Genomic DNA, 72,089 nt, shown 5'->3' on the forward strand with positions numbered 1-72,089 from the left:
TAGGTTCAAATCACATAGATGAAAATGACGTATTATAATTGTGTTGAGTTCATATAAATGGTGGACCCAGATTCACGCCATATGTGGTGGAAGATGCACAAATCCGTTTACCCATAAAAAAACAACCGTAAGTAATTTAAAGTTGAAAATGCCAGAAAGCCTTTTCTTGTGCAAATCGTTCATGAGTTTAAGGGTATTTTCAGATTGTATTACTTACAAGGACGCTCCAACGACATTGCGTTGTTGTTTCCCAAGTCTCGAGTTGATTCATGTTACAGATCTTGTAGTTGGTGATACCTCATTGAAAAAGCTTTTCTGTAACTGCCCTGTTCTTGAAGATTTGGTTGGATATGCACATCCATTTTTCGGAGGAGATGCAATGAATTTCAAAGCATTTGCTCCTGAGTTAAAGACTTAAAAGAACAACTGTGAAAGATAGAGAGTTGAACTATTTGAGCAGGAGCGCTCAAATTTATTTTTTTTACACTGAAAATCCACACTCAACAAAGCATGCATACGAAAACAGAGTATCATCCTTACATTTCACCAGTGGATGCTAAAACACGACCATGCATTCCTGTCAAGTAGTGACTATATCTTCTTCGGCACCGTAACCAAGTCTAGAGAAGAGCCATAAGCTCTCTGTAGGGCTTCAGCGCACCAGCCGTGACCATCATCAACTGTTGGCATCCTTACCCCCATGACTGGATTTACTGGCTGATGAGACCCCGGCATTAATACCCCGGCCAAAACTCTCAGCACGCTTGATGCATCGATGTCCAGAATTATTCTTATTTCCGGAACTCCTTTCGGGGATGGTGGAATTCCAGTGATCTTGAAATACCCCAGCAAATGGTTCTCTTCCACCTTCTTCCCCTCGCCTTCGTAGACGATTATTAGTGCTTCAGTTTGATTGTCATGGGCAGTTGTGAAGATCAGATCTTTTTGTGCTGGCATTGCTGTATTTCTAGGTACGATAGGCACAAAGTTGTTTCCATCAGCTCGGATCCCAAGGGCGAGAGGAGTGGCTTGAATGGTAAGCAAGTCCAAACTCCCAAAGGGATCGCTAACACCTGATGCCACCGCTCCTTCTAGTGCCGCTCCAATGACAGCAGCTTCCAACGGTTTCATCCCCTTGTACAGCTCCTCCTTTTTACAAATGCTCATGACAAGACTTTTTATCTTTGGAATATATGAGCATCCGCCAACAACTATTACATCGCTCACATCCTCGGTATCAACCTTTGCATCATGCAAGCACTTGCTTATGAGGCTCGCACACTTATCAAACACTGCTCGGTTAACTTCCTCAAATTCCTCCCGATCCACAACCTTACATATTTTTGTCCCATTTCCCAAGTCAACATCAATCTGCACACTAGTTTGGGAGGAGAGATTGTGGATTGCCTCCTGTGTTGCAACTCGAAGTATGCCAACTGACTTAATGTCATCAAGTCCGTGGCTAGTTAAAAGAGTCTCGGAATCTGGCAACAGATGGCGCATCATACTCTGAAGCAAGTCTTCCCCTCCAATGGCAGATCCTGCTAAGGCTTTTATTTGGGAAACTCCTCCAGCTGTAGCAGTAATAGCTACATCACAGTATCCAGCACCCATGTTAAAGATTAGAGCAATCTTCTCAGATCCGGTGTTTACGTTCTGATTTGAAATCTGTTGCGCGTATAACAGTGCGACAGCAGTTGGTTCAGGCATCAGTCTGAGTACATGAAGGCTAGCCATGGCACAAGCTCTTTCAATACGAGTCAGCTGGAATCGGCTGAATGAAGCTGGAATGGTGAGAACAACATTCTTTATGGGCCGCTTTAGCTGGATTTCTGCCATTGCCTTGAGTTCCACAAAAAATATTGCCAGAACTTCTTCAGGAGTGGTGGATCTCCATACATTGTTCACCAAGGCTGCGATCAGTGGACGCACCCCAATGCCCAATGTTTGAACCAAAAAGGGGAGGCTTTTGCTTGACTGAACAACTGGATCGGTGTCAACCCTGCCAATTAATCGTTTCATGTTGAAGATTGAAGCTCCAGATAACATGTCGTGCTCACTGGAGAGTTGATCGCTTACTCCCGCTGAAGGGTTTTCATCCTTGAATGTGACATACGACCGCATCATTTTCTGGTTTCTAATGTTCCTCAGGAGCTCAACCTGGGAGCCATTCCAGACAGCAACACTGCAATGTGAAGTGCCGATGTCAATCCCAATAGCGGTTTCAGGAAAAGGAGACGACGATTTTTCCTCTCCAGCGGTTTCACTATCAGATGCGACTGTGTATGCTGGCTCAGCCATTCCTGCATTTCAAAAATTGCAAATGGATGAAGAGCAGGTAGTTTACCCCAAGCAACACCTAGGAATCTCGTGGTCTCATGCACAATTGCGATATCTAGTATCTACCAAACTCTATCTTCCAATATCAGCATTCTCGATACTCTTTTATTACGATTTAATACAGCGAAAGAAATGATTCTGGTTTTCAATTTGAGGATGCGTTGAGATAATTCCTGGTTTAGGGACTGAAAAAGTTAAAAACTAAATAATAACAGAAGGAGCAACAAATCAAGGCTAGGAGCATCAAATCCTTAAAAACCTGCTGATACCCTTCCCTTGGGCTTTCGTAGCACAAACACCTCTCACAAACACCTCACAAACACCTTCATGCACGCCTTCTCACAAACACCTTCATGCAGACAGAATAGGCAAAAATATACTTCATGCACGCCTTCTCACAAACACCTCTTAGGCAACTTAGCCATCTCACATTTGTTGGTAGAAACATCCAAGGGAAATAAACCCACAACCCCACATATTTTGCTTGAATATTACATAATATGAAGACAGAAAATTTCAGGTGATCCTTACCAAACCCAGTAGCAACAATTATGTCACAAACTTAATGAAAATTTGATAGGAAAAAAATAAACCCAACAAAATATGTAAAAAACTTGGCAAGAAAACAAAAATTTCAGAAGAATAAAGATCCAAAACAGAGAGAAGAAGCTCTTCCAATTTCCAGAGAGCAAAAACTAGTTGCTGGCTACTAATAAAGTTGTTTAATTCAATAGAAAACAGCAAAAACAAGTGCATGCATTGGTAATTACAGGTACACAGGGACATAGCTAGGTAGCATGGTTATTAATTAAGGAAAATAAAAAGAAGCTAAACTGTGTACAGAGAAGATGAGGGACTTACAGTAGAGAGAGATAGAAGAGCACCAACGATCGGTGAGAGAGAGATAGCGAGAGAGCGTCTTAATACAACGGTGCTGGTGCTGCCCAACTTCTAGAGCTTCCTAGAGTGCGAAGGTGGTCACCTTTCTTTTGTACTGGAAAGGTATAGGATATGACAACGGTTTGCGAGAAGGGTCCAGAACTTCTGCCAATTTACATGGGTTGGATCATCTACCAATTCTTGGATCGGGTTTTGAGCCCAAGCCCAACCCGAGAGAAACCGTTTCAAAAAACGAAATGCGGGCGAGATGTCGAGGGAACTCTATAATAATGGTTGAAGTGTTAAGCGGTTAACAAGTTTTACAACTACCAAGCTACTATGCACACTCCACAATCTATCATTTGATGGTCATCTCCTCCACTCTAATTGAAATCATTTTGTATATGATCAAATAAATAGATTAACACAACGTCTTGATAAACAACTAAATATAAATACACACGATGCCTCGATAACTAAAGTGATTGAATTTTTGCAAGGACATTATTATTCAACGAGAATTTAAGAAATGAATGGTTCATGTAGTTTAGTTAGATTGTTTTGTTAGTCAAAACAAATAATCAACACCGTATAAGCTTACTAACTGGATAGTGCCAAAGCTCAATATAGAATTCCAACATTGATAAAATAGATAATACTAGACCAGTAACTATTAATTTTGTTGTTAGAAAAAGAATATTTGTTGCTCCTTATATTACTAATTGAATTTTATGGTAAAACGTCGACTTTTTTATTTGTTCCAAATTAGTTTGATACATAATCGAAGACCAAGTATTTGATCGCTAGGCTTCATGATCCCATTGAAAACCATAAACCATTGACGCAATGAAACTCCATACAAAAGCTCAGACAATGTTTTTGGTGTTGGCACGTTAACTGATACTTGAAACTTGTCATGTTTGGCTGCTTGACAACAATAACATCATGCATGCAACATGCTCACGAACATTCCAAAAAAAAAAAAAAATAAATTCAGGATCAGTCACCACTTCAGGTCTCAGAATCACAGTCATGGCCTCCCTCAAATTCCTTTTCTTTATTATCCTCCCTATTTCATTCTTCATTCTCTCTGCACCCACTAGACCCTCTAACCCCTTCAGAGCTACAGCTAGTCCAAACCCTAATCACAGCCCAGTACATCTCCAATTCCTTTAACTTCAACATCACGTTTCACTACATAGGCCTTGAAGACCCCCACAAGCCAACCCTCCTCACATTCCTCTCAACCCAAAACTCCAGAACCCTAACCCCACCCCGTCGCCGAGCCCTTGTCATTGCTCGAATCAACCAAACCACCCACGAAATCACTGTCGATTTGTCAACCGACTCCGTCATCTCCGACCGCATTCACACCGGCCACGGCTACCCCATTATCATGGCCGAAGAGCAAGAGGCCGCTCAAGCATTGGCACTCCAATACGCACCCTTTTTGGCTGCGGTGAGGAAGCGGGGATTGAAGGTCGAGGAGGCTCTGTGTGACGTTTTTCCTGTGGGATGGTACGGTGAGGACAGGGTTAAGAACAAGAGGATAGTCAATCTCCTTTGTTTTTATTTGGATGGGACTGTTACTTTTGAGACGAGGCCTGTAGAGGGAGCGACGATGACCGTTGATCTTGACGAGATGAAGATCGTGGAGTTTAGGGATAGATTATGGTTCCGATGCCAAAGGCTACCGGGACGGACTATAGAGCGTCGGTTCGAAAGCCTCCATTTGGGGCAAGGTTGAGTGCGGTCACGGTGGAGCAACCTGACGGCCCAAGTTTTGAAATTCATGGACACTCCGTTAGGTAATTGAAATGCATCACATTTATTCATTTTTAGCTATGGCCTACGTGTTAGTGTTTAAAGTAATTTGCAGGTGATTTTGATGTGGTTTTTGTATGACTTTCAACAAGAAATTGTTGCCTTTTGTGTATATTCCTGTAATTTTGAGATTCTTAACATAGTATGATTTCATGTAATTATTTTTTTCCTTAGTCATATGACTGTAACATCCTATAAATTCTTCGTTGAGAGATGAATAAACACAATATACTATTTCAAAAGCATTCTCTTCTTTATCACAGCCTAGGTTAATAAAAAAAAATTATATAGAAATCGTACTGTGCGCAGAACCGATACCCACCAGTTGCGCAGCCAATTGTGCAGCACACTGTCAGATCAGCAAGCGGCGCCGTCGTTGGTGACCCGAGTTCATTCCCGCATCCACCCAGACCAGCGAGCGATGCCGTCGTTGCTGATCCGAGTTCACCGAGCCGGTCGTTGCAGCCACCCACCACTACCCGCTGTTGCATCACGTGGCCACAAACCGAGGTCAAAAACCCAGAAATTACCGCTGCAAATCCCGATTGAGAACCACCACCTGTGTAACCGCTGCGATTAGGAACCCAGGACCTGACCCATTGATCTGTATTCATACCATCACCCAGATCCGACTGACCCAGGATTGCATGCCCGCTGCTCATCACATCCTTGTTGCACTGCTGCACAGACGACCACCGCATAGCCGCTGTACCACAGACGATACTGTACGCACGGTCGTCGCCTGATCAGAACCTCTTCCGCACCCGACCCGCTTGTCGCCTGCATCCACTGCACCACACCACCGTTGCTGCTCGACCCGAGAACACCAAAGTCGGATCGCGTTCGTCCTCGCCTTGTACTCTGCCGCAGACTGTCATCGCCAGAAGGAACAAAATTAGAAAATTGAAAGGATCTTGCTGCTGTGTTTGTTCGCACCGAAGAGAAAATAAGAACACAAAAAAAAAAAAAAAAAAAAAAAAAAGGGAAAAAGGAAGGAAAAAAAAAAAGAAAGAAAAAAGAAAAAAGAAAAAAAGGAAAAAAAAAAAAGAAAAGAGAAAAAAAATTAGTTTGTTTTTTATTTATTTATTTGGGGTTATTGTTTGTTTTTCCCAAGTCTGTTTGACCTAGTTGGTTCAAAATCTTGGCTCTATCAATCACCTTATACGTTGCACTTAACTCACACGGAGCAATAACATGCCGAACTCATCATCCCTGCTGTAATAAGTAGTGTGCATTGGTTGCCGAAGTTAAGGTAGATTTTGATCATATAAGTAATGATGCGTAAGGCTTTAAAGGTTTTTGCATCTGTTCCGAAAATATATAGATAATTGATTCTGGTGCTACTGAACATATGACTTGTGATTCTAAAGAGGTACAAACACTAAACTCATCCACCAAAACTAACGTGAGTGTTGCTAATGGTAATGTTGCCCCCATTATTGGGGAAGGTGCTATCTCTCTTTCTGATACCCTCAATCTTGATTCTGTACTTGTTGTTCCTTTTCTTGACTATAATTTATTATATGTTGCTCAAATAACTATCACCCTACATTATCTTGTGATTTTTTGGCCTTCCTTTTGTGTTTTTAAGGACATTCGGACTTGTAAGACGATTGATTATGGTATTAGGAAGGTGAAGCTCTACTACTTAGAACTAACATCGAATAGTACCCGAATGTTGACTCAAGCTCTTGCTGTGGAAGGATCTCAGGGGGAGAAGAATAAAGCTTCGTATGTTTGGTTATGGCATCGTCGACTTGGACATGCTTACGAAGGTTGTTTCCTAGCTTATTTGTTCATAACGATGTTTCTAGCTTTAAATGTTGTGTTTGTGAATTGGCTAAAAGTCACCATACTTCGTTTCCATCTAGTTTGAGTAAAACTTCAGTTCCATTTATGATAATTCATTATGATGTGTTGAGGCCCTCTAAAACTGCTACATTTGGTGGTGCTTATTGGTTCATTACTTTTATTGATGATTGCACACGTATGACTTGAGTTTGTTTAATGAAGGCCAAAAGTGAAGTTCTTTTTTTGTTTCAACGATTTCACAAAATGGTGCAAGTACAGTATAAGTCACAAATACAGGTTCTCAGGAGTGATAATGGTGGTGAGTATGTGAACTCTGAACTTCGTGCTTTTCTTGATCATCAAACTACATGCCCATATACTCCACAACAAAATGGAGTTGCAGAACGCAAGAACCGTCAACTTCTGGAGGTTGTTCGTGCTTCCTTGCTTCAGGCGCGTCTCCATTATCCTATTAGGGAGAAGCTCTCACTTCAGCTGCGTATCTTATTAATTGTGTTCCATCTCGATCAGTTGATTTTCAGACACCATTTCAAGCTTTCTCTTCACATATTGATGCTCCTGCAATCCCAATCTTCACCTCACGTGTTTGGCTGTGTGGCCTTTGTTCATCTCCACCAACAGCAGAGAAGTAAGCTTGAACCTGGGGCCTTACGGTGTGTGTTTGTTGGACATGCCTCCAGTAAAAAAGGATATCGATGTTATCACTCTCCAACAAAAAGCTGTTTATTACTATATATGTTGCATTTCATGAGCATGAGATGTTCTTTGCCAATCCTGAGTCTTCACTTCAGGGGGAGAATCAGATAGAAGTTCAAACTCTTGAATATACAATTCTGGATACAGATATTTTGAATGATGTGGAATTAAGTGGTAATGTTTTGGAGACAAGTGGTGATCATTCACATGGAAATAATGATGTGAATGATGTGGAATTAAGTGGTAATGTCTTGGAGACAAGTGGTGACCATTCAGATGAAAATGATGCTAAAAGCCTTGTAAGGGGTGAGCTGACGCCACCAAAAAACTCATTGCCTTCCTCACTACCAGACAATCCAGTGTTGCATGATATCTCATAGTCAGTCTCGCCACTCTTGAGCCCTAATGACTATAACCAATCATCTTCGATTTCGGATATGCACCATCACCACGTCGTCTCCCTAACCGTGTCACCCGAGGTATTCCTAAACTTACTTATGAAGCTGACCCTAAATGCAACACTACATATTCGGTGAATAAATCCAACCCTGAACCTAATATGTTATACCCATTAAGTAATTATGTGTCAACCAGTTACTTATCAAAATCAAACAAGTCATTTGTGCATCAATTATCTACTACATCTATTCCTAACAGTGTGTAGAAGGCTTTAGCTGATCCACGTTGGCAAGCAGCAATGAATGAAGAATTGAAGTCTTTGAAGAAGAATACTACCTGGGAGATCACAAACTTGCCAGTTGGCAAGAAACCTATATGATGTAAATGCATTTATACTGTGAAGTATAAGGCCAATGGGACAGTGGATCGCTTCAAAGCAAGACTGGTAGCAAAAGGGTACACTTAAAAGTATGGAATCAATTATAAGGATACTTTTGCTCCTGTGGTCAAAATCAACACGGTTCGTGTTTTGTTGTCTTTGGCTGCAATCTTAATTGGCCTTTACATCAGTTTGATGTGAAGAATGCCTTTTTGCATGGAGATTTGACAGAAGAGATTTATATGGATTTTCCACCAGGATGTAATGCTTCGGATAAATACAAAAGAAAGGTTTGTAGGTTGAAGAAATCCTTATATGGTTTGAAGCAGTCTCCTCGAGCATGGTTTAGAAGATTCACAAGATCTATGAGCGCGTTTGGTTACAAGCAAAGTAACTCTGATCATACTCTGTTCCTGAAAAGAAGAAATGGAAAGTTGACTGCACTTATTGTGCATGTAGATGATATGGTGGTAATAGGGAATGATTCGGAAGAATGTGTGGCCTTGCAAAGATACTTGTCTACAGAATTTAAGATGAAAGATCTTGGATCCCTAAAATATTTTTTAGGGATTGAGGTATCGAAAAGTAGTTCTAGAATTTTCTTGTCACAGAGGAAGTATATTATTGATCTGTTGCACGAAACTGACATGTTAGTTTGTCAGCCAGTAGCTACACCATTAGAGGAATGATTGAAGCTTTCTATTGAGCCTAATCAAGTACCAGTTGACAAAAGGAGATACCAAAGGTTAGTAGGCCGTTTAATGTACTTGGCACACACAAGACTAGACCTTGCTTATACCTTGAGTATAGTAAGTCAATATATACATGACCCTGGAGAACAACATATGAATGCAATCATGTGGATTTTGCGATATTTAAAGAGAAGTCTGGACAAAGGAATCCTGTTTAAAAGGAATAACCATTTTAGAGTTGAAGGTTATACTGATGCGGATTGGGCAGGTTCAGTTGACGATAGACGCTCAACATTAGGTTACTTTACATTTGTTGGAGGTAACTTGGTTACATGGAGAAGTAAGAAACAGAATGTGGTTGCTCGTTCCAGTGCAGAAGCTAAATACAGAGGTATGACCTTGGGGATTTGTGAAATTTTGTGGCTTAAGCTTCTGTTAAGTGATTTGGGTATAAAGTATGATCAACCCATGAATTTATTTTGTGATAATAAAGTTGCTCGGGACATTGTACATAATCCAGTACAACATGACTAAACAAAGCATGTTGAAGTTGATCAATTCTTTATTAAAGAAAAATTGGAGGAGAAAATAATTGAGGTACTGGCAATAAGAACAGAAGATCAATTGGCAGATATCCTCACAAAGGCTGTTTCAAGTTTCTTACACAAGTTGGGCATGTGCGACATATATGCACCAACTTGAGGGGGAGTGTTGACTCTTGTGTATATTCCTGTAATCTTGGGATTCTTAGTATACTATGATTTCATGTAATTATTTATTTCCTTATTGATATGATTGTAACATCCTATAAACTCCTCCTTGAGAGATGAATAGACACAATATACTATTCCAAAAGCATTCTATTCTGAAATTGAAGAGCTCTATGAGTTGGTGGGCAGAGAACACGAAGAAGCAAATATGGAGTTCATTGCCCTGAATTCACGTTGGATTCGATTACATCACATACAAGGTGTGCATACTGTGATATAGCTGTTGCTCACACAAGCAACATGAATGTGATCACTTGCAAAGCACACAGGCAACTTAAAACCATAACAAAATAATACGTGGCAAGATATACACCTAGATGTTATAATCTTGACCGTTAATTTCAAACTTAAACAACTCAAACACTTAGACAAAATCCTGCAATCCAAGCTTCATCTTCATGCATTCTAGGACATTTGATCCTGTAACAATGATTATTCATCAGCACTATGCTCTACACTAAATTTCACTTTACTTGACCTCTATACTATGTTCTATCTCACCTTTAACTCCTGCTTTTAACTCACCAACATGGCTGAAAAAGACTAGGGTACCATTATCACATCAAAGAAACTTAACACCTCTCAATCCAATTGATGGAATTGGCTAACGTTAGATACGGAGAAAGAGTGGATAGGGTCAAAGTGAGACAGAGAGCAATGTAAAGGTAATGTGGAACAGTAAGACTGAGTGCATATGGTAAAGTGAGACAAAATAAAGTGAGAAACTAAAACAGAAATTGGTGTAGAGTGCAACGAGCATAACAGAAAAAACCTTTCAAATAAAATGTCTTATATCAAACAATAAATAAAATGCCCTTAGAGCAGTTCCACCGAAGCTGATAGCCCGATGGACTGCCTATCAAACTGTCCCAAACCACCCGAGCAAGAAGGTCCAGCCCAAGTTGGTGATTGAGTTCGAGGGGGCCCGAGGGAGAGGGCCGTGGGGAGTTATTGGCATGAGAGCCCGAAGTGGATATGATGCAAGGTTAACGTCACCCTAACGTCAACCACATTCAACTTCTATTTTGTGTCAATTGCTGGGGCCCGTGTACGCAGGTTTTTGTCAGTGACCGTTGGAGGCCACGTGGCGCCTCCTAGCCCGTTGGATCACAACGGTAATTTTTCTATACCATTGGATTTCCAACGGTAATAAAATTTTTAAAACCTTATTTAATTTTAGCCGTTGGATTTGAGATCAACAGTCCACATTATTCACCTTTATAAATTAAAAAAAGAAAAAAGAAAAAACAATTTAAAATTCTGAAATCTTACCGTTGTGCCACGTGACACAATCTGGAGTGTTGGAATTCAAATTTTTTTTAATCCAACGGTAGAAATCTTATCAGAAATTTATCCTTAACGATTCTGAAAAGGTAATGACACGTGGCACGACGGCATTATAAAAATCTTATCGCAATCCATCACCAATAATTGTCTTTTTGGATAATGACACGTGATGCAACAAAAACGATTAAAAATCTTATCCAAAATTACAAATAAAATTATTTTGTATTATTTAATAAATAAAAAAATACTAATATTTTATTGCCTATTGCCAAGGCTATGCAATTTAGAGGTGGAGATGCAAAAGGCAGTGACTGTTCACTGGGTGGATTAAATAGTGAATAGCCATAGGGGGCCTTAACAACAGTGGAACTGCTCTTATAACATGTTAAATTTGTTATCGTTATTTTGCATTTTTGTAATCATAGAAATATATGTGGATTAAAGGAAAGATCATTACTTACTGTTGGAGCAATTTCAGAAAATATGAAAATAATGTTAGAGAAATTTTATAATAACTATTATATGGGTACAACGTAATATGAAAGTAGAAAGATGAAAGAAATACTGACAAACTTGGAGATTGAGGTTTGCATAAATAAAATGTTCTAAAAATAGAATTGCGCTTATGTTCTTATGCTTGCAGTTTGGTAGGCGTCAGTCTTCTAGGATTTAACAATATATAATATAAAGTCGAAGCACTATGTACAATCTTCGGACTCTGGCGAACCTAATATATTCCGAACTCTCAAGATACGACTCGGAATTGAACAATATCAAAAAAATTAGATTGGAATTATAACTCTCCATTTTCTCCCTTTTACATAGCTGTCATTAGGGGTTATAAAGAACTCTGACTTCTAGGAATCGTTGTAGTGGTTGTTCGCTAATTGATGCCACCTTTCTCATCTAATTCATAAACCATTTCAAAAGACATGTCTTTTACATAATGGTACTGCTGCACTATTTGGTTTTGTTAAGAAACCTAATAATATGCACTTGGCGTCTCTACTGACATATATTTTCCATTCAACCTTTTAAATTAAATATTATAATATAAATTTCAACACTTACAATAAATGATATATCTCTTTGCGTCTATTTTCAGTCACGTGACGATGGTTTTAGACTTATAGGTGTACAATTAGTCATAAACTCATTGACTAACATGGAACAATCTCTTGCTTCTACTCTTTCTCATTTCACGTTCCAATATCAACTAAACTGATTTTATTTTTAATTTCACACAAAAGCAGGTGGGCAAACTGGGATTTTCATCTGGGTTTCGATATGAGAGCTGGTCCAATCATATCCTTAGCATCCATTTACGACATAGAGCAGCAGAAATTTCGTCGCGTGCTATACAGAGCCTTGATCTCAGAGCTGTTTGTGCCGTACATGGACCTAACCGAAGAATGGTACTCCAGGACATTTCTTGATGCAGGTGAATTTGGTTTTGGCCAATCTGCAGTGTCACTGGAGCCACTTAGGGACTGCCCAGCAAATGCAAAATTCATGGACGCTTATGTTGCTGGACTAGATGGAAAACCAAATAAAAAGTCCAAGGTTATTTGCCTTTTTGAACAACATGATGGAGACATAATGTGGCGCCACACCGAGACTACCATATCAAAGAAAGGGGTAAGTGTTATTCCCTAGCTCAAATTTTGAACTCAAGTGTGAGAGGGATATGGCTTGGTTGTTATTTAAGTGCAAGATAGGGATGTGAATTGCCCTAGTAAATAGCTTAACCCACGGTTGCAATAGTGGTACGTGTTTGATTTATTATGTTGAAGAGGTTTGCTTGATTTAGTTGACATTGATAGTGGTGTTGCAGATAAGCGAGGTTAGGCCAGAATTGAGCTTAGTGCTAAGGATGGTGTCAACAGTGAGCAATTACGACTATAATACTAAAATAAGATATATCATTTTTTTTTTCCATATAACGTGACATTTATGATGTGTTTCTAACAAGAAGCATAATATTTCTTGTCTAGCTATATTAAAAGTGTACTTCTGCTGTTAATGTGATCACTAATATGTTGGATATGCTAGCATTATTCTTTGCGAAACCTTATTTATTTTTCAAAGTAGCCCTCACTTGGAAATTTTTTTGGCTCCGTTCCATGTCTCATCCTATGACTAGATATAAAACAAATAGTTACAATCTGTAAAACAACTGGTTACACCTAAAATTTCATCCTTGTTGCAGGTGGGGCTAACTGGTTGTTTGGAAGTGAAGGGAACCGAGTACACTAACACACAACAAATAGAGGAGGAAGTGTACGGTACTCCTAATAGAAAATAGAGTGGCTGTCAACCATGATCACTTTCTTACCTGTCACCTTGATCTTGATGGTGAAGCCAACTCCTTTGTCAAGTTGCAAACAACCAGAGCGGGTGACCCAAAGTCACCCAGGAAGGGTTACTGGAAGGTAGTCAGCGAGACAGCTAAAACGGAGTCTGATGCAAAGATCAAGCTCGGCTCCATTGCTGCTGATCTGGTGGTTGTGAACCCCAACAAGAATTATACACAAATCCGAGGAGGCTTCACTAAGTACAATGTGTGGGTTACACCATATAACAAATCTGAAAAATGGGCAGGGGGACTATATGCTGATCAAAGCAGGGGGGATGATACCTTGGCTACATGGAGCAGTAGGTAGCTACTAATTAGTCGTTTACCCTAATTTTTTTTTTATTATAGGTTAAGTAGTGAAATTTACCATGATGTTTAGATTAATTTCATTGTTTCAGGGATAGGGACATTGAAAATAAAGACATTGTGTTATGGTACACCTGGGTTTTCATCATGTGCCATACCAAGAAGATTTTCCCATAATGCTAACGATCAGCGGCCAGTTTGAGCTCCGGCCGAGCAATTTCTTCGAAAGCAATCCAATATGTGAGGGGTTCAAATTGCTCATCCAGCTTCAGCATTGTCACAGGAAGAAACTCTGCTTGAAGGAAGATGAACATCCAAGTGTCTGTTTATACTCCTTGTACATTTCCTAGTATAGGAGGAGGTACCACTTTGAACAAAATTCCATTAATTTTTAACAATGACTGCATGTCATGCTGTACTGATAATCATACAATTTCTTAATTATTGAGTAAACTCAATTAATTTTCCTTGCTCTTAATGCAAGAAAAATACCCCAAAAAAAGAAAAAAAAAATGGGAGAGGCTGAGAATGGAAGGCTAAGAAATTGTTCATTAAGCCATTGAAGACAGCCCTGTATAGTTCATTTGGTATTCTAGTCTAGAAATTCTATAAGAAATTTCCTTGAAGGGTTTGCCTTGTGAAAGAAATTTCCTAGTACTGAACTAACGTCTTGTAAGAAGCACTTTTGTTCGTAAGTACTTATCCTAATAGCGTTTTTATGAGAAGTACGTTGAAATTTAATTAAGAGAAATGATAATCACACTCTTTTTCTCTTCGTACACACTCCAAGTCAATTGTTGCCATTTGGTTTATTCAATCATATGACTACAAATAAGGAGGGGTGTGTAAGAGGAGAAAAAATGTGTGTGATTCTAGTTACAATACTGAACAAGAGTATGTAAGTGGCTTCTTGTTCAAGTGCTAATTAGGAACATTTATCTCTACATAATTTTTCCTTCTTCATGGTATAAGTAATTTAAATACAATAATCTATTATTGTTAAATCTTTATAGGCATCGACACACTTATTATTAAACTTGTAACATGTGACTTATTTAAGAGAAAACAGTTGCAAAGACAAATGTGTACAATGATGATTCATGGCGCCTCCTCACTTAATAAACAAAGACTCAGAAGCAAAGCAAAGCAGCTGCAATTAAATATGAGTGCAACGCAAAGGACTAGTGAAATGCAAGGACCTGCAAAATTAAAGTCCAGGAAGATTCAGTTGTCCCATTGAAGTCAGAGAAAACGATGAGTTCGTCGTAGATTTGGCCACCGGCTCAATCATATCCGATCACGTCACACAGGTCCAGGACACCCTCCTCTCACCTTTACCGAGCTTTTCCTAACTAGTAAGCTTCCTCTCAGTCACCCCAAATTCATAAACTCAATTTCAGTCAGGGGATTGAATTTATCTGAAGTTTCATACCTACCCTTTTCAATTGGATTGTAGGGAGAAGATATTACCAAGTGAGCTGTAAAATTTCAATGCTTCTATAGAGGAGGATCAGTCACGTGAACACAGACGGTCTTAGTTATTGGAGCGATTCTTTCTACGTTTTTTAACAACCAAGATCTCAGTCTACTAACTAGCCATGTTTGGGAGTATTATAAATTCTCTTAACCATATAGACTACGAACCCCACCAAGATGTTGATTTCCTAAGTAATAACTATTGGAGAACAATTTAGAAACAACAAAATAACAGAAATATAGAACCGAAATACTTATACTTTATTATTCAAAAATACTACAATACAGAATGCAAGTACACAATAATTACAAAAAATTAAAATAATACTAACTTGAATGAATTGAAGGTACAGGCTAGCGCAAAAGTTATGTCCTTCAAATAGTAGTTCCGTCCCACTCTTGTGTTTGTGGTTCTACAATGTCTGCTCGACCAAAGAGTTGTGTCTATTAATCAAAACGTTTTTAATTAATTTAATTAAAAACTTAATTCGAAATTAAAACTAATTGATCAGAGTAATTTTAATTCCTTGGCCCCAAGGCTCAAGGCCCTTGTCTTGATTAATTAATATTAATATTATAGTATAATCATCAAGCCTAATCCACACAATTAGTGGCCCAAACCTCAATCCTCATTCCAAATGGTCCAACACCTAATCAAAAATAAAAAGGACTTGACCTATATAAAGGCCTTTGACAAATTGTTGTTTCCCGATGTGGGACAATGGGAGCTCAAAAATCCATCAATACCCCACATTTTGAGCCAACTATTAGGTCCTAGGGTAGGGTGAAAATGAGAGTAAACAATAGATGTGACACATATCAGGAGAGATGTCTTTTGGACTTGAACCTACCTTAGTATATACTTATCGGATTTACTAGATGACGCACTGAATATAAAATCTTGAATTGTTCATCTCCGCAGTAAACCAAGACAATAAGCAAAACATATGTCACACCAACACATTGCAAATTCATACGTTTGTGTTCATTTTGGTCATGGACAAATCTTGGATTCATGAGAGCTTTAGAGAATGTAGCCATGTAATTCTCATAAATGCGACCCCACATTTACTCTCATATAGGTGATATTGATTAAGAATAGGCTTCTACTATTCCACTTGATTTACAAGTATCAATATCATTAAACTAATGTATCCTACACCATCAGCAGTCACCACACTTCTTCCATCACAGCAGTCACCACACTTAGCCAAGAATCAAATTAGCTAACCAAGATCTTTCATATCGAAACTTGATTTCAATATCTTCTTGGTCCAATTTATTATCTCTTTGTTAGTTCCCATTATAAGCATATCATCTACATATAAACACAACATAACGCAAGCATTATTTTGAGTTTTTGTGTAGACACACTTATCACACTCATTTATTTTAAAACCGTGTGTGATCATAATATAGTCAAAATTTTCATGCCATTGCTTTGGAGCTTGTTTAAGCCCATATAGTGATTTCACAAGTTTACAAACTTTGTGTTCTTGACCTTTAACCACAAACCCCTTGGGTTGTTCCATATATATTTCCTCATCTAAGTCTCCATTTAAGAACGCAGTCTTTACATCCATTTGATGTATTTCCATGTTATGGAGTGCAGCTATAGCAATCAATAGTCTTATTGACGTAATTCTCGTTACAGGCGAGTATGTATCTAAGAAATCCAAACCATGTTTTTGACAGTATCCTTTAGCTACCAAATGAGCCTTATATTTGTCAATTGTATCATCAGGTTTTAATTTCTTCTTAAAGATCCATTTGTACCCAATTGGCTTATTGCCAGGGGGCAAATCGACTAATTCCCATGTATGATTTTGCATAATGGAATCTATCTCACTGTTAACTACATCCTTCCAAAAGGGGAGCTTCAGGAGTGGACATGGCCTCCTTGAATGATTGAGGTTCTGTCTCAGTTAATAAGGTCACAAAATCAGGCCCAAAGTCTTTTCGAATTTTTGTCCTTTTACTCCTTCTAGGTTCAAGTTCTTCTTGAACTCTAGACGAGGATGAACCATCATCATGTTCTCTAGGTTCGTCATTAACCTCAGATACATCATCATGTTATCTCTTTTTTAACAAATTAGACTTGCCTATTTTGTATGGAAATATATCCTCAAAAAATATTGTATTTATAGATTCTATAATAGTATTGACATGTATATCACTTACTTTAGAATGAAAAAGTAAGAATCTATAAGTTGAACTATTACATGCAAAACCAATAAAAACACAATCTATAGTTTTAGGCCCTAATTTTGTTCTCTTTGGCAATGAGACTTGTACTTTTGCCAGGCAACCCCACACTTTAAGCAATTTAAACGTTAGGGTTCTTCCTTTCCATAATTCATACGGTGACTCCTTTCTCGTTTTAGATGGAATTCGCTTCAAAATTTTATTTGTAGTAAGTAAAGCTTCACCCCACAAATTGTGTGGAAGCCTAGAGCTATTCAACATAGAATTGATCATGTCTTTAAAAGTCTTATTTTTCCGTTTGGTAACACCGTTTTGTTGCGGTGTATAAGGGGCTGTTGTTTGATGAATTATGCCATGTGTGGCACAAAATTCAGCAAAGGCATGAGACTTATATTATCCTCCCCTATCGGACCTTAAGACTTTAATCTTCTTGTTAAGTTGATTCTCAACGTCTGCCTTATATGTCTTAAACATATCCAAGGTCTCATCTTTACTATGAAGTAAATAAACATAACAATACTTACTAAAATCATCTATAAATGTTACATAATAGTTCTTTCCATCACGAGTTGGATATGATCTAAAATCACACAAGTCACTATGAATTAAATCTAATAGATGCAGGACGTCAAGGAGGGTTAATTCCTTTCCAGAAGTGAATTTCAAAACACATTTTCCTATTCCAGCCACAATAGATGCAGATGCATTTCCCATAAACAGTTGCTCGTTCCCCTTGATTTTCTGGTACGTAGAGAACATATTTCTATCACCACATACATGGCGAGTCGCACCGGTATCTATCCACCAATCAGCATGGTCAGATACAATGTTGACTTTAGAAATCATTGCAGCCAAGGCATCGACATTGTTTTCAATCAGGTTCGCGCAGTTGTTGTTGCCTTGATTTCCAGGACCTTGATCCATTTGATGGCGACATTCTTGAGCCCTATGGCCTTGCTTTCCACAAACCCAGCAACTTCCCTTGATTTTTTTGAAGTCTTTGCTTTTCGCACCAGGGACAAAGTGTTTTTCCTTCTTCTTAGTTTTCTGGAATTTTGGCCTTTGCTTTGATGAACTTCCTTCAACAAGATTAGCCTTGGCTTCCATACTCAAAACCAGACTCTTCTCATTTTTTTTGCTATCTTCCTCAATTCTCAGCCTTACAATGAGATCCTCAAGGGTCATCTCCTTACGTTTGTGCTTGAGATAATTCTTGAACTCTTTCCAAGAAGATGACAGTTTTTCTATAAAGGACGCCACTTGGAAGGACTCATTGATCACCATCCCTTCAACATGAATGTCATGGATGATTTTCTGGAAATCTTCAGTTTGAGAGACAATGGACTTGGAATCCACCATTTTGTAGTCTAAAAATTTGCCTACGACAAATTTCTTTGAACCAACATCCTCAGTTTTATATTTTTTTCTCAAGTGATTCCCAAAGTTCCTTGGCTGTTTTGCATATCACATAGACATCATACAACGAATCATCTAATGCATTGAGAATATAGTTTCGGTAGAGGAAATCATTATGATTCCAGCCATCTATAGTTGTCAAAGTTTCTGCAGAAAAAATATTTTCTCCATCTATAGTAGGCACAGTCTCGTGCAAAACATTAGCCAAATTTAGTGTTGTCAAATAAAACAGCATCTTCTGCTACCATCTTTTGAAGTCTCCCCCCTTAAATTTCTCAGGCTTCTCAGAATGAGGTTTAGTTCCTGATTGTTCCATACTATTCGAAGATTATTGCAAGTATTTTTTAATAATAAAGTATAAGTATTTCGATTATGTATTTCTGTTATTTTGTTGTTTCTAAATTGTTCTCTAACAATAACAATCGTTTGTTCATGGTGACATGGATTGAAATGGGACTAGATATTTAATTTGTAATTAAAACTTGCAATAAATTACAACTGCAATGGGATGAAAACATCACTTATTAAGCTCTTAGAATTATTAATCACTCATGACAAATAAAAAGTCCCCAGCTAGTTTTTGGCGGTGCAATTAGGCGAGTGGTGCTTAGAAGGTATGGTTCTAACTTTAAGAACAGGACTTCTCTCAAAGAAATTGGTTGGCCTGAGCTCAAATCCACCACTCAATGTTGGCATCATTGGAAAATCCTCTTGGCAAGGATTGTGGTGAAACCCAATTGTGTACCACAACACTATATCCTTGTTCTCAATTTTCCTATTCCTGTATACATAAAACACAATTCACACCAGTCAACCAAAATGAATAAGAGAAATCACAAGTGTTTTGTAATCTTTTGCTGCATTAACCAAATTTAATCACAGTTTAATTAATACCTGCTGCTCCACACATCTAATGTGTCCTCTCCTCTACTTTGATCAACATGTCTTCCTCCTGCCCATTTTTCGGACTTGTTGTATGGTGTAACCCACACATTGTACTTAGTGAAAGCGCCGCGGATTTGCGGGTAATCATCCTCTAACAATAGGGGTCCTGCAACTGCCCCCGGGATCAAACGATAGCCAAATGGGTTCCCGGCTTTGGTCTTCTTAATAGGGTTTACCACAACCAGGTCAGCTGGCTTCAAACCAAGGCGAATTCTTGCATCTAACTCAGTTTTAGCCGTCTCGCTTACAATATTCCAATAACTCTTCCTTGGTGTGTTGTGGCCCGTTGCTTGTTTCGTCACAAAATTATTCTTGACAAAGGAGTTGGTTTCACCATCCACATCAAGGTCAAGATGGTATGTCAAGAAATGATCATGGTTCACAGCAATGCTATTATCTGCCACCAATGTGCCAAAAACTTCCTCCTCTATTTGGTCTATCTGGGTGTAATTAACTGCTTCAATTTCTAGCACACCTGTTAGCCCCACCTGTTTAAGAAATTGAAGATCAACAAACCTTAATTGTCAAGTGCAACATTAAGCGTAACATCTGTTGACACATGTTCATGTTGTCAAATTATGAATATAGGTAGAACATTTTGATCTTATAATAAACTAACATGACCAATCATCCAAATTCACGGACAAATATATACAGTTTAGTTGGCAGATAGTTATCCAGATTATCATTCTATAAGTTAACTTAAAATTTAAACAAGTACATTTGTACACTATAAAACCCTAGCTATCATATAATATACCTCCATTTTGATGGAGCCACTTGGCTTGAACTCCCAATCAATTATGTAGTCATAGTTGCCTATAGTTGAAACCGTCCTCACAACCAGAGTGACCTCAGCCCTAACTTCTGTGATCTGCAATTCCGTTAACCCTCGATTACCACCACATTTTCATCAAAAAACTAATCAATCAAACTCATTTGAAAAATAAGAAGAAAACTTTATCATTACCACTATATCTGGGATAGTCAATTCAGTGTGGCGCCACAAGATGTTGCCTGCATGTCTCTCAAAGATGCAATAAGCATTCGATATCTTCACCGGCGTGCCGTCCTGGGCAGCATAGTAGGCGTCCATTAACTGGGCATTGGCTGGGCAGTCGGTCAACGGCTTGAGTGATACTGTGGATAGACCAAACCCAAATTCTCCACAGTCGAAGAAGGTTTTGTAGTACCATTCTTCTGTGGGGTCCATGTACGGGACAAAGAGCTCGGATACAAAGCCTCTGTACAAAACCCTCCTGTACTCGTGCATTTCAAGATCATATATTGATGCTTGAGATATAATCACACCCGTTCGAACATCAAATCCGAGATGGAAGATCCAATTGGCCCACCTGATGATGATTACAAATATGAATATTAGTAAATTGTAAAACGGAATAAATTTCTGGGTATTAAATTGAATAATCAAATGGACGGTTATGATTAAACAAGATGTGTACGAGACTAAAAAAATGTAAGAAAATTACTTCCTATATAAATATTATATTATACAAATTAAAGTGTATAGAAAAGAAAGAAAAAGGACACAATGATCACATTGATTTAGAGTCAATGAAACAATCATAAAACAATATAAAGAATACAAGTAGTGGTTTATGTAACCAAAACACTTCTGTCAAGCGTTCAATATAAAATTAACATTGCCACTCAGTACTACTGTTTGAGGGTATCCCTCTTCACTTATAAGTAAGAGGTTTTAGGTTTGAATTTCGTAGATGACGAATTCGGTACTAAATTAAGTTTTCTATTGTGTGGCTTAGCTGAACTCCTCCTCCTCTTAGAGCAGTTCCACCCTTGCTAAGGGCCCCCCAGGGCTATTCATTATTTAATCCACCCAATGAACAATAACTATCTTTTGCATCTCTACCCCTACATTGAATAGCCCTGACAATAGGTAATAAAATATTAGTATTTTTTTTAAATAATACAAAATAATTTTATTTGTAATTTCGGATAGAATTTTTAATTGGTCTCGTTGTACCATTTTCTATTAAAAATTTTATTTTTATTTTTTTAATTTTTTCTTTTCACATGGTGCAGCACACCATTCCAAAACCTTTGTTTTTTTTCACATGATGCCGATGCACCACTCCAAAACCTTTTTTTTATTATTATTTTTTTCTTCTTTTCACATGGTGCCAACGCACCATTCCAAAAGTTGTGTGTTTTTTTTTCTTTCTTTTTCAAGCTCAGCAGCTCTCTCTCACTTGAGCTCCGAAGGCAGGGCCTCAGACTCTGACAACATCAATAGCCAATCCATGTAAAAATTCACAGTTTTTCCTTAGTTAAGTAGGTAAGGGATCGTCAACTCCTTAGTTAAAATCTCTCTCTCTCCCAAAAATAAATCCCAAAACGTGCGATCTAGGAGCGTGAGTGGAAAGAGGGGGCGTGTGGGCGAAGGCAGTGTGGGGTGCGGCTGAGGAGGGACTGGATCTCTCCCATTTGCCTATGGGTGTATCATCAGCCTCGGTGACGAACTCCGGTGAGAGCCGTTGAGTTCGAAGCATGCTGGGTTTTACATTTTTTAATTTTTATTATTTTTTAATTAATTTTTTACATTTTTATTTAATTTTTTACATTTTTTATTAATATTTTATATTTTTATTAATTTTATATTATGGCTGACGTCGCCCTGATGTTAGTCTTTTGTCACGTTGCCTTTGGGCTGGCAATTCATGCTGGGCCTCTCCCTCGGGCCCGCTCAGGCTCCATCCCTAGCACAAGCTGGACCATCTCCCTCGGGTTATCTGGCCCTATTCCAAAGCCAGTCCACTGAGCAATAGCCTACGGTGGAATTGCTCTTAGTGTAAAATATATCGTTGTATTAAAAAAATATAAAATTAACATTACATTAACTATTATGATTGGATTTATTTAATGATACTTTAACCTACAATACAGTCTATATATATATATATATATATATCACTCAAATTTGCAGACTTAGTCCAATTTAATTCTTTTTTTTTTAATTCAATCTATATTACAATTCTTAATTATAAGCCCTAAATATTAACGTATCCCAACTGACAAGTACTTTGGTAACAAAATCAAAATATGTGCAATAGAAAACAGAATAATCCAACCCAATCAGAATTTCTTCTCAGAAAATTGTTAGGGAAATCACATATTTTGTACCATAATTGTGTATCATCTGATAGTAAGTAATGTGCACATATCACGTTAATTAATGAATTTATCTCATTAAACAATAATTGTATGCATCACTTACTACATAAGAAACTATACCAAATATAATATAAATATGTGATCTCCCTGGTATTATTTATTTTATTTTTTAAAAAATTCACGAACATTAATATGTGACATATGTTTGGGCAGGGGGCCACGCCTGGATTTAAGAAAACCATACTCCAAGTCGTCAGCTGTAGAATTTTGTGAAATTTGTGTGACGATGCCATCAAATGTGGACTCAAAATATGAGTACACTTCTTGGAATTCAATTTTTTTTAGCTAAAATTCATCATTGTAAATTTCTTTAACAAAAATCCAATGACTAGGCTCCAACTAAGTAATATCCATAATTAAGTTTGACTTGGCAAAATTGATATTTTTGGATGTCTAATTTACCCCTAATAATGAGAAATTTTTCCAAATACTTGGAACATGAAGTGACGTGGAGTTCCCAATAAATAGAACCATAACACCTAGCTATTTCAGTTTTAAAGAAAAAAAATTGCCACGTTGTCGTTTAAGTGAAGTTTTGTTAAATAACCAGAATTTTTGGTCAACTAGATTCCAAATTTACACCTATCTAATTCCAAATTTATCCCTTCCACTCCAAACACCCACAACACCAACGACTACCCACCTCTATCACCGCCCTGTGACTCTGCCAACGACGCCCCATCCCTTCTCTTTTCCTCTTTTACTTTCTTCTCTTCCCTCTTTTCTCTTCCATTCTTATGTTGACATGTAACCCGAGAGTACGTAGTCGGCCGCACCCTTAAATCCGCTGTCGCCAACCTCCTATTTAAGGCCCTGTGAGCTGAATCCCGATCAGTTAATCATGTTTAAGGGCTTTAGGGCAATCATTGTTTTTCTTATTTTGAGTTTGATTTCGATTAGTGACTTTTTTATTTATTATTTTTATCAAAACAAGTAATTTTGAAAGAGTTATCTTTGTTTTAATTGTTATTTTATAGGTGTCAGTAATTAATTAGTTGGGAACACCACCTGTTTTGCTTATGTGTGTGTAGCCGGTCCTTCGAAAAATTTCTCTCTAATAACATTGATTTTGGAGAGATTTTTCAGTGTGACCGGAACACGGGATGATACATCACGTGTCACTATGCAAATAGTGGGATATGTGAGATAAAAAGTTAAGAACTTCAAAAGTAAAATTTCCCACTACTTATATAAAAACACGTGGTGTACCATCCGTGTTCCGGTTACAATGAAAAATTTCCTTGACTTTTGGGTCTCTCATTTATTATCTACATTTATTTTACATTATTTCATTCAATTAAATGTCTTTAAATACCTTATGCGCATTTGGAAAGAAATTTAAATGTCATGATTCCTATGCATTAATAACAAAAATTACATGATATCAATGTTTTGTTCCTTATAGAGTTGTTTTTCACATGATGGTAACAGGTAAATTAGTATATCCTACAAATATAAAATAGTTATTTTATTCAAATTATCAATATTTTAAATATAATATAGGTAATTATTTTGCGCAATATATACATATATATATATATAATAACAATATAAGTTCCGCAAGTGACCATTTACCACAATAGTGGAAAGGTGTTGAGCCCTTACATGATGGCGTGGATTCAAACCCTGTCGGTGACTTATCTAACATCTAATCTAACAAAATTTATCGTTTGACCAAAAAAGAAAAAATCCTAGTGTATTATGTAATAATACATGCAAAATAATTTACCTACAACATTATTTAATTAATTTGAATAATAAATACCTATATTTTGCCATAAAAAATATAAAACAAGTTACCTACAAAATAAAAGAATGTTGATTGATTGCACACACCATATAATTAATAATAACAAAATGTGGCTAGTATATATGTAATATCACAAGAAAAATAATTTACCTACAAAATAAATAAATGTTTTAAGCCAATTGATTAAAAAATTCATTAATTACCTATATTTTACATAAAAACATATATAAATTATTTGCATGCATATATATAATTATAACAAAATGTGCCTAATACATACATGCAAAATAATTTACCTACAATGATTGTCAAACAAATAAAAGAAATGGAACATATGATGGTAAGACAAGTATAAAGTAGATACTTCTGTAATAATAAGACACTTATTTTCCATAATTATGATGGATAATTAAATTCATTAACATAGTTAGGGTGTTGTGGCACAATTGTAAATATTTTGAAAATAATAGGTATTTACTTGTTTACATGGCAGTCTATTTCAAATTTGGGTTTTATTTGGATGTTTAAAATGAGATGGGCTTTTGTCAAGGAAATAATTGTTGCATAGGTTTATATCTAAAGAACCTAAAATTAATGGTGTTTATCAATTCATTTGTTGAATAATACTTACTAGTGAGTACTTTATATATTCACTTTTTAGATTTGGCCCAATGATATTTTAATGCGCTTTATCTTAATTTTTTTTTATATGTTATAACGTTTCTTGGACTTCTAAAAACAAGAAACATATGTGATCTTTTGATTGAGTCAAATCACAAAATCAAGTATATATGATACTCACTAGCAAGTATATACATATTATCTTAACATGTGTATTTGTTTATTAATAATATATCTAGATCTATGAACTTCATTTATATAACACCTAAATTAGAAACATAATATGTCAGTATAATCGTCACACCCAAAACCTTCCTACAATTTCCACAAACAACAATGTTGACTACTAAGCATAGGTATTATAACCATATATTAAATACTCAAATCCACCAAGAATTCATTCAAGTACAATACTAATTATAGTTAATTAGTACAATGATTTAGTAGAACATCATTGGATAAAAAATAAATAAAATAAAATAAAAATAAAAATAAAACTAAATACAGCCAAAACTAAGGAATAAGAGTACGTAAGTGAGACACAGTTGTCTTTAAGATATGCTGGAAGTTAATTATAAAATAATTAATTAACTTAAGACTAACCTAACAGTGTTGCCGTCGAGCTTGAACCCTTCGTCCCCCGACGTAACTGGAGCACCATTTAGCCTTGGACCAAATGGAGGCTTCTGATTGGACGCTCGGTACTCAGTCCCCTCAGCTTTTGGCACAGGTGCAACAAACCTATCGATGTATTCAACGATCTTCAGCTCATCCAGATCAACCGCGACTGTTATTCCCTCCACTGGCCTCACGTACAAGTTTACACTATCTTTTTTGTAAAAACAATTAATCTTGATTGTTCTTTTAGTTTTGGCCTCCCCAAACCAACCAACTGAAAAAGTACTACACACAACTTCGGACATGTTAAGCCCTCTCTTTTTAATGGACTGGATAAAGGGTTTATATTTGAACGGGAGTTCAGCCGCAACAGATTGTTCTTCATTGTTAAGCAAAGGGTATCCATGTTTGTTATCAAATTCAGTTTTGGAAACTATGGAACGGGTTGATATGTCGACTATGAGCTCTAGGGTTTTCATTTTGAGTCGTAAAACGACCAAGGCACGGCGAGGAAGAGGAGGCGGGGTTTTGGTGGGTTTTGATTGCCATGAGAGGACGGTGGACTTTTCGGGTTCATCTAGGCCTACGTATTGGAAGCTCAGGTTTTGAGAAGGGTAGGATTTTTGGACTACGGTTTTGACATGGATGAACTCGGATGGTGTTAGAGGGTCTAGAGGATGGCATGAGGTTGGTGATGACAAGGTGATGAAAATGGAGAGGAGTAATAAGAGACTTGGTGCCAATCTTGATGCCATGGCATGCATATTACAATGTAAGTTTTAAGCTTCTTTGGTCCCCTTAAATAAGAATTTGATCAGCAAGCTGGTATAGCACAAGTGCTAGATGGAGAGTTTCGACCACTTTAAGATTTTGGAAACTCAGAAGCATAAACTTTAATCATGATTTAGCCCTAGGGTCAGTTTGGGATTACTGTGTTTTTTTTTTTTTTAACTACTCCTGCTATATCTTAAGAATAACCAGCTGCAAAATAAAGCAGTTGAGCGTTTGATAAATTATGGTAAATTTTAATGCAAAAGTGATATAATTGTATATAATAACAAAAATAGACATAATAGAGTGGGCGATGACGACAATAACAGTAGTAAGGGCAATGGTTGTGATGGTGTTGGTGATTGTGGCGGTGGCGGTGCCAGTAAAGGGGTGTGGTGGCAGTTGTGTTTATAGCGGTGGTGTTGCCCACAGTGACAACGATGGTAGTGGCAGTTGTGGTTATAGTGGTAGTGGTGGCGGATATGGTTATGGCAGTGGTTGGTGGTGGCAGTGTGCAACTGTGGTGTGGTAGTGGTGGCAACAATGATGGTGTAATATTGGTAGGTGGCGGTGGTCACTTTGTTCTCCAAGAATAAAATGTGTCTTAAATGATAAATAATGTTATTTTTTAAAATTTATAATCGTATTACATGAATTAAAAATATTCATTAAATGCTCAACTATGCTTTTGATTAAAGCAACTTTAAAAAACAACCTACAAGCTGCTTTGAAAAGTTGATGTTGAAGCTCATTGCTTTTAAAATAAACAGAATATTTTATTTTTAAATACTTTTTACTGATTAACTTTAAAGTAGTTTAGTTTTTGATAAATAAAATACCAAACTAGGCCTTAATGTAATTAGCACGTAAGCCTTAAGGTGTGACTTGTGAGGCTGCTTGTGGGTTTTGGAAACTTTTTTTTTAGTAGAGTTTTGGAAACTTTTGAGTGTGGTATTATATAGATCATATTGTGAATAAAACTATTTGATAATTATGCTCTATTTTTGTCATGTCTCTCAAAAAAGTATTATGAATATATATGATTTTGTGAAAAATAATTAACTTGGAGTTCACACCTCATCAACCACATCATATGATTTAAAGTATGTTTCAATAAATTTTTAACGTTCCAATTCTAACTTGAGAAAATAAGGTTTTGATCATTTATTTTAGGGTTGTGGCGTTAATTAGGTAGATTTTGTTTTCCTGTAGACACTAATGGACAGTACTAACATGATATATATTGGGGCAATGTAACACCAGATATCGAATAGAGGATATATCTATTTTTAGGATGTTTTTAAAGGAAAGGATCTTTAAAAGGATTCTGGTCCTTTTTTATTTTATTTTTATTTTTATTTTTTATTTTTATAAAAATAGAGATTAGTTCTTGGACTTACACCACATCAAACTTTAACGATCCAAACAATCTATTTTTCAAGTTGCACCTCATATATCATCTTTGCAAAATTGTAGCCAAATCGGGAAATATTTAAAGCATCTAATTGAGTTCAAAGAAATTAACGAACACTTTGTTCTCTAAAAAACAATAAAATTTCAATATGATAATTAAATAGACAAATAGTTTTGGATTAAATGTAATTTTTATAAGGATGACTTATGAATCAAGACTTATAAAATAAACAATTCGAATTGTTAAAATTCAACATGGAGTAAACCTTTCAACTAGTTTCAATTTTTACCCAAAAATACGAAACATAGATCGTAAATATATGGTCATAGTTCACTTCAAATGCATGTGAACATATCCACATACTGCTGGATTCTACTCACAATCTATTTCTTATCCTCTTTCATGATACAATAGGGGCAAGACAATCTTATCCCTCATTAGGTGTGAGTGTGTGATTAACTTCATGAAGTGTTGGCCGGTTTTAGGGAATTTGTCCATATAAGAAAATTTTGCTTTCCGTAATTCCTCCAAAAACACATCTAAGTGGAGACAAATTAACCGAAATGTAAAGCTGCAAGAGGAGTTAAATGCCACAGAATCAAAAGCTCATTGTCCACATTGATTGGGATGGAACCAATCGATATGTCAGTATCGACCTGGTACAGTAGGACCTTGAAGGGATGGAGCCTGTCGATATGTCACAGTATAGGACAAGCCCTACTCAAATCTACTCCCCATGCATAGCTCTTATATTTAACCTTTAGCATATGATCAGCAATAGCAGAATCAGGAATTATTTAATGGATGGATTAAACTAAAATTATTATTAGAAAATTAAATGGTTAAATTTTGTTGTTATTTATATAAAATTAGACAATAACAAACCTAAAAGTAGTAATTTAAAGTAAGAAATGTAAGTATGAATAAAGTAAGTTTCAACTAGATTTAACAAAGAAAACATTTGAAGTTGCAACTTATAGTAGGAAGAAACATACATAATCAATCTTGTCATAACAACTTAACAAATAAACGAAAAAAATACCTATTCAAGTTAATGGAATTGAAATCCTTTTTTATTTCTTCTGAATCAATTTTTTCGGCAGACTCTTTTTCAATGTACACAACAATTGAATCTGTTAGAAATTCATTCTCCATTTTGTTGTGAAGTCTTGTTTTAAAGCACCATTGTACGAACTTTTAAAATTAAAGCAATAAGCAAATAAAATCATCAAGACATAAGAATAAAGTGGCCAAAAACTTACGAGAAAAATCAATAAACTTTCTCACTTGTATGCTAGGTTTGGGTAAACTGCAGATGAGATAGGCTTTCTAAAAGGTAAAAAAGGGTCATTGTTGTACTCCCAAAGTCTAAAAAATAAAAAAAACTACTCCTAAGAAATCTAAAGTAATAAAATATTAAATCTACTTTTTAAAACCAAATGACTACTCCTAGGAAACCTAAACTAATCCATATAGACTACTCCCTATAAACTCATCAAATAAAAAGACTTATTGGGATGTGTGTTTCAGTGTGTGTACGATTTGAAATATAATAATAATAAATTTTGATATTGATTAAAGTAAATAATTTATTTAATATTTATTAACTCTTACATTTTCTAAAAGTAGTCATATTTTTCAAAACTTTTACTTATTAGGTGAGTTATAACAATTAAAAATAATATAATAGTCTAAATTATTAGTATTTTTAACTTTAAATAACTAAAACTCTCCCTATGCTAGAGCTCACCTAAGCCGTTATTGCCTCCGCTGTTGATGGTGAGAGTATGAATTTCATATGTTGGCATTAAATTCGCACTTCATTGTGGACGGTCGAAACATAAATTTGAGTAACTTGTAAAACAACAAAAAATCGTGAGCCAGTCTAAGATTGAGGAGTGTGCTCACCAAAGACTCTCCGACGGTTAAATTAGTAAGCAAATATAAGATTTAAGTAGTGGGCAAGGGAATTAGAGTGCGATGAATGCATTACCATAGGTGGACTCTAGAAGGATGTATTTAGACTGACCGGGAGAGAGACTTTTTAAGGATAAAACCCTATTCTAAGCCGGAAGAATCCTAGAGGATATCTAAAAGTAAATATTCCATCTTCTATATGAGTGTGATTACTTGCTGCGCCCACAAATTCCTAGATTGTAGGAACTCCAAGATATAGAGGATCTGACTAATTCCAACCTAAATTAGATCCCCTTATCTTGTAGAACAAGCATGGTCATTCTAGCGATGTCGCTCGGACTTTGCCTGTTGCTCTGGAACAGGATGATGGTGGCACCATTGCTCCATTAATCTAGCTCTGCTCGGAGTTGTTGAGTCCATGACTGGACTTCAGAGGTAGCTGTATTTCGATTCACTTACTTCGGCCCTAAAAAATCATGGTCCCATGCACATAAAAAAATCTTGCATATAATTATACAAAGTTGAACTATTCTCGGTGTCAATTATTTTATAATGGTATTAAAGTTTAAAGACTTGTAGGCGAAAGTATCAACGTTTAAAATTTTATAAAATACAATTTAAGTGCATTTTCCATCCTTACAAGATTAACATGGTGTCATCGCTGAACATGGGTAATCAAGTGGAAGTGTTCTTACAATTAAAAATATAAAATATGACACATCCCAGCCGAAGTCGATGCATGCTGGCCGACGCCCCGAAGGTGACGTAACAAAAAAGGAAAGTGAAGCATTAAAATATGGATAAATTTAAACCAAAGCTAACATTTATTTAATCTAAAGTAGAGAGTGTGCAGTAGTGGGAAGAACCTATAAAACACAAGTGTTCTGAGCATAAATTACAGTACGACATAAGTAGAGAAGTCGATACTAGTTAAGGTACTTATTACACAACTGGAAATAAGCTCCTACATTTATTTATGGAAGTGTCAGAACCACAAGAGATTCCTCATTCGCCATAGAGAATTCAACTAACTAAGTCCTCGAGGGACGAAAAACAGAAGGATGAGTGGACAAAAACAAAGGTTTATAAATACACATTTAATTATACTCTATTTTTGTCATGTCTCTCAGAAAAGTATTATGAATATATATGATTTTGTGAAGTGGAATTAACTTGGAGTTCACACCTCATCAACTACATCATATGATTTAAAGCATGTTTCAATAAATTTTTAACGTTCTAATTCTAACATGAGAAAATAAGGTTTTGATCATTTATTTTAGGGTTGTGGCGTTAATGAGGTAGATTTTGTTTTCCTGTAGACACTAATGGACAGTACTAACATGATATATATTGGGGCAATGTAACACCAGATATCGAATAGAGGATATATCTATTTTTAGGATGTCTTTAAAGGAAAGGATTCTGGTCCTTTTTTATTTTATTTTTATTTTTATTTTTTATTTTTATAAAAATAGAGATTAGTTCTTGGACTTACACCACATCAAACTTTAACGATCCGAACAATCTATTTTTCAAGTTGCACCTCATACATCATTCTTACAAAATTGTTGCCAAATCGGGAAATATTTAAAGCATTTAATTGAGTTCAAAGAAATTGACAAACATTTTGTTCTCTAAGAAACAATAAAATTTCAACATGATAATTAAATAGACAAATAATTTTGGATTAAATGCAATTTTTATAAGATGACTTATGAATCAAGACTTATAAAATAAACAATTCGAATTGTTAAAATTCAACATGAAATAGACCTTACAACTAGTTTCAAATTTTACCCAAAAATACGAAACATAGATCGTAAATATATGGTCATAGTTCACTTCAAATGCATGTGAACATATCCACATACTGCTGGATTCTACTCACAATCTATTTCTTATCCTCTCCCATGATACAATAGGGGCAAGACAATCTTATCCCTCATTAGGTGTGAGTGTGTGATTACCTTCATGAAGTGTTGGCCGGTTTTAGGGAATTTGTCCATAGAAGAAAATTTTGCTTTCCGTAATTCCTCCAAAAACACATCTAAGTGGAGACAAATTAACCGAAATGTAAAGCTGCAAGAGGAGTTAAATGCCACAGAATCAAAAGCTCATTGTCCACATTGATTGGGATGGAACCAATCGATATGTCAGTATCGACCTGGTACAGTAGGACCTTGAAGGGTTGGAGCCTGTCGATATGTCACAGTATAGGTACGAGCCCTACTCAAATCTACTCCCCATGCATAGCTCTTATATTTGGCCTTTAGCATATGATGAGCAATAGCAGAATCAGGAATTATTTAGTGGATGGATTAAACTAAAATTATTACTAGAAGATTAAATGATTAAATTTTTTTTGTTATTTATGTAAAGTTACACAATAACAAGTCTGAAAGTAGTAATTTAAAGTAAGAAATTTAAGTATGAATAAAGCAAGTTTCAATTAGATTTAACAAAGAAAACATTTGAAGTTGCAACTTATAGTAGGAAGAAACATACATTATCAATCTTGTCATAACAACTTAACAAATAAACGAAAAAAATACCTATTCAAGTTAATGGAATTGAAATCCTTTTTTATTTCTTCTGAATCAATTTTTTCGGAAGACTTTTTTTCAATATACACAACCATTGAATCTGCTAGAAATTCGTTCTCCATTTTGTTGCGAAGTCTTGTTTTAAAGCACCATTGTACGAACTTTTAAAATTAAAGCAATAAACAAATAAAATCATCAAGACATAAGAATAAAACTGGCCAAAAACTTACCTATTGATAGCAAAAATCAATAAACTTTCTTACTTGTATGCTAAGTTTGGGTGAACCTGCAGATGAGACAGGCTTTCTAAAAAGTAAAAAAGGGTAACTGTTGTACTCCAAAAGTCTTTTAAAAAAAAAAAACCTACTCCTAGGAAATCTAAAATAATAAAATATTAAATCTACTTTTTAAAACTCACTACTCCTAAGAAACCAAAGCTAATCACTATAGACTACTCCCTATAAACTAATCAAATAAAAAGACTTATTGGGACGTGTGTTTCAGTGTGTATGATTTGAAATATAATAATAATAAATTTTGATATTGATTAAAGTAAATAATTTATTTAATATTTATTAACTCTTACATTTTCTAAAAGTTGTCATATTTTTCAAAACTTTTACTTATTAGGTGGGCTATAACAATTAAAAATAATATAATAGTCTAAATTATTAGTATTTTTAACTTTAAACCGCTAAAACGCTTCCTATGCTAGAGCCCACCCAAGCCTTGTTACTACTTCCGCCGTTGATGGTGAAAGTATGAATTTCATATGTTGGCATTAAATTCGCGCTTCATTGTGGATGGTCTAAACATAAATTTGAGTAACTTGTAAAACAACAAAAAATCGTGAGCCAGTCTAAGATCGAGGAGTGTACTCACCAAAGACTCTCCAACGGTTAAATTAGTAAGCAAATATAAGATTTAAGTAGTGGGCAAGGGAATTAGAGTGCAATGAATGCATTACCATAGATGAACTCTAGAAGGATGTATTTATACTGATCGGGAGAGAGACTTTTTTAGGATAAAACCCTTGTTCTAAGCTGGAAGAATCCTAGAGGATATCTAGAAGTAGATATTCCATCCTCTATATGAGTGTGATTACTTGCAGCGCTCACAAATTCCTAGATTGTAGGAACTCCAAGATATAGAGGATCTGACTAATTCCAACCTAGATCAGATCCCCTTATCTTGTAGAACAAACATGGTCATTCTAGCGACGTTGCTCGAACTTCGCATGTTGCTCTGGAATAGGATTATGGTGGAACCATTGCTCCATTAATCTAGCTCTGCTCGGAGCTGTTGAGTCCATGACTGGACTTCAGAGGTAGCTGTATTTCGATCCACTTACTTTAGCCCAAAAAAATCATGGTCCCATACACATAAAAAAATCTTGCGTATAATTATAAAAAGTTAAACTATTCTCAATGTCAATTATTTTATAATGGTATTAAAGTTTAAAGACTTGTAGGTGAAAGTATCAACGTTTAAAATTTTCTAAAATACAGTTTAAGTGCATTTTCATCCCCCTTGTACACGATTAACATGGTGTCATCGCTGAAAATGGGTAATCAGGTGGACGTGTTCTTACAATTAAAAATATAAAATATGACACACCCCAACATGAGTCGAGGCATGTTGGCCGACACCTGAAGGTGACGTAACAAAAAAGGAAAGTGAAGCATTAAAATATGGATAAATTTAAACCAAAGCTAACATTTATTTAATCTAAAGTAGAGAGTGCACAGTAGTGGGAAGAACCTATAAAACACAAGTGTTCAAAGCATAGATGACAGTACGACATAAGTAGAGAAGTCAAAACTAGTTAAGGTACTTATTATACAACCATTAATAAGCTCCTACTTTTATTTACGGAAATGTCAGAACCGCTGGAGATTCCTCAGTTTTCGACAAAGAATTCAGCTAACTAAGTCTTAGAGGGGTGAAAAACAGAAGGATGAATGGGCAAAAACAAAGGTTTATAAAACATATTTATTTTTTTGAACATACTAACCCATCGCCGTAAAACATGTATAGTTTCCAGAAAATCATACTACGTATAAGTATGAAATCAAATGTAAATCAACAATAATTCCATAAATACGCCAATCATAATATCTCAACCTTAGCATAAGAAAATCAAGTGCTCATCAATCTATGCTAACACACAAGCACATGCAAATAAGTTCTGCCATGAACAGGACTGGGTGTAATCATAATATACGCTATAGTACTACAATTACGCAAAGACTGGCGCTAGGTGCATCACATATGAGTCCTAGTTGCCTATTGCAACCTAGGTTAGGATTGGCACTACAATGGATCCAAGGTGAGCGTGCGGTGCGATTTGAACATACACATGAAGCCTGGCCTTGGCTCAGGCAAGTACTACACCGGTCCAAGCATGCATGATGAGCAAGTATAATGTATATGAACATGCCATGACAATATATAAATCTCAACAATATAATGACATTTTTAAAATTAAATAAAACATGGCATGATAAGCGTAAAATCAATCAAAAGCACTTGTGGAAACCATAAAACTTTATATATTATATATAAAAACAAATGCCCACTTACTGATATGTAGTCGGATCGTAACCTCCTAACCTTCCTTGTCCTCGTACCTCCTCGGGGTAATTCTCTCCTATATGTGAAACAACTATAGTAATTAATTAATTATTAGGATATACACTAAAAGGCTAAGAAAATCCCTCATAGTTTGCTCAAACGAAGGGTTTAAATATACGAAAACATTTTACACGACGTCACGAACTCATACACGTCGACCACTTGCCGCATTGAGGTCTCACACACCCTCACAAGACGGCACGCTTTGCCAGGTCGTTGCCACACGTGCACCTACGTGCAGGTCACGCGCTAGCAAAAACCCTAGGGAATATTCCATCAGATTTGATGGAATATTCCATTAAATCTAACGGCATCGGTTAAATACCTTAACGGCATCAGAATATTCCATTAGCTAATGGAATATTCCTCATTCGTCTCTGGTAGAGCTCTGCTACCATCGTCGTCGTCCGTCTACGCAGGCGCTGTCGTTTGGTTAGTTAGATTCTGGAAAGTCATCGAATTTCTAGAAATGAAGCTCAAGAAGAGAATAAGAAGTTTGTACCTTTTAAAAGTCCAAAAGGTGGACGAAAATGGACTAAATTGTCTCAAAACTCTCGACCCTAACTCCAACGTCCCAAACCATGCTTCTACACGTTAGCTTGACTTCCAACTTAGGTTAGTGGCCATAGGGAATTGAGTAGGTGCTTCCAAATCTCCTTAAACCTTGTAGCACGAACTAGAAATCGTTGGAGCTTCCACCCCCGAGTCGGAGCTCCGAGTTGCTCCGAGTTAGAAGCTTAAAACTCAATCATTTTAGGATCAGTTCGTACAAATAGACTGGTGGTGAGGAGAGGAGTACGTTGGTGGTGGTTTAAAGTTCGATCTGTGACGTTTGATGATGATTCTTAGTTGTTGCAGAAAGAATGAAGACCTGTCGTGATGGTGAAAAGAAGAAGAGAGAGTGAGAGAAGACAGTTTCTAATTGGTCAAAAAGAGAGAAATGAGTGTCTGATTGGGTGAGGGAAATGAGGAGAACAGTTGATTGGTGGCTATGGTAAGTCACAGAACATATTTTTAAAGAGAGAAAAAGATCAGATTTTGTATAATTCAAGGTACACAAAATCTGTCTCCTTATCAAAAGCAGTGTTTCTAACACTGAATAATTAGCATACACGTGTACAGTTCTACCCATTGTTAACGCATTTTAACTAAACATAACTTTTTCGTTACAAATCCAATTTGGGTATAACTCACGCTTACGCGTTTGTAACAACGAGTGCTATTTAATTACGATAATAAGAAAAATAAATTAAAAGCCGAATAACTACATCCACGTCACTTTGCCAACAAGGACACAATCGTTATTTTACACACTTGGGAATGAAATTACATGAAAAATTAGGGACGAGTCATCACAAAATAAAATAATTACACTTTGTGACACACCCTGACCCAGAATGTCCATTTGGACTCCGAATTGAGTTGTGATGGCCAACACCTGAAAGGTGACGAAGCCATAAAATGTAGTGTTGTGGAATATATGAATAAATTTAAACCTAAAAGTGCCTAAAATACAATAATGCACTGTGAGCGGGAATGAACCCAATTCACACGTGATGACAAAGCATAAATTCAATACAGTAAAATAGGGTGAGAAATTATACCATTGAAGATTTGCCAAGAATCCTCGTCGATATGAAAACTCAGTTACTAAAACCTGGAGGGGCCAAAAATAAGGGTGAGTGGGTCTGAAAATAAAGTTTTAATAAAACATGTATTATCACTACCTAGTCTCGGCTCCGCCATAGCACGATATTGTCCGCTTTGGGCCCCGACCACGCCCTCACGTTTTTGTTTCTAGGAACTCACACAAGAACTTCCCAGTAGGGCACCCATCTTGTGAATGCTCTTGCCCAAACTCGCTTAACTTTCGAGTTCCAATGAAGCCAGTGAGTCCTCAAAAGGCCTTGTGCTATAAGAGGTCGGCATGTACATATAAGGCACATCATCCCCTCTCCACTGGTCGACGTGGGATGTTACATGTATATTTTCCAAAATGTGCATACTACATATAGTATGAAAATACTTACCGTAGTCTGGAAAACGTAAATAAGGCATGACATCCCAAAATCCCAAAATCTTAATAGTAATATAAGTGAAATTAGGTGCTCAATAACCCATTCTAGCACACCAGTCGAAGTTGCCTAATGCGACCTATACGACTGAAATAATGCTCACCAATCGCTGCTAGCACACGAGTCAGAGTCTCCTAATGTGACCTATACGACAAGACTGGGTGTAGTAATATATGCTCTAGTGCTACAATCACGTGAAGGCTGGCGATAATCGCGCTCACCTACGAGTCGGAGTTACCCAATGCAACCTGTACGATAGAACTGGCACTTACTTGGATCCAAGGCGAATGTGTAGTGCGGAGGTGAACATACACTTGAAGGACTAGCCTTGGCCCGGGGCGAGCACTAACACCAGGGGGCGGCAATGATGTGCAGACTACATGAATATAACCATGCCATAATGATGCAATAATTCTAATCAACAGACTATCATTCATAGCTGTAAACATAATTATGATATCAATGATCATACCATACCTGTGCATCCCGAAGGATGTAGCACATAAGTTTCGCCGTCTCATTAATTCTTATAAACTTTAGTTTGATCCATGCATACATAAGAAATTCTTTTTCAAATGCATAAATGGAAACTACCCATCATATATATATATATATATATATATACACTATAAAAGGAAAAAAGCCACTCACCTGAATATCGAGGCATCACGAACGATCGGCGTCTAGAAAAATTATCAAATCACGTCTTAGAATTCTTATTGATAGAACACATAACTTACATAAAACATATCCCCAAGGATGTTCTAGAATAATTTGAAACCCATTAACCAAAAGTCAACCGTCGGTCAAAGGTCGACGGTAGGGTCCACAACATTACGTAACTTGATCTAGAAGATCCGCACTTTGGATTTAATATCCATAACTTCCAAAGATCCATATTATGCTTCTAGAATAACATACTAAAATTTCATTACGATCCAACGATTGGATCTTCGCCAATTACAAATTCAAGTGGCAGCCAACGTTTTATTTTACGAACTTACAAATCCAATTTAGGAAGATTCGTATGTCAGATTCCTGATCTGAAACTTTCTATGGTCTTTAAATATTACGTACTATAAATTACTAAGGTTTGGTGATGATCCAACGGTCGGATCGTCGATTCACCTAATGTCTAAGTGGCGGACCTTAGCCAAATTATACCCAAACAATGGAATTTCGTTAATCGGATGTCAAATATGGGATCGGGGCATCCAAATTAGCCTAGGAAGGTAAGGAGGGGTCTTGGCCCACGTGCCGCTACACGCGGTGGCCAACTACCCTGACTTGTCGAAAAACTCAACATTTTTTTTCTAAAAATTCTCAAATTTACAGGAATGAAGATCTCAATGATTACAGCAAGTTTTATACATGTGGCCAAGTCTAATTTGGCCGAGAAAAGCTTCAAATCATCACGAACCTACCGGAACCCTTGAATTTAAGTGTTCTTGATTCGTCTTCAAGTTAATTTCGACGCTTCAACCAATGATTGGGCATTGTTCTTGAGCTCAAAGGAAGTTGTTTGATGGTGAAGATCAACGATGGTGGCTTTAGAAATGGTGGATCACCCGCACCCACCGGTGCGGTTCATCACGAAATTAAGGTTAAACCCAATTGGGTTTGGATGGGAAAGGAAAAGAGGAGGCTGGGGTGATGAATGATGGTAATGGATAGTCACGATTCACCAGAAAATGGACAAATCGATGACGGAAGGAGTAGCCAGAAACTAGGTCAAGGACGGGTTGAGCGGGTTGAAAATGGGTCTGGGGGTTTTGGCTGTTTTTTCCCCTCTCATTTCCCTCCTTTCTTTTCCTCCTGATTGGTCACTCTCCTCACCTCTTTCTTTTGGTTGGTCCATCCACCCTAATTTCTCATCTCCAATTGAGCAGTAGCCTTTTCCTTTATCTTGTCTTTTTCTGTCCATCATTCCCCTTATTTAATACCAACTAATATTAAAATAATAATATAATAACCATATAATGTTAACATAATAATATAATAATTATGAGAAATATATAAAATAATAAATAGTAATCTTTACAAAAATACTTTTAGGATTTGTAGTTTTGTAAAACCCCTATCATAACTCTGGTTTTGATTTAGATTACGTTTACGCGATCTTCTCATCGAGAATTTCGAGAGTACGGTAAAATAGTAACTTGCCCGCATCCTAAAAGGACGGTCAACAGAAGCTAATAATCTCGCCTCTAGGGCATTTTCGTCAGTTCACGCTTTTAAAAATTAATAAAACCGTAAAAGTAGGGATGGGTTGTCAAACTTTGTGCAAAGCTTTCATAAAATAATAAAAAAAATCAAGAAAATAATTTTCATATACAATTTCAAAAATAAAATTAGATTAAAAAAGAAAGTAAATTTACTTTTGCACGATGAAATATTTAGTTTCATTGTCCAAAGTTTTTTTTTTTATATATAAAAAGTAATTTCTTTTACAATCAAACATATAAAATTAAATAAATCTTTGTGGGACGAAATTGGGATTTAGAAGCACAGAGCAAAAACAAAATTTTTTTTTACAAATTAAAAATATAAAATAAAATAAATTTACTTTGCACGACGAAACAAACATCACTTTCATCATGAAACATTAAAAAAAATTCTTTTACAATTAAAAATTTAAAAAAAATTGGGCGGAAGTAAAGTACGTTAACAGCGGTTAGAGTTGTACATGCGTGTGTGCTAATCTATTAGTGTTGGGAACACTGCTTTTGATAGCAAGATGGATTTTCTTGCATATTTTTATTCTCTCATTCTCTACAACAAAGAAGAACACCAAATCTTCACAGATCAAATCCGAAAACACTACCATCGTGTCCTCTCATCACCATGATCATAACCGTACCAACCGATCACGAGTTGGTTGAGTTTTGAGTGCTCAACATGGAGCAACTCGGAAGCTCAGACTCGATGTTTTGAAGTTTTGAAGGTTGTGTGCTAATCTATTAATGTCAGACAAGTTCGCACCGACGTGATCCCGACCTAGTTTCGATGTTTTGAAGGTTGTGGAAGCATCTAGCCAACTCCCTGCAGTTCCTAGACTAAGTTTGGAGTGAAGTTGACGCGAGAGCAAACGTTTTCAAGGAGTCAAGTTTATGGCCGAAAGCTTTCTAGGCTTTTTCAGTCCTCTTCTGTTCACCTTTTGGACTTCTAAGAGGTAAAATAATGTTCTCCTTGTCACAAGCTTCAAATCCATATAAATTTCATGGAAAATGGTTGAGAAATGAAGAAGTTATAAAGGTTTGAAAATTTTCCAGAAAACTGGCGAAAATTCCTAGTTTCTGGCAAAACTAGACGGTGGTTACAGACAGTGGTGACCTACCGGAAAAGATAACGAATATTTCGTCAGACTTGATGGAATATTCTAACTGCGTCAAGTAACACTGTTACTATTTAATGAAATATAACATCAATTCTAACGGAATATTCCTAACGTCTGTTAGGGTTCTGTCAGGCATGTACCTGCGCATGGCCGTGGGTTGAGCGGTGCACAAGGACGCGTCCGGCCTCTAGCCGGCGAGTGGTTGACATGTGCGGGTCCGTGACTTCGAGTAGAATATTTTTGTATATTTAAACCTTTCGTTTGAGCAAACTATGGGGAGTTATTCCTAGCTTTTAGCGTATATCCTTATTAACTAATTGGATTGGTATTAGTTGTTTCGCATATAACCCCAAGAACGTACGAGGACAAGTGAGACTAGGAGGCTATGATCCATCGACATATCAGTGAGTGGGCATTTTTATTTTTGTGTGTATATATATAAACTTTATAGTTTCCAGATATGCTTTTAAATTAATTTATGCATTTTATGTCATGTTTTATTAAAAATGTTGTTATGTGGTTGAGATTTATATATTGTCATGGCATATTCATATGCATTTTACATACTCATAAATGTTGTACTGTTGTGAAATGCTAAAATAATTACGAGATGCGCAGGTAGGTCCAGGTAAGGTTATTATGTTGTGAAATTGTTGAATCATTATGGCATGGTTACATTCATATAATTTGCTCATCATTGCTACACCCAGGTGTTAGTGCTCAGCCCAGGGCCAGGTTAGTCTTTCACGTGTTGTTCACATTAGCACCGCACGCTTGCCTTGGATCCAAGTAGGTGCTAGTCCTGTCGTACAGATTGCAATAGGCAATTCCGACTCGTGTGTGACAGCGAATAACATTAGTCTTCACGTGATTGTAGCACTAAAGCATATATTATTACACCTAGTCCTATCGTACAGGTCGTGTTAGGCGTTTCTGACTCGTGTGCTAGTGTAGATTGATGAGCAATAAGTGCAGTCGTATAGGTCGTATTAGGTGACTCCGACTAGCGTGTTAGTATAGATTGTTGAGCACATGGTATATTTATATTGCTGTTAAGATTTTGATGTGGCATGCTTCTGGATTTACTATTGCTTTGCATTTGATTTCATACCTATACGTAGTATGATTTTCTAGAAACTATACATGTTTTACGACGAGGGGTTAGTATGTTCAGAAAATAAATGGATTTTATAAATCTTTTTTTTTTGTGCCCATTCGCCTTTCTGTTTTTCGTTCTTCCAGGTGTTAGATAGCTTACCTACTCCGTGGTGTACGTAGGAACTTATCGCGTTGTGTATTAAATACTTTTCTAGTTTTGATTGCACTATTTGTCATATTTGCTCTGAACATTTGTATTCTATAGGTTCTACCCACTATTGTGCACTCACTTGAGTAATTTAAATAAATTCTAGTTTTTATTTTAATTTATTCACATTTTTACATCATTCACACTTTGGTTATGTCATATTTGGGTGACGGTCAGCATGCCTCGACTCCGTTCGGGGTGTGTCAGTTTGGTATCAGAGCATAGGTTTTAGGCAGTCCTGCATTCCCCATATGTGCTATAGGTCCTAATAATTTTTTATCTCTTATGTCAAAATCATGCCACCTTGTAGAGAGCCATGTGTCCCTTCTGAGACTAATTTCCCTGATTTTGGGCAACTTGGTGAGGTTATTGCCAGCGCTATTCAGTCTTCCCTTTGTCATCCTCAAATGATTACTTTAGAGATAGTGTCCCATCTTTTGATCAATAATCTCTTTGGCAATGAGCAACCTGAGAAATCAAAATTGGATCGATCATGTTGAGAAAACTTTTCAAGTTATGCAGCGACAAGGGAACTTTTGAGTAGAGAGATGGGTCGAGACAGCGACCTGGTTCCTTCGTTTGGGAGCAGCATCATGGTGGGCTTAGGAATCACTTTGATTTTCTGCTCAATAGGCCATGGATTGGGATGTTTTGAAGTGGCTGTTTGAGGTTAGATTCACTCATTCGGAGTATAAAGGTCGAAAGAAAGAGGAATTCATAGATCTAAAACAAGGGAAGATGTTAGTCACAGAGTACCATCGAAAGTTCACTGACTTATCCCTAGATCATGGGAAATCCCAGGGAGATGCTCTGTTACTTTAAAAAGGGGACTCTTAAGCGGTTGCGTTCTATGGTGACTATTACTCCTTGCTCTACTTATCAAGAATTCTTTGAGGTTCTACTTCGGTTGAAGATTCGAGAATGCTCCCGATGATGATGATGAAGAGGAAGATAATAATAATAATGCTCAGAGAATAATAATAGGGGCGGTCTTCTTTTGGCATTAAAAAGATCCAGAATTTCAAGCAAAGTGGTAATAGTTCTGGATCATTAAGCGGTGGTTCGAATTCCAATACGCCGTGCGGAGGCGGCAAAGCCATAAGTATTCCCGCTTCCTAGAATCAAAGAAACCCTAATATTTCTAGTGCTTGGCACTGCCGTAGATGCAATAACTATCATTATGGTGAGTGTAAAAGAGGAAGTAATGGATTTTATACTTGTGGACAGATGGGGCATAGAGCTAATCACTGCCAACAAAATCTGAAACCTCAGTCTCCTACTCTACCACTTGTAGTTCCTCTACAGAAGATTCAAGGACTTGGTGTTTACACGCTAACAGGTTATGGGGATGTTTTTCATTATCAGGGTGATGTAGCTCAGTATCCAGGAGGAGCATATCAGTACCCACCTGATCTTTATTACCAGGCGGTTATCCACTATATTAGGGGTTGTACATCGTATACGCCGTATTAGGGCGGCGGATCGTAGAGGTATACCAGAGACAGTCCTAAAACCTTGAGGTAGCTTCTAGTAGTGGCGCATCGACCAGACAGCCTAATCTGACAAATCAAGGTCGAGGTAACTAGGGACGAGGAAATGAGAACCAAGGAAAAAGGGGTCGAGGAGACCGACAACAGGCTCAAGGTCGAGTCAATCATATCACCTTGCAGGATGTGCAGAGTAATTCCGACTTAATCATAGGTACATTGAATGTTCTTGGTTATTTTGCTAGAATATTAATTGACTCAGGTGCTACACATTCAGTTATTTCCCATACGTTTGCTTAAAAGACTCAACCTCACCCCACTCCCTTCGGTTATGAGATAGAGTTGTTGATGCCTAGGGTGAAGTTTGTTATGTTAGTTGGGAGTATCAAGGATGTCCCATTCTTATCAAGGATGTCGTGATGCCAACCAATCTTGTTCCTTTAGATATCGTTGACTTTGACGTTATCTTGGGCATGGATTGGTTACATTACAATCGTGCCAAATTTGATTGTTATCAGCAGATTGTTACTTTTCACTGACTGGGCATGCCTATTGTCACGTTTTTTGGTGAATGTAGCAGTTTGAAACATGGAGTTATCTCTGCATTGAAGGTAAATCGATTGTTGAGGAAGGGTTGTCAATGCTACTTAGCTCATGTAGTAGTGACTGAAGATAATCCTGCTTGTGTGGAAGATGTTCGGGTAGTCAAACATTTTCCTGACATTTTTCCCGACGATTTACCTGGCTTACTATTGGACCGTGAAGTGGAGTTCACTATCAACCTAATTCCAGGTACTAATCTTATTTCCCTAACTCCCTATCATATGGCTCCTGCTGAATTAAGAGAATTGAAAACCCAGTTGTAAGAACTTGTTGATAAGGGTTTTATTCAGCCGAACACCTCTTATTGGGGAGCCCCAGTCTTGTTTGTGAGGAAGAAAGATGAAACTTTGAGGCTTTGCATCGATTACAGACAGTTGAATCGGGTGACGATTAAAAACCGTTATCTTTGCCACGTATCGATGATCTCTTTAATCAACTACGTGTGCCTGTGTTATATCGAAAATTGATTTAAGGTCCGTTTATTACCAGCTGAAGATCAGAAAACATGATGTTCCCAAAACAGCCTTCAGAACTCGATTTGGTCATTATGAGTTTCTTGTGATGCCAATTAGGTATTTCGTCTGTACCTTGATAGGTTTGTAATTGTCTTCATTAACGACATCTTGATGTACTCTAAGAGCGAGGATGAGCATGCTAGACATCTACGTCTGGTTCTGAAGAAGTTAAGGAAGAATAAGTTGTACGCCAAATTCAGTAAGTGCCAGTTTTGGCTAGATCAAGTTTCATTCTTAGGACACGTGATATAGTGTTCTCGTGGATCCCCAGAAAGTGGCAATAGTGGAAAACTAGGAGCAACTTCGAACTGTCACTGAAGTTTAGAGTTTTCTTGGTCTTGCAAGCTATTATTGACACTTTGTGAAAGATTTCTCAGCCATAGCCCTACCTCTAACAAGATTGACCAGGAAATGAGTTAATTTTGAGTGGAGTGATGATTGTGAACGAAGTTTCCAACAGTTAAAGTACTATCTCGCTCATGCACCTGTCCTGGCACTTCCCTATGACAATGGGAATTTTGAGATCTATAGTGACGCTTCTCTGAATGGTCTAGGCTGTGTATTGATGCAGCATAGAAGGGTGATCGTATATGCTTCATGACAGTTAAAGCCCCATGAGATGAACTATCCTACTTATGATATCGAGTTGGCAGCTATCATTTTCGCTTTGAAAATTTGGCAACATTATCTTTATGGGGAAAAGTGTCGAATCTTCACTGACCATAAGAGCCTCAAGTATATCTTAACTGAGAAATAGCTTAATCTCCAGCGACGGACATGGATAGAATTATTCATTGACTATGACTGCACTATCGAGTGTCACCTTGGTTGTGTGAATACAGTAGCTGATGCCCTCAGCAGGAAATCTCATGGCCAACTTAATGCTCTTTATGCATGTCTTGTTCCTCTTCTCACTGATCTAAGATCTATTGGAGCCACTTTAGAAGTAGATGACCAAGAATGCCTACTTGCCAACTTTCAAGTCAAACTAGTTTTGTTTGATCGTGTTCTCGAGGCCCAGATGAATGATTCAAAATCCCAAGAGTTAAAACAAATAGTGTTGGATGGAAAAATGGGAGATCTAAGGATTCGAAGGCCTGATGGTATGCTGATGTAAGGCGATCGAATGTATGTACCAAATGTGGTAGAACTGAAGAAAGAAATATTGGATGAAGCGCATATTTCAGCTTATGCGATACATCCAGGGAGTACCAAGATGTATCATACCATCTGACCTTTCTATTATTGGCCTGGAATGAAAAGAGAAATATGTAAGTCATTGTTCAGTCTGTCAACAGGTCAAAGCGGAAAGGAAGAAACTATTTGGGTTGCTACAGCTACTCCTGATACACCATTGGAAATGGAAAAATATCACAATGGATTTCATGTATAAGGTGCCTCGTACGTGAAATGGTTATAATGGTGTCTGGGTGATTGTAGATTGGCTTACCAAGTCAGCACACTTCCTACCTTTTCGTGAGAACTACTCGTTGAGTTGGTTAGCCGAACTTTTCGCCTCTAAGATTGTCAAGTATCATGATCTTCCAGTTAGTATCATTTCTGACTGGGACCCCAGATTTACTTCGAAGTTCTGGGTTGCTTTCCAATATGCTTTAGGATCGAGTTTACTCTACAACACCGCCTATCATCCTCAAACTAATGGGCAATCAGAGAGAATTATCCAGACACTCGAAGATATGTTGAGATCATCGGTTCTGCAGTTCGGAGACGCATGGCATAAACACTTGTCGTTGATAGAATTCGCTTACAACAACAGCTTTCATTCCAGCATTGGTATGTTACCATTTGAAGCGTTGTATGGGAAACCATGTCGTACCTCACTATGTTGATCCAAGGTAGGTGAAAAAGTTTTGGCGGCCTCTGAGTTAGTGGATGAGACGACACATAATATTCAGGTGATAAAGGCTAATATGAAAGCAGCCTAGGATCGGCCAAAGAGTATTGCCAACAAACATTCGACTAACAGAGTTTACAAGGTTGGTGATTGGGTAGTCTTAAAGTTGTCGCCATGGAAGGGTATGGTACGATTCGGAAAGAAATAGAAGCTAAGCCCTCGTTGTATCGAACCGTATCAGATCATTGAGCGAGTTGGTGAAGTTGCTTATCGACTTGATCTACCTCCAGAGTTGTCGAGGGTACATAATGTATTCCACGTGTCGATGCTACAGAGATACGTCTTTGATCCGTCATATATGATTTCTCCTCAACCATTAGAGATTAATTTGGATTTGACTTATGACAAAGTCCCAGTGACAATTCTTGATTGAAAGGATAAAGTTCTCAGGAACAAGACTGTTCGTATGGTGAAAGTCTTGTGGAGAAACCATTCAGTTGAGGAAGCTACTTGGGAGACAGAAGAGCGAATGCGAGATTTGTAACCACGTTTGTTCTTTGATTGATTTTCAGTAGTGTTGAAATTTTAGGGACAAAATTTTCATAAGAGGGTAGGTTGTGACGACCCGTCCCTAATTTTCTATGTAATTTCTCCCTGAGTGTGTAAATTGACATTTATGCCCTTGTTGGCAAAGTGATATGGATGTGATTATGCAGCTTTAAATTATTTTTCTTGCTATCATAATTAAAAAATACTCGCTGTTACGAACACGTGAGCGCAAGTTGGACCTGAATCGGATTTGTAAAGAAAAAGTTGAGCACAGGTAAAGTACGTTAACAACGGGTAGAGTTGTACACGTGTGTGTGCTAATCCATTAGTGTTAGGAACATTGTTCTTGATAGGGAGACGAATTTTCTTACATACGTTTACTGTGTAAAATCTAAAAATCTTATCTTTTTTCTCCTTTTAAAAATCTGACCCGTGCCCCAAATCCCTCACCACCAATTATTTTGCTTCCCACTTTCTTTCACCCAATCAGTCATCATCTCTATTTGCTCAGCCAATCAGAAAACACATCACACACTCTCTCATCTCTTTCTCTCTCTAACCCGTACTCTCTCATTCTCTGTAACAAAGAAGAACAACACCAAGTCTTCACATATCGAACCTAAAAACACTACCATCGTGTTCCTCTCGTCACCACGATCACAACCGTATTAACTAATCACAAGTTGGTTGAGTTTTTAGTGGTCAACGCAGAGCAACTCGAAACCTTCGACTCAGACGAGTTTGCACCGACGTGATCCTGGCCGAGTTTTGATGTTTTGAAGGTTGTGGAAGCATCTAGCCAACTCTCTGGAGTTCCTAGACTAACTTTGGAGTGAAGTTGACACGAGAACACATGTTTTTGAAGAGTCGAGCTTAGGGCCGAAAGATTTTAAGGCCTTTTCAGTCCTCTTCCGTCTACCTTTTGGACTTCTAAGAGGTAAAATAATGTTCTCCTTGTCACAAGCTTCAAATCCATATAATTTTCACAGAAAATGGTTGAGAAATGAAGAAGTTATAAAGGTTTGAAAATTTTCTACAAAACCGACGAAAAATCCCTAGTTTCCGACGAAACCAGACTGCGGCCGGCGGCGGCGGCGGTAGATGACGGCGACCCTACCAGAGAAGACGACGAATATTTTGTCAGACTTGACAGAATATTCTAACGGCGTCAGGTAACGTCGTTATTATTTAACGGAATATTCCTAACGTCTGTTAGGGTTCTGTCAAGCGCATGCTTGTGCATGGTCGTAGGTTAGGCGGTGCGTGAGGGCTTGTTTGGCCTCCGGCCAGCGAGTGGTTGACACTTGTAGGTCAGTGACTTCCAGTAAAACATTTTCGTATATTTAAACCGTTCGTTTGAGTAAACTATAGGGAGTTATTCCTAGCTTTTAGTGTATGTCTTTATTAACTAATTAGTATTAGTTGTTTCACATATAGGGAAAACTTACCCCGAGAACGTACTGAGGACAAGCAAGACTAGGGGGCTATGATCCATAGACATATCAGTGAGTGGGCATTTTTGTTTCTGTGTGTGTGTGTGTGTGTACACTGATTGCTTAAGGGGAGGGATCCCCATTTTTTCAAAAAAATGAGGACACGCTCCCCACCGTTAGATGGCTTTTAATGAAATTGTGTGATTGAGATTAAAACACAGGCCACACAATTTCATTCAAGTTAAATCCAATGGTGGGGAGCGTGTCCCCATTTTTTTAGAAAAATGGGGATCCCTCCCCTTAAGCAATCTGTGTACACACACACACACACACACACACACACACACACACACACACACACACACACACACACACACACACACACACACACACACTTTATAGTTTCCACAAATGCTTTTAAATTGATTTATGCATTTTATGCCATGTTTTATTAATTTTAAAATGCTATTATGTGGTTGTGATTTATATATTGTCATTACCTACTCATAAATGTTGTACTGTTGTGAAATGCTAAAATAATTACGGGATGCGTAGGTAGGTCCAGGTAAGGTTATTATGTTGTTTGAGGTTGTTGAATCATTATGGCATGCTTACATTCATATAGTTTGCTCATCATTGCTACACCCAGGTGTTAGTGCTCAACCCAGGGCCAGCTAGTCTTTCACATGTTGTTCACATTAGCACCGCACGCTCGCCTTGGATTCAAGTAGGTGCTAGTCCTGTTGTACAAATTGCAATAGGCAATTCCAACTCATATGTGACAGCGAATAGCGCTAGTCTTCACGTGATTGTAACACTAGAGCGTATATTATTACACCTAGTCCTGTCGTACATGTCGCGTTAGGCGATTCTAACTTGTGTACTAGCATAGATTAATGAGCAATAGGTGTAGTCGTATAGGTCACATTAGGTGACTCTGACTTGCTTGCTAATATAGATTGTTGAGCACATGATATATTTATATTGCTATTGAGATTGTGATGTGGCATGCTTCTAGATTTACTATTGCTTTGCATTTGATTTCATACCTATACGTAGTATGATTTTCTAGAAACTATACATGTTTTACGGCGAGGGGTTAGTATGTTCAGAAAATAAATGAATTTTATAAATCTTTATTTTTGTGCCCACTCACCCTTCTGTTTTTCCCCCTCTAGGTCCTGGATAGCTGACCTACTCTATGGTGTGCAAGGATTAGCGACGACTCACATATTCCTATTTAAACATAGGAACTTATCGCATTGTGTATTAAGTACTTTTCTAATTTTGACTACACTATTTATCATCTATGCTCTAAACATTTGTATTTTATAGGTTCTACTCACTACTGAGCACTCACTTTAGTAGTTGAAATAAGTTCTAGTTTCGATTTGAATCTATTCACATTTTTACATCGTTCACACTTTTGTTCGGGTGACGGCCAACATGCCTTGACTCCGATCAGGGTGTGTAAAAAATAATTTCCTTTTACAATTTAAAATATAAAAAAGAAAATACATTGACTCTGTGAGACGAAATATATAGCTTTTGTTGTGCAAAATTTTTATTCTATTTATTTCTTTATATACTTTGCGCAACGAGTATTAAAATTTTGTTGCACAAATACCTTTTGTGTGATAACCCGTTCCAAATTTTATCGGATATCCCCGAAGGGACAAGGAACCAATTAGAAAATAAAAGTGAAGCTTGCAGCTAATCAAAAAAAAGAAAGAAGAAAAGAAAAGAAAAAAAAAAAAAAAAAAAGGGAAGAAAGCTTCCCGTGCACCCATACCGCACCACCGCGAGGCCATCTTCCAAGGCCGATTCCGGCCAACTCCGGTGGAGTTTTTCGATGCCACCACCACCATCATGAAGCTCTCATTCCCCTCTCCAAAACTCACCCAAGAACCACTTTGATTAACCATGGGATGTGGAGGTTTGAGGCCACGAAAGTTGACGAAAATCAATGGTGCTCCGGCCACCCTTTTCGATTTTTCGGCAAATCGGCAAAGCAATGGCCGATGCCATCACTTGGGCTTTGTAGCCCATCATCCCAGGAGCAAAACCCAACCAACCTTGACCCCGTTGGACCACCGTAGACGACGAATCGACGTCGGGAAGTTTTAGGCACCCGCCGGCTTCGTGGGTAAATTTGACCATCTTCCGTCCACTTTTGGACTTCGTGGCAGGTATGAAAGTTGCTCCACTCACTGAGATCTTCATTTCTGTGAAGTTTGAGAATTTTTGGAAATAGTTGGATTTTCCGGCAAGTCGGGGCGGCCGACCGCCACCCGCGGCGGCGCGTGGCCAGTGGGCCACCAATGCTATTTTTAGGCTATGTCAAATGTCTTGAATTCAGTTTTGTCATTTGAATGACGTAGGTTGATAGTTGGAACCTAAATTTGTTACGATACGTTACTTGGTAAAATGTGAATCGATGATCCGATCGTTGGATCGTCACCAAAATTGGATACATTATAATACATAATATTTAAAGATTATAGGAATTTACGGATCGAGAATCCGACTTACGGATCTTCCTGAATTGGATTTGTAAGTTAGTAAAATAAATGTTCACAGCCACTTGTTTTAGGCAATTGGCGGAGATCTGACCGTTGGATCATAATGAAATTTTAATATGTTATTCTAGAAACATATTGTGGATCGTTGGGAGTTGCGGATTGGAAATCTGATATGCTGATCTTCCGGGTCAAGTTATACAGGGATGTAAACCCTACTGTCGATCTTTGATCGACGGTTGACTTGTGGTCAATGGGTCTCAAACTATTTTAGAATGTCGTTGAGGTTGTGTTTTATGTGAATTACATATTCTACGGATAAGAGTTCTGAGATGTGATTTGATAATTGGTCACATGGACCAATCATTCAGGACGCCTCGATGCGTGCGCTAGAGAAGCATAGCGTGGACTCCAGGTAAGTGGATCTTTTCCTTTTTATCCCACATATTATTGAGAGTTCTATCGACACCTTTAAATTGATTAGCCATATTACTTTCATATATAATTATTGTGAATGCTTGAAGTACTATATGAACTACGAATGGCTTGATCCCTGTTTAGGGTACGTAGGCAGTCTAACGAGACGTTAGATGCAGCCATAAAATATTTGAGACAAAAACCTTGCTTGGGAAATTAAGTAAGGCGAAGGAAATTGGTAAAGGCAAGTTTTAGTTTTATGAATTAGTTAGCTAAATTAGTGTTAATTGGGTCGTCATGGATAATTATCCCTGAAAATGAGTAGTTTGGGAGTAGGGCGTTATTGATTATACACTTCTCACTGTATTGTTTATAATTGAACATGCTACGACATGGTTGAGTATTAGATTGCATCATGGTATATCAATATGTATATTACTTGCATATAATTATTGGGAATGCTTTCAAGTGCAAAGGTGAACTCAAGACACCCAGGTAAGTTCAGGTGAGTTTATGGTACTAGTTGAATCGATTGCGTTATAGCATGACTACAGTTATGTGTTAGGCAACTTCGATACTGTCGTACTGGTTGCCATGAGTTGCACATGTTATATTGAGATGCATTGAGAGCTCATAAACCTGCACCCCGGTGTTAGTGCTCCCGCCCGTGGCCAGGGCACAGTCCTTCACGTGATGTTCACCTCCCGCACCTTACGCTCACCTTGGATTCAAGGTAGGTGCACAGTCTTGTCGTACAGACCACTTTAGGTGGTTCCGACTCGTAGGTGACCCGCGATTATTCGCCCAGTCTTCACGTGATCGTAGCACTTGAGCGCATTTATTTACACCCAGTCCTGTCGTACAGACCACTTTAGGTGGTTCCGACTCGTGTGCAGGTATACTTATTGAGCTATTGGCTAGCCAGGATTGACGAGATATGGATAAGTCGTACAGGTCACTATAGGTGACTCTGACTTATATGCTAGTCAGGATTGATGAGATATGGATAAGTCGTACAGGTCACTATAGGCGACTCCGACTTATATGCTAGCCAGGATTGATGAGATATGGATAAGTCGTACAGGTCACTATAGGCGACTCCGACTTATATGCTAGCCAGGATTGATGAGATATGGATAAGTCGTACAGGTCACTATAGGTGACTCCGACTTATATGCTAGCCATGATTGATGAGATATGGATAAGTTGTACATGTCATTTTAGATGACTCTGACTAATATATCATTTTGTATTGATTTAGTTCATTTGGCCTACTTATTGATGTATGGTGGAGTTGATGGCAAACCGTGGTTTTGGTCATTTCTGAGTATGGTTTGGATATATGTATATATGTTGTACTGTCTTATGGAAAACGATACGAGTTTTACATTTAGGGGCATTACTTTTTTAGAGGTAGTAACTTTGGGAAGCTTGGTTTTATTGCTTACTCACACCTTCTGTTTGGTGCCCTCCAGGTTTTAACTGCTGAGTTTGTATCGACAAGAATCTGTGACGAATCTTTGTATTGATGGATATTTTTGAGGGTATGATTCTTACCCATACTACTGTACCTTACTTATGCTCTGACATCGCGTGTGAAATGGGTTCGCTCCCACTCGTAGCGCACTCTGGTATTTGGACACTTTTAGATTCAAATTTATTCACTTTTTATGCACTATCACATTTTATGGCTTCGTCACCTTCCAGGTGTCGGCCAGCACAGCTCGATTCAGGGTCCAAGTGGACTTTCTGCGTCGGGGTGTGTCAGTTTGGTATCAGAGCATATGTTGGGCAGTATTGTGTTCATCATACGCGTGATGTGAGCACTCTTGGTTTTTGTGTTTGACTTTCGATGATGCCACCTCGTTGAATATGGAAAAATATGTTAACTTTTCTTCAGTTTTGGACAATTTTGTGGTTTTGACGACATTTTATAAAATCATTTTGGCGGTTGTCCTTAGAATTAAAACGAAGATTTTCCTTGTGGAGGAAAGGTATAAAAGTGAGGCTAGTTGATGGCCTAAGTAAATGTTTTGATAATCATGTATCGCCAGAGATATTACCAAATAATTCTATCATTGTCCTACCGCCGTTAGTATTGATTCTTTAAAGATTGGAAATCTTAGTTAGTCTTGATTTCTTAGTAACATTTCGCGGAAGATCATCTGAGGGATAATTATTGTTCTGTCCCTATTAGCACTCATATCTTCAAGCATACTTGTGTTCATGTTGAATCTTTAGGAGGAAGATCGACTGTCGATGAAGTCTTTTTGAAAGTAGATCTTAAGCAAGGTCTTTTTCTAGCATTGGGATTTTTCAATCAACGCTATTCCCAGATTTTTGCTTTCGTAGTTATACTTATTAAATGGGTGAGAATAGGCTTGCGAATGTAAGTTGTCATATCCTAGGAGTTGTAGGAATCCAAAAAGCAATCATCAAATCCTCCTAGGATCAATGAACTACTTCGCTTGAACCGAATAAATTAGGATTGTGGAAGCTTAGGAATAAGCTTTGCAATAGGACGGTAAACTCATGATTGTTGTTTTTACCCTATCACTTATCTAGGTAAACGAAAACCCTTTGACTAACCACCTCTCGATCACTTCCATAGGTAGACATTAGAATCGAAATGCGGGATGATATCTCACTGTTAGATTGTTATGAGTGTCAAGGAAACTGTGAAGATCTTTTAGTTCGTGTCGTAAAGTTGGTTAGTAGTACTGTAAATTCGGGGACGTATACTTTGGGCGTCATATCCCAAAAATCTTACCGCGGATACCACCACATTGTTAAGTTGGTATGGCAACATGACGGAGTATTGCTTTTATTTTTCACGATTAGAATCGTTTGAAACGAACCATCTTATTCATTGACCTAAAGTCAACAGTCATCACCTTATTTCGAAGGCTAGATGACACTTCTTGGTGGAGATTTTGATGATGCATAGTGATTGTCGATTGATGTGACAAGTCATTCGGATTCAGACTGTCTTAGTATGTTAACGCTTATGTTTCTCGGTGGTAGAACCGCTAAAGATGAACCATCATACTTATGACCTAGAATTAACAATTTCTAATTTCATTGGAATATTGATTGGGACTCTTATGTAGAAAAGTGTGTCCAAATCTTCATTGATCTTCGAACTTTTTATTACATTTACTTTTTGGAACAAGCTAAGTTTTGTCGGAGGCAATAGTAGAATTAAATTGGCATCTATGAGTGCACTATGGTGTACCTACTCTCGCACACTTCCAGCATGTCCTTTTCTATTTGATTGGGAAGTATGAGTATCGATATAGATTTACCTTTAATCTACCAAGAAATGGTTCAAATGATTTTAATCATTTTGTATGAATGGAGTTAGAAAGTATCTTTTTATATGCTCAGTTTGAGATATGTTGTATATGTAAAGAATGTGAAATTCATTAATCGTGATGCTAAACCAATGATACGCTTATATGATGTTCCAATTGGTGGTTGTTTACTTAAGTAGAAAACAATATTCTTCTTGCTCTAAAAATTGAAGTATTGGCAATAGTTATTTCCTGAAAATGGGTGTTGAAATTTCAACAACAAGACACTTGTGAAGACCACTAAGATAGAAGTGGGATGTAGTCAACCTCTTCGGGGGATGTGATCTAGAAATTATCTTTGTGACGTGATCAAATGTGGAAGTAGGAAAGAGATAAAATCGAGGCTCCCGTTGATGTGTTCTAAATGAATCCTCACTCTAGATGTACCCCGCTTTTGATTAATGTTGTGGGGATGTTGAGGATATAGAGTTCAAACTTCCTTGGGCAACTACAATTTTCTAATTGCGTCCAGAGGACGATGACTTTTGAGAAAACTACTCCTAGACTCCTATACAAATTCAACAAATAGAAACCTGACAAGATTATCATCTTGGTGTATTTATATTTCATCGTGTTACATGTTTCACTTCCAAGCCTTTGGATGTCGTTATGAAGGTTTTGAGTATTAGAAGTTGTTCATTATTGCATTTCTATCCCTAGATTAACGATTAGTTTGAAATGAGTTACTTAGACCTTTGTGGACGAGTTACATCTTGTTTGTCCCACCAGTAGCATGGTTGCAGTATATCCTTATTTCCATTCTAGTCACTTGTAACCACAGTTACAATTTCGGATTAACTATGGTATCATTGGAGATGATGTATGGAGATTTTACGCACAGCGCATATTTAATGGACGCATACTTTTGTTAGAATTATGGGTAACTACGGTTACATTCCTGTATAGGAGTATGGTATCCTTCGAAATATAATACAAATATTGTGTGTGCAGCTTGTGATTTACAGCAGATTATTGCGAAAAAATATTTGATTGAGATTGTGATGTAGAAAAATTTATGTTAGTGACGATGTTGCCTCAGAAGGTAGTGAATGAGTACAATCGAGGCTGGTATGTGTATTTCCCATTGAGGGGCAAGATGGTAATATTGCACCCTCGGGAATTGTTACTTGCTTATCAAGACAACAGTGAATTGTCGGTTTTGTGGGGTGCAGACCGTAATATTAATAACTTATTCGTTGGGTTGTTAAGCAAGTAAACAAGTAGATTATTCTACGTTAATATTTGTATTTACTTATTTAATTCGTTAATTGTTATTTGGGCTTGACCCAAAAATATTACATGCTTAATTTCGAAGTGCATTACGCTTTGAACACGTTTATGAGAGGATAGTAGGAATTTGGAGGCATGAAAGAAGAGTCACTACACTCCGATCATGACGGAATGTCATCCTCTTTTATGTAGTCGCTATCACTTTGGACTTATGATTTTGAGTATTTTACTTTGGACTTATGATTTTAAATTTCGAGGACGAAATTTTCTTAAGGTGGGTAGATTGTGACAACCCGTTCCAAATTTTATCGGATATCCCCGAAGGGACAAGGAACCAATTAGAAAATAAAAGTGAAGCTTGCAGCTAATCAAAAAAAAGAAAGAGGAAAAGAAAAGAAAAAAAAAAAAAAAAAAAAAAAAAGGGAAGAAAGCTTCCCGTGCACCCATACCGCACCACCGCGAGGCCATCTTCCAAGGCCGATTCCGGCCAACTCCGGTGGAGTTTTTCGATGCCACCACCACCATCTTGAAGCTCTCATTCCCCTCTACAAAACCCACCCAAGAACCACTTTGATTAACCATGGGATGTGGAGGTTTGAGGCCACGAAAGTTGACGAAAATCAATGGTGCTCCGGCCACCCTTTTCGATTTTTCGGCAAATCGGCAAAGCAATGGCCGATGCCATCACTTGGGCTTTGTAGCCCATCATCCCAAGAGCAAAACCCAACCAACCTTGACCCCGTTGGACCACCGTAGACGACGAATCGACGTCGGGAAGTTTTAGGCACCCGCCGGCTTCGTGGGCAAATTTGACCATCTTCCGTCCACTTTTGGACTTCGTGGCAGGTATGAAAGTTGCTCCACTCACTGAGATCTTCATTTCTGTGAAGTTTGAGAATTTTTGGAAATAGTTGGATTTTCCGGCAAGTCGGGGCGGCCGACCGCCACCCGCGGCGGCGCGTGGCCAGTGGGCCGCCAATGCTATTTTTAGGCTATGTCAAATGTCTTGAATTCAGTTTTGTCATTTGAATGACGTAGGTTGATAGTTGGAACCTAAATTTGTTACGATACGTTACTTGGTAAAATGTGAATCGATGATCCGACCGTTGGATCGTCACCAAAATTGGATACATTATAATACATAATATTTAAAGATTATAGGAATTTACGGATCGAGAATCCGACTTACGGATCTTCCTGAATTGGATTTGTAAGTTAGTAAAATAAATGTTCACATCCACTTGTTTTAGGCAATTGGCGGAGATCTGACCGTTGGATCATAATGAAATTTTAATATGTTATTCTAGAAACATATTGTGGATCGTTGGGAGTTGCGGATTGGAAATCTGATATGCTGATCTTCCGGGTCAAGTTATACAGGGATGTAAACCCTACTGTCGATCTTTGATCGACGGTTGACTTGTGGTCAATGGGTCTCAAACTATTTTAGAATGTCGTTGAGGTTGTGTTTTATGTGAATTACATATTCTACGGATAAGAGTTCTGAGATGTGATTTGATAATTGGTCACATGGACCAATCATTCAGGACGCCTCGATGCGTGCGCTAGAGAATCATAGCGTGGACTCCAGGTAAGTGGATCTTTTCCTTTTTATCCCACATATTATTGAGAGTTCTATCGACACCTTTAAATTGATTAGCCATATTACTTTCATATATAATTATTGTGAATGCTTGAAGTACTATATGAACTACGAATGGCTTGATCCCTGTTTAGGGTACGTAGGCAGTCTAACGAGACGTTAGATGCAGCCATAAAATATTTGAGACAAAAACCTTGCTTGGGAAATTAAGTAAGGCGAAGGAAATTGGTAAAGGCAAGTTTTAGTTTTATGAATTAGTTAGCTAAATTAGTGTTAATTGGGTCGTCATGGATAATTATCCCTGAAAATGAGTAGTTTGGGAGTAGGGCGTTATTGATTATACACTTCTCACTGTATTGTTTATAATTGAACATGCTACGACATGGTTGAGTATTAGATTGCATCATGGTATATCAATATGTATATTACTTGCATATAATTATTGGGAATGCTTTCAAGTGCAAAGGTGAACTCAAGACACCCAGGTAAGTTCAGGTGAGTTTATGGTACTAGTTGAATCGATTGCGTTATAGCATGACTACAGTTATGTGTTAGGCAACTTCGATACTGTCGTACTGGTTGCCATGAGTTGCACATGTTATATTGAGATGCATTGAGAGCTCATAAACCTGCACCCCGGTGTTAGTGCTCCCGCCCGTGGCCAGGGCACTGTCCTTCACGTGATGTTCACCTCCCGCACCTTACGCTCACCTTGGATTCAAGGTAGGTGCACAGTCTTGTCGTACAGACCACTTTAGGTGGTTCCGACTCGTAGGTGACCCGCGATTATTCGCCCAGTCTTCACGTGATCGTAGCACTTGAGCGCATTTATTTACACCCAGTCCTGTCGTACAGACCACTTTAGGTGGTTCCGACTCGTGTGCAGGTATACTTATTGAGCTATTGGCTAGCCAGGATTGACGAGATATGGATAAGTCGTACAGGTCACTATAGGTGACTCTGACTTATATGCTAGTCAGGATTGATGAGATATGGATAAGTCGTACAGGTCACTATAGGCGACTCCGACTTATATGCTAGCCAGGATTGATGAGATATGGATAAGTCGTACAGGTCACTATAGGCGACTCCGACTTATATGCTAGCCAGGATTGATGAGATATGGATAAGTCGTACAGGTCACTATAGGTGACTCCGACTTATATGCTAGCCATGATTGATGAGATATGGATAAGTTGTACATGTCATTTTAGATGACTCTAACTAATATATCATTTTGTATTGATTTAGTTCATTTGGCCTACTTATTGATGTATGGTGGAGTTGATGGCAAACCGTGGTTTTGGTCATTTCTGAGTATGGTTTGGATATATGTATATATGTTGTACTGTCTTATGGAAAACGATACGGGTTTTACATTTAGGGGCATTACTTTTTGAGAGGTAGTAACTTTGGGAAGCTTGGTTTTATTGCTTACTCACACCTTCTGTTTGTTGCCCTCCAGGTTTTAACTGCTGAGTTTGTATCGACAAGAATCTGTGACGAATCTTTGTATTGATGGATATTTTTGAGGGTATGATTCTTACCCATACTACTGTACCTTACTTATGCTCTGACATCGCGTGTGAAATGGGTTCGCTCCCACTCGTAGCGCACTCTGGTATTTAGACACTTTTAGATTCAAATTTATTCACTTTTTATGCACTATCACATTTTATGGCTTTGTCACCTTCCAGGTGTCGGCCAGCACAGCTCGATTCAGGGTCCAAGTGGACTTTCTGGGTCAGGGTGTGTCATTTTGCGCCACGAATCGTATTTTATCGAGCAAGGGTTTATTTTTACTACTGAGTGTATTATGGGTTTTAGACTTTTATTATGATATTGAATTTTACTCTTACTTTTTTATGGCATCTGAATTATAGAAGTTTGTAATTCCATAATTAGAATACGATTCACACTCGAGAACAAAGACTTTTCCTTGAATCTAGGGTACCAAATTAGATGCAAATTATATAGGGTCTGATCAACCATTTCTCTATAAGCTGCATGCTAGTGATACGCAAGTTTTGAAGCCCCTCACTTTTTACCATTCTCAATACTTGTATGCTTTGAATCTGTTGTCCTTGTATTGTTTGACATCCTAGAAGCTATCCAAAGAAAAGATCATGAATCCACTTGAGGATATATAAAATAAGATTTCCCTTAGTTATACAAAATAAAAAAAGGGTTAAATTACAGTAAATTTAACATCTTTATTGGGCACTGACATATTACAAAAGTCGTAGTAGGGGAAAAAGAAAACGACAACTACTGAAATTAGGGTTGTTTTGTGGAGTCAACATGCTTAGAACTTGGAGGTTTCGTTTTAAGCACAGGATTGCTCTCAAAGAAATTTGTAGGCCGAAGCTCAAATCCACCGCTTAATGTTGGCATAATTGGAAAATCTTCTTGGCAAGGAACATGATGAAACCCCACGGTGTACCATAACACTATGTCCTTATTTTCAATCTCTCGGTTCCTACACATTTTCACATAAGTTAGAACAAAAGAAATCTACACAAACATATGTCTAAAATTATTACTCACACATACACATCATTTGGTTTGCGAATTTGATTTAAAATTTTGATCTCCTTAACAGTATCTATAATTAAATAATATTAATTGTTTAAATATACCTGAGGCTCCAAGTAGCCAGTGTTTCTTCTCCATGGCTCCGATCAGCATATAGTCCTCCAGCCCATTTTTCAGACTTGTTATAAGGTGTCACCCATACATTGTAATTGGTAAATGCACCTCGGATTTGTGGGTAATCATCGTCGTTTAAAAGTGCTTTTGATATTGACCCTGGAATTAGACGATAACCGATGCTGTTTCCAGGTTTGGTCTTCTTGTTAGGGTTTACCACAACCAGCTCCGATGCCTTCAAACCCAACTGAATTTTTGCATCCGATTCGGTTTTAGCTGTCTCACTTTCAACTGTCCAATAGCTCTTTCTAGGTGAGTTCTTGTCTGTCACTCTTTTGGTCACCAAATTGTTTTTGACAAAGGAGTTGGCTTCACCATCCACATCAAGATCAAGGTAATAGGTCAAGAAATGGTCGTGGTACACCCCAATTGTATAATCTGCTAGCAATGTACCATAAGCATCCTCCTTTATTTGACTAGTGTGAGTGTAATCCGCAGCCTTCACTTCTAGTATTCCTGTTAAGCCTATCTGTTTGAAAAAGAAAATGGTTTAGCTGCAACGCAGAAACACCTAATGACAATTTATTCACTCCTCCATGTCTACTTTTTCCCTGAATTATTATAAAAAATGAATGCAAGATCACATTTTTAGAACGCTCGTGTCAGCTCCCTTTCTTATGTATAATCTTATGCCGATCGATGGCAAACAAATTAAAATACTATCCATCTTTATCAATTATCATACCCCAATTTTGATGGAGCCACTTGGCTTAAATTCCCAGTCGAGTATGTAATCGTAGTTGCCAACAGTTGCGACCATCCTCACTATCAAGCTCAGTTCTGGCCTAACCTCCGTTATCTGTAAAACCAAGATCTGTCATGTTCGAATACAACACAGTGGCAAACAACGTCGGTTGAAAATTCAGGCATAAAATGTGTAATATAATTTGAATCAGAATTAAGAACTTGTAACAAATATTATATTTTAACTAGATAGTGTGTGCCACCCAACCTGCAACGTGGTAGGAAAAGCTTTGACTCAAATATTTTCTCCACATGTTAAGAAAATGCTAGAATGGACCACACATTCAAACCATGCATGTTGCATAGGCTAATGGCATGACGTAACGCGACAATTGATATGTTTAATTAACAATCAACCATAATAAATGAACAACTATAAGAAATACAAGAAAGGACTTGTTCAAATTGAAGTTAAAAATCAATTTGATGCCCTACCAGTTCTCCAGGAATTGCATATTCAGTGTGACGCCACATGACACTTCCAGACTGTTGCTCAAATATGCAAAAAGCATTAGATATTTTAACAGGAGTACCATCCTCCCCAGCAAAGTATGCATCCAAGAACTCAGCATTGGCAGGGCAATCAGTCAAGGGCTCAAGTGGCATAGCCAGTTGACCAAAACCAAATTCACCGGCATCAAAGAAGGTCTTGTAGTACCATTCTTCAGTTGGGTCCATGTACGGCACAAAAAGCTCGGATACGAATGCTCTGTATAATACTTGACGATATGTAGCCTTTTCTAGATCGTAGATTGATGCCAACGAAATTATTGGACCAGCTCGAACATCAAATCCCAAATGGAAATCCCAATTGGCCCAGCTGAATGAATATTGGACTTATAAATCAGAAAATTAATGAGTGATTGTAGACAAACAACATAATGAATCGAAGGTAAGTTAAAGCTAACCCTTAAACCAACATGAATTTTGGCTCCAAAACTAAAAATTAATAGTATAGTCTCCACCTCCATGTTCTTTGTTTTTTGTTTTACTTTTTATGTTTTAAAATATGAAAAAAAAATTATTGTTAGTGTTGGCTGTTGCGATCACATTCTGATGAGAAAAATAGAGTATTGACTTCTGAATTTTGATTCAATTGGAGTTTGGTGTATAAACTAAAAATTTGTGAGTCATGGTCTCTAAGCTTGTCACAATATAGATCAATGATTTTTTTTTTTATAACTCAGTTAAAACTTTCATCTCTTTTTTTTTTTCATTGTAATCCTTTATTTTAGACAAAAATTTGAACAGTGTTATGCAAAAGAACTAAAACTCCACATTGTGACAAATTTAGAGACAAATACTTATAAATTTTTAAATTATGAACCAAAATGTCAGTTTGGTCAAGTTCAGATCAATACTCCAATTTCTAAATTTTAAGCCTGGCATAGGAAGGGGGAAAAATCAAGCATTGGTGAAGCTTAACCTAGCGGCACCATAATGGTCCAGATGGATCCATCTTTAGGACATGGATCCTCTCCGGATCTATACATCCTAATCTTAGGGGTCTACCAATCTAGGTTATTTAAATTTGATCCAATAACTATAAACAGAGACTCATTTTAAAAGTTATAATAACGTTATCCGTTAGATCAAATTTCAATAGCCCGGATTGGTAGATCCCTAGGATTAGGATGCATGGATCTTGAGAGGATCCATGTCCCATCCTTTATGCATTAATATAGAGTAATATTAGGAAGACTAAATTTTTTAAATCAACTTGCAAACTAAATGATGTGTCACAAATAAGAATAAGAACGTTAATCGATACTTAATAAATAATTCAATCATCTCCAACCACATCATTTAATTTATAAATTTGGTTTAAAAAATTTGATCTCTCTAACATTACTCATTAATATATAACCATAGTGGTCCAGATGGATCCATCGTTTTCCTTATTTTCGAGTCAGTAATTCCATATTTTTAAATCAACAATTCAATACCATGCGGCACCATAACAAGACAATGAGCTTCAATCTTTAAGTCCATTAGGACAAGGACTCACCAGTTGACAAAGATGTACAACACACGTATACATTAGCAACGGCAGAGGCAGTAACAGTTAGGGTGGGCTTTAGCATAGGGAGAGTTTTAGTCGTTTAAGGTTAAAAATACTGATAATTTAGATTATTATATTATTTTTAATTGTTATAACCCATCCAATAAGTAAAAGTTTTGCAAAATAGAATTACTTTTAGAAAAAGTAAGAGTTAATAAATATTACATAAATTATTTACTTTAATCAATATCAAAATTTATTATTATTATATTTCAAATAGTGCACACGATGACACACATGTCCAAATAAGTCTTTTTATTTTATTAGTTTATAGGGAGTAAACTATAGTGATTAGTTTAGATTTCCTAAGAGTAGTCATCCGATTTTAAAAAATAGATTTAATATTTTATTATTTTAGGTTTCATATGAGTAGTTTATTTTTTTTATTTTTTGACTTTTGGGGTACAACATTGACAATTTTTCACTTTTCAGAAAGCCTTCGTTATTGATTTTTCTCATCAATAGGTAAGTTTTTGACCATTTTATTCTTATGTCTTGATGATTTTATTTGTTTATTGCTTTAATTTTAAGAGTTTTAAGAGTTCGTACAATGGTACTTTAAAACAAGACTTCGCAACAAGATAAAGAATGAATTTTTAGCAAATTCAATGGTTGTGTACATTGAAAAAGAGTTTGCCGAAAAGATTGATTCAGAAGAAATAACAAAGGATTTCAATTCCATTAACTTTAATAGGTACTTTTTCATTTATTTGTTAAATTGTTATGACAAGATTGATGATGTATGTATCTTTCTACTATAAGTTATAACTTCAAATGTTTTCTTTGTTAAATCTAGTTGAAACTTACTTTATTCATGGTTAAATTTCTTACTTTAAATTATTACCTTCATGCTTGTTATTGTGTAACTTTATTTAAGTAACAAAAAAATTTAACCATTTAATCTTCTCGTAATAATTTTAGTTTAGCCCATCCATCAAATAATTCATGGCTCCACTATTGTACATTAGCCAGGTCATTGCCGGCATTTGTCTTGTGATTACATAGTCAAGACTCAAGGTTGCAAATTTTAATTTGTAATGTCTAACTACAATTCTACGCCTAATTTGTGGAATATTTATCGTTCAAGTTTGTTGTCATATGAAAATTCTGGGGGACAAACCAACTAGCCAACTAAAGTCAAGAATAATGATTTTAAAATAATTGAAAGTGTTTTTGGTGAAAATATTTTTTGTATCAATTAACAAAATGTAAGTGAATATTGCAAAAGCGCTTGAAATGCATTCTGCAAAGTTTTAGAACCCAACATTTGGGACACTTTGAATGTGGTCCCTAATTACTAATGTTCTTTGACTCAAATCTTTGTGGTCTTTAGTTTTTTATCGAAATTCTTAATATTAATATAATAATGTATTTCTATGTAGGTTATTATATTTTTAACTTAAAAATGAAATTTGTAGTTATTTATATTAATGAGATTTAAAATAAAACCTCATAATTTATGGGATTAAAAATAAATTATACTTTCCAATATATTTTGTGTGTGTATATATATACACATTGTGACATCTCACATCGCCCAGGGGAGTGATCCTTAAATGTATATTCTCATCCCTACCTAGCACAAGGCCTTTTGAGAGCTCACTGGCTTCAGGTTCCATGGAAACTCCGAAGTTAAGCGAGTAGCATGCGAGAGCACTCCCAGGACAGGTGACCCATCGGGAAGTTCTCGTGTGAGTTTCCAGAAACAAAACCGTGAGGGTGTGCTAGGGGTCCAAAGCGGATAATATCGTGTTATGGTGGAGTTGGGCCCGAGAAGTGGTTCTGCTCGGGCCGGGATGTGACACACATGGGTACGTTCATAAAAACTAACTAAAAAATTATTGTACCAAAACATTGGTACATTTTTCAAAAAAAAAAAAATAGATATTAAGCTTAATAACATTATTAAATTTCTTTTATTAAACTTGACATAGAAACATTCTCAAATCAACGAAATAGAATGTACCCATATAAGTTCACAAATGGATTAGAGAAAAGATTGAATCCATTTTATATTAAAAAAAAATGGATACATTTTATATTAAAAAGAGGTACATTTTTCATATAACAAATTGGTATATTTAAATATGGGTACAAATCAATTTTTTTTATAAAAATTTAATGGGTACAAACTTACTCTAATTTTATTTTTTATATTTTAGAAATGTTTGAATTGAAAATTAATTAGTAGTTTAATAAGGGTGTGAGTATTAAAACTCTAAATCAATTACTAATTTTTATTATAAAAATTATGTAACTTACATGTAATTCATTAATATATTAATGATAGAAACTTTGATCAAAATCTAAAAACTAATAAAATCTTAATCAATGAACATTAAATACTAGAGACCGAATACTAATTTTTCATATTCATTTTCCGGTCCACCTTCATTATCATAAGTTGGGGTGTTTTATTTTATTTTTATGGAAATAATTTATGCAAGGTTTTTCTCTTTTATATACCTTTTTTGCGTCTTTATAAGTTGGGGTTTCTTTGCAGCCACAAGTCTGAATTGAACAAGTACTAACAGAAATAAGAGGAACTGTTAAACATAAAAATGGTTTGTTGAAATGAAGATAATCAACCTCTGTGCGAAATTTCTTGTGATCACACATTTCTCTTAAAGTAAATTCACGTAAAGCTAACCTTATTTTGTGCCCGTCGATTTTGAACCCGGGTCCGTTCGGTTGCTCGATAACGAAACCATTCAGCGGCGGACCGAATGGCGGCTTCTGCTTTGACAGCCGATACTCCGTTCCTTCAGCCTTCGGCATCGGAAGCCTAGACCTGTCATAATACTCCACTATTTTCATTTCATCAAGATCAACCAACAAAGATACTCCCTCCAAGGGCCTCATGTACAGATTAGCCGTGCCCTCTTTATAAAAAGACAGAATTTTGATAGCTCTTCTACTATGCTTCTCCCCAAACCACCCAACTGTAAACGTGGTACAAACAACGTCGGACAAGTTAAGCTCCCTCTTCTTAACCGAATCGAGAAATGGTTGATAGGAAAACGGAAGTGCACTTGCCGCTGTTTGTTCGTCGTTGGTGAGCATAGGGTAACCATCATTTCCACCGTAAACTTTATCGGAAATTATGTAACGATTGGATAAATCGACCACGAGCTCGTGGATTTCTTTGTGGAGGCGTGCGATGACAAAGGCTCGTCGAGGAGGGGGATTTGATTTGGTTTTTGATGAAAGCCATGATTGGAGGACTGGTTTGTCTGGCTCGTCTAAACCTATGTACTGAAAGGTTAGGTTGTGTTTGAGGCCAGATGGGTATGATTTTTTCACTATGGTTCGGACCTTTTTGAATTCAGATGGGGTTAAGGGATCTAGTGGGTGGTGGCTTGAGATTATTAGGGAGAAGGTGAAGAACAAAGGGAGTAAGAAGAGTGTTAGTTTCATAGTTGAAGACGCCATGGCTTTACTTGTGCATATCGAATAAGCGAAAGTATCAAGCCTCCATAAATAGTCCGTTTGTGGTCATATTTTAAAAGGAAATTGCTAGTGGTATCACATTTTTTTAACAATTATATGATGTTACAAATAATATGTACATGTCATATCAATTAATAAGTGAGAAATGATAAACACACACCCTTTTTAGCATATTAGTACCCACTTATATTTAATCTTGACCTTTAATCTATTTGTCTTATTCAAACCAATGACTAGAAAGAAAAAGAGTGAAAATCATTCTATTAATAAATTTATCTCATTAAATGTTGGTTACATGTGTCAATTGTCATTTTACGGGTACATGAATATGATCAAACAATGTGGTCTCTCTAGTTTATAGTCCATGGATTTAATGTCTTACAAGTAAACAAATAATCATTAAATGTTGGTTACATGTGTCAATTGTCATTTTACGGGTACATGAATAAGGTCAAACAATGTGGTCTCTCTTGTTTATAGTCCATGGATTTAATGTCTTACAAGTAAACAAATAATTGATTAATTATGAATAAGACATCTTAATTTCTCGTTAAATGACTAATTGCAATCGATTGGTTCAACTTCAGTGCAAGGATGTAAACTGAAGATATAAAGTTAGAAATTCTAGTGTCATCTTTATTGGAAATTTTTGGAAGATTTCAAGATGTAAAATTGTTTGCTTTAGTCTTGAATTCTCACTACATTAAGTTCTGAATTCCCACTTTTTTAAGAACATTATATATTTTGAAAAACTGAGCTAGCTAGAATTACGATGGAAAGCTAATCTCCCTGGTAGCTAGGGTGAAAACGTGAATTTGGAGGGTTTGCCTCAACATTCTGCCTACTCGCGCTAATTTGGAGAAAAAAGAGATGGCGGTGGACAATATTTGTGTTCCTTGTAGCTCGTCTTTTGAGTCGGCACTACATATGTTTAGTGATTGCCCATTTGCCCAAGCGGTATATTTCTCCTCCCATTTGAATTTGGGTCCAAGGCCTCTGGTGCATTCCTCTGTGTGTGATTGGATGTCTTCGTGTGTTTCTTCCCTTCCTACTAGTCAGCTGGCTTTATTCCTAATACTCATTCATTCGATTTGGCGTGCAAGAAACTCTCTGCTATGGGATGCCAAAGTTGAAAATCCGGCTTTGGTAAGTCATTTAACCAAAGGAAGAGGACTGTTAACGACAAAGTTTGGGACTGGAATTGGGGAAGAGAAGGCTTTGAGACAACGAAGGAGGTTGGGATAGACCGGAGCCGAAGAGGCATACATGTTTTCACGCTTCAGAAAATTCAACAACAGTGAAGGCTGACGAGTATCGGCCCTGCCAACAACAATGAGTTGCATTAGTTGGAATTGTAGAGGGCTTAGGAACCTCCAGACAATTCATTCTCTGAAGATACTTGTTCTCACTAAAGTTCCCACTGTGCTTTTCCTATGCGAAATGAAAAGCTCAGTTCAATACATGGAGAGGATGAAAATACAGCTACAATATGATTTTCTTTTTACGGTCTCGAGTAGAGGAAGGTTTGGAAGACTCTGTGTGATGTGGAAAAATGAGGTTAGCATGTCCTTACAAACCTATTCTTCTAACCATATCAATTTGGAGGTTGGTGGTTTGAGGGATGCAAGACATTGAAGGATTACTTGTTTTTATGAATATCCTAATGAAGCGAAAAGACACAAGTCGTGGACTTTGCTCGAACAACTCAAGGCAAATGCAAACTTGCCGTGGTGTTGTTTAGGGGATTTTAATGAAATTCTAAAAGCCGACAAGCAAGAAGGGGGAGACCTGCGTAATGAGCGACAAATGCAGGGTTTCTGCAATGCAATGAATGTGTGTCAATTGATTGACTTAGGGTATAAAGGAAACAAGTTTACATGGGAAACAACACGTGGATGAGGCATAAGGGTTAGACTTAATCGGGTTCTTGTCAACCAGGAGTGGATAAATTTATTTCCAAATGCTTCGGTTTTTCACCTCAAGCCAAACTCCTCAGATCATATCCCGTTGTTACTTGATTGGGAGGCAAAGTGCATATTAAAGTACAAAAAATCTTTCTGTTATGAGGAAGCTTAGACGGCAAGGGAAGTATGTACAAAGGCTGTACAATTGGGGTGAGCTGCTGAATTTGAAGGCTCGCCGATGTTTCTAGTTACGGAAAAAATAAAGGCCACTCGAGTTCAATTGATCAATTGGGTGAACCGTGGACATCGAAGACTCCCTAGCAATATTGTAGCAAGTGAGGATAAGTTGAATAGTCTCTTTGGCCAGCCTTTCAACGATACCACCATTGCCCGACGGAAAGAATTATAGAAGCAACTCCACTATTTACTTGCTCAAGAGGAAGCCTTTTGGAGGTAACGATTCCGAGAGAATTGATTACATTTAGGTGATCAAAACAATAAATATTTTCACCAAAAGGCGAATTGAAGGCAACAAGAAATGGTTACATGGCCTATTCGACGAAAATGGAGATTGGCATGACGACAAACCCGTATGGAGAATATTATTATGAATTATTTTACATTGCACTATTACTGTAGTACTTTCTTGGGTCAAGACCAATTTTACGTGTATGTTCACATTGCACCATTACGCTCACTTTTGATTCATTGTTGGTGTAAGCCAGTACTAGTTGCTCTTGCATCTAGGACTCATATGTGATGTGCTTATCGTCGGCTTCATGTTATGAAGACTAGCTCAAGCATAAATTATTACACACAACCTCTTCATGTACCTACTTTTTGCATAGATTTGTGTCTTTGCATTTTAATAAACATATTGTGGTACATTGTTGAGATACTTGTGATTTATCTGTACCCTTAGTATAATTGCTTTTACACTATACACTTTGGTTTTCATACTTACAAAGTATGATTTTGGAAACTATATGCATTTATAACAGGAGGTTACTATTTTGAGAAAAGAAAATGTTTTAGTGCATCCTTATTTTTGCCTGCTCACACTCTATGTTTTACATCCCTCCAGGACTTAGTAAGTGAATTATATGGCTAGCTATTGATCACTAATGGTTCTGACATCCGCTTCAATTAATACAGGAAATTTATTTCCTCTTAAGTGTAAAATATTCTTCATACCCAGTATGAGAATATTCTTTTTTCTGTTACACTTTTATCTATTCTATGACATTGTATGCATTTTAATAAGAGTTGATCACACTACGTACTCTCACACTAATTTAATTTAGTTTTAGATTTTGATTATAATTTACTCGTACTTTTTACACATCATATGCATGTTATGATTTCGTCACTTTCCAGATGTCAGTCATCATGCCTCAATCTTGGTGTCCTTTTTAATAGCCGGATTGAGGTGTTTCACCTTTTGAATAGGTAGCGGGTAAGACCTCCAATGCTGTGAGTGGAATTAGTCCTAGGCGCACTAGATAAGACTTAAGAGTAACTAAGAGCCAATTAACATTATCTTTATCTTTCTAGAAGTGATTTGCTTTAACCTTGTTACCAAACTCAAGTTAAAGTGGGACAAAATATCGCTTTAAGATAAAAGTATTAATGTGTTTCAAAGTCTTTTTATTGTCTAATTCTCAACCCTGTTCTAACAGTGACAATCGACGCATATGCTGGACTTTGGAGGTATCTTTATCTCGATATACTCCAAGGGTTTTGTTTTTTGTGTTGTTGAAGCACCCAATCTTGTTTGAATATTTCTGCAAGGTCACGAAGTCGCATTCTTAAATGTATTTCTTTCAGTCTTTTTTTTAATGGATGAAATACTCCGATCGTAGCGAGTATTCAAATGTCGATCTAACTTCATTTTTCAGTAATATATAAACACCAAAATGTGCCCTAGCATACTATTTGTAATGAATGAGTTCCACATTGATAAGAGAAGAGATCTTGCATGGGCTTATAAGAGGTTGGGCTAATTCCTATATTGTTAATTTGTTTTATGGTGGAACCTCAACTTTCTTCATGGTATCAAAGAAGGTTGTCTCACGTGTGAAGCCAAACGCGCACCACATCATCCCGTTGTGTTGTCCATGTGTTAGGCTTGAAATTTCGCCACACATGAGGGGGCGTGTTGAGAATGAGTCCCACATTAATGGGAGAAGGGACCTTGCATGAGTTTATAAGAGGTTTGACTACTTTTCATATAATGAGTCCTACATTGATTGGAAAATGGACATTGCATTTCTTTATAAAAGGTTGGACTACTCTCCATATTGCCAATTTGTTTTATGGTGGAACCTCAACTTTCTTCACTATTTGATGAGTAAATCTAACCAATGAAATTGGTGACCTTAGGTCCCTTACTGTATTTTAAGTTTGATCATCAACCTGAGGAAAACTTGTGGCATAACTTTGGACAATGATTGTCTGCCTTCCCACTTCCGATGCCCACTCGTGCCCTCCAATTTTGTGTGGTCACGGTTAAGCCATGTCAACATTTTATATTATTTTTTTATAGAGATAATAAGACAAAAATGAATAGTAATATAAAATGTTGACAAGGCTTAACCGTGACCACACAAACAGAAAGGCATGGAAAGGCATTGAAAGTGGAAGGGCAGATAATCCTTGTCTCATAACTTTTGGCCGGAAAGTAGATATTAGTCAATAGCTTTAGTCATTGATTGATATGGCACATGTTTCATACTTTGTGGATTAATTAATGTTAAGTTGCTTTTCCGAATTGTAAATATGATAATACTTAGGTACTCATTTGTAAATTGCAATGCAATTATTCACGGATTATAAGATATGCTAAACACAATCTGCTTGCGTTTTCAATTGTTGCATTCATTAATCATATTGCCTAATGAATAAAACAACTAAAATGCAAATAAGGAATCATAAAGGAAAAACATCACATTGACCGTCCAAGTTTTTGTTTTATTGTACTACAACTAGCTAGTTTTTGGTCTGCGTTTAGGCATGTCCACTGTTGAGATGGTCAGGAGGAATTGTTCTAACTTTAAGAACCGGACTGTTCTCAAAGAATTGGTAGGCCGGAGCTCAAATCCACTACTCAATAGCGTACCACATGACTATGTCTTTGTTTTCATTCTCTCTATTCATGCACACTGACAACGATTAAAAAAATTCATTACAAATTTCTATATCCGCTTGTCGACGTAATAATGTTAGTTGACAAAATCATGGATCAAATACAAATATACAATTTAATCGCTACCTTACACATAATATTGGTCACCCAAATTAATATGATTAACTATGGTGTTCCCTAAAAACAAAAATATCTTGATCCCTTCCACAATGTATATGGTCTTTTTTAAATGATTTGAAATATTCAAAAGCATTTTTGACAACTTTTGGAAGAAAACGTAGAATTGTTAAGGGTTATCATCTGCAAGGTTTTTATTATTTCACGAAGCTCTTTTAAGTTCTTGAGGAAGCATTTCTAAGTATTTTTCCAGAAAGTACAAGATTTACCTTCTAAATATTTGACATGAAACGTTTTCAATGTAAGTGTTCATGACAAAATTACGTATCTTTCTAAAAATATTTTCAAGCAAGCCCAAAATACTATACCTGAGGGCCCAAACTGCTTGTACTTGGTAAAAGCACCACGAA

At 37.0% G+C, this 72,089-nt stretch overlaps 3 protein-coding genes and 1 pseudogene across 3 annotated transcripts; 1 reads left to right on the forward strand and 3 right to left on the reverse strand.

Annotated features, from left to right (window-relative positions):
* Positions 1 to 438: 438 nt before the first annotated feature.
* Positions 439 to 3,357, reverse strand: LOC103956628 (heat shock 70 kDa protein 8). The gene is made up of 2 exons (XM_009368653.3): positions 3,202 to 3,357; positions 439 to 2,303 (listed from the first exon to the last, which is right to left on the reverse strand). The coding sequence occupies exon 2, from the start codon at positions 2,299 to 2,301 to the stop codon at positions 592 to 594; it is 1,710 nt and encodes a 569-aa protein (XP_009366928.2). The 5' UTR covers positions 2,302 to 2,303; positions 3,202 to 3,357; the 3' UTR covers positions 439 to 591.
* An 853-nt stretch (positions 3,358 to 4,210) lies between these two features.
* LOC103956671 lies at positions 4,211 to 14,090 on the forward strand (annotated as a pseudogene).
* A 5,198-nt stretch (positions 14,091 to 19,288) lies between these two features.
* Positions 19,289 to 26,818, reverse strand: LOC103956669 (primary amine oxidase). The gene is made up of 5 exons (XM_009368688.3): positions 25,970 to 26,818; positions 20,753 to 21,137; positions 20,543 to 20,656; positions 19,732 to 20,270; positions 19,289 to 19,618 (listed from the first exon to the last, which is right to left on the reverse strand). Exons 1-5 carry the CDS (start codon positions 26,746 to 26,748, stop codon positions 19,411 to 19,413), a joined length of 2,025 nt encoding a protein of 674 aa, XP_009366963.2. The 5' UTR covers positions 26,749 to 26,818; the 3' UTR covers positions 19,289 to 19,410.
* A 32,857-nt stretch (positions 26,819 to 59,675) lies between these two features.
* LOC103956668 (primary amine oxidase 2) lies at positions 59,676 to 66,525 on the reverse strand. Its single transcript, XM_048584356.1, has 5 exons — positions 65,714 to 66,525; positions 61,437 to 61,821; positions 60,943 to 61,056; positions 60,188 to 60,726; positions 59,676 to 60,027 (listed from the first exon to the last, which is right to left on the reverse strand). Exons 1-5 carry the CDS (start codon positions 66,493 to 66,495, stop codon positions 59,826 to 59,828), a joined length of 2,022 nt encoding a protein of 673 aa, XP_048440313.1. The 5' UTR covers positions 66,496 to 66,525; the 3' UTR covers positions 59,676 to 59,825.
* Between the last annotated feature and the right edge of the window lie 5,564 nt (positions 66,526 to 72,089).

Source organism: the organism of the source record quoted next, unplaced genomic scaffold, assembly GCF_019419815.1.
Source record: "Pyrus x bretschneideri cultivar Hongxiangsu unplaced genomic scaffold, Pyrus_bretschneideri_v1 Contig21, whole genome shotgun sequence".
NCBI lineage: Eukaryota > Viridiplantae > Streptophyta > Magnoliopsida > Rosales > Rosaceae > Pyrus > Pyrus x bretschneideri.

Bases quoted from the DNA above. Each gene is read 5' to 3' on its own strand.
- LOC103956669 (XM_009368688.3), bottom strand. From the start codon at position 26,748: ATGCATGCCATGGCATCAAGATTGGCACCAAGTCTCTTATTACTCCTC. The intron at 21,138-25,969 runs GTTAGTCTTAAG...AATCATCATCAG, and splicing joins CTCGACGGCAACACTGTTAG to GTGGGCCAATTGGATCTTCC. The intron at 20,657-20,752 runs GTAATGATAAAG...ACGGAATTGCAG, and splicing joins TGACTATCCCAGATATAGTG to ATCACAGAAGTTAGGGCTGA.
- LOC103956628 (XM_009368653.3), bottom strand. From the start codon at position 2,301: ATGGCTGAGCCAGCATACACAGTCGCATCTGATAGTGAAACCGCTGGA.
- LOC103956668 (XM_048584356.1), bottom strand. From the start codon at position 66,495: ATGGCGTCTTCAACTATGAAACTAACACTCTTCTTACTCCCTTTGTTC. The intron at 60,727-60,942 runs GTATGATAATTG...TTTTTCAAACAG, and splicing joins GTGGCTCCATCAAAATTGGG to ATAGGCTTAACAGGAATACT. The intron at 60,028-60,187 runs GTATATTTAAAC...GAAAATGTGTAG, and splicing joins CTGGCTACTTGGAGCCTCAG to GAACCGAGAGATTGAAAATA.